The following is a 72,089-nucleotide window of genomic DNA, read 5'->3' on the forward strand; positions in this document are numbered from 1 at the left end:
TCAAAGTGGCATCTCATATTACAGGTACATATGAAACACCAAAAGCACAATGCACAATCTGTCTTTGGGCTGGTTTCACAGTCCCTCAATAGCAGAAATCAACCAATGTAATATCGGGTAGTTCAGGATTAGTGCTAATCAGGGACTGGGAAAACAGCCTTTATAATACAAAGCTACAATTATTGACTCAAAAACAATTCATTGTTTAAAATATAATATATTCATAATAATATAATGGTGTTTTATTTTCAATGCCAAGAAAAAAAAACAATAATAAAGCTTTGCTGTTTTAATAATATGGGATTATGAGTCTGGTATTCAGATGTGTGATGAACAGAAGTGGATGCAAGTATGCTACCCTATGCTACCGTGCTTGAATGTGACTCCGATTTTCCAAGCAAATGTGACTCAGCAAGCCCTTCCAGCCCAGAGTGTAATCCTTTTTGTCTCAAAGTACTATGAGTCACTTGTACAGTAAAATGCCCAAGTCCCATTAGAATAGGCTGAGTATAAATAGGGAAAGTTTGTCTGAACAAAGCTGGGGTCTACTTAGTTGGTAACAACCCTGTGAGCTAACAATGTCCAGTACTGATTTTAAATTAATCAGGACTGTCTGTGTGGGGTTTGCAGGTGGTCAGATTTTTAGTATATGCTGTCTCCAAAGCTTTAACATCCCACAAGTCAATTTTAAATCACATGGATCACCTCAGCCCATCAGGTTTTGAGTAGAACACTCATTACCCTACAAAAAATAGCCTCTAAAAGCTAAGAAGGCTTTACAATCTTGAAACTTGCTTAAATCATTCATTTCTAGCAGCCATAACAAATGCGGTTTATAATAACGTTAATATAATCTGCAGTGATCATTATCTGAAGATAGCTGACCTTGTCTTTCATTACACGCCCTCGTCTTTAGTTCACAACTAGGTTACGGGCCGCTGCGTCTCTCTGTATTCTAACTCAACAAGAGTTATTTGCAATTGAGGCCCATCTAATAAAAGAAAAGCTATTTCGGGCAAATTAATTCACTTACTGTAGCAATATGATACCATAGCCCCAAACTGTGGAAATGTTTTTCTTTTTGTTTTTTTTTAAACCTACAGTCAGAGATTTTTAATCCCTTGTGACAATCAGTTGACTAGAATGATCTGTATTCGTTCCAGCTTGATTTAATAAGCTGGAGCTGGCAAGTCAAGAGAATCATGTCATAATTTCTTAAAGGAATGAGCTGGAGGCAAAAGAATCATCATCGGAATGCAGATGTTTGATTTCTAGCAGGCTGGAGGCGCTGAGGCCCAGTTGTGGAGACAGGAGTCTGGTTTGGCTGCAGATAGCGTGGTGGCGTGTTTTATTCACTGATGAATGCCGTTTTGCCCTTGACAGACCTGACGGAAGACAACGTGTGTAGAGAATTCGTGGTGAGCGTTATGCTGACTGTGGCGTTGTTCAAGCCAACCGGTGGGGCGGTGGAAGTGTGATGATGTGTGGAGGAATCTCCTTTAACACAAGAATGCCTTTGGTGCAGATTGAGGGCAACTTTACTGCTCAGCGATACGTTGACAAAGTCCTTAAGGCAACAGTTTTTCCGTTCCTGCAAGCCAATCCAGAAGTGTCGATTTTTCAGCAGGACAATGCAAGGCCACACAGTGCTAGGATTACAATTGCACGACTTCAAGAAAACAATGTCAAGGTCTTGCCGTGGCCAGCTTTTTCTCCTCACCCGAGTCCAACAGAACATCTGAGGGATCAAATCGCCAGTGCCTTCCACAGGACACAATCGCGACCAGCCAACCATTGCCAGCTGGCTGCAGCTGCACAGGTAGAGTGGCAGAACATCCCATCGCAGTGTATCCAGAGGCTGATGAGGTCAATGCGTCAACGCTGCCAGGATTGTGTTAATGCTCAGGGAGGTCATACCTAGGGGGTCTACTTAAATCACAGTAAATTTACGTATTTTTCGCAAGTAGGTTATGGAATAAAATTAGGATTTTCGCGAACATTTCGCGGACCTGTTTAAATGTTAGCTTGCGTGGTTCAGGGGACGTGGAGCTGGGGGCTTCTAATCTTCTAATCTCCCAATTTTCTAATTTCCTGTTAATTAGCATCTATTTTCTATTTAAGCCCTGATCACCTGCACCTTTTCTGTCTAGTGTTTCGTTTTTGAATCCTGACTGATAGTGTTACGCATTACTCCGAGAAAATTTTTTTTTACAAAGACCATCGTTTCAAACAAGATTAAATACGCGCAGTCTTACCTGCTTCCAAATGGAAAAGCTTTCAGCCTATGCCTTTCCTTCCGACTCAGACGAGTTCCTGCCTCTGACCCCTCCACCGGTCCGTCTCTGTCAGGCATCCCGTTCCTCGTCCCGGTTCATGACCGCACCAGCCCCGCAAGTCAAACTTGCTTCCACCCAGCTTTCAGCTAGGCAAGAGCGGGGCTCAAAGCACGGTTCCGCTAGCCAGCCCCCACCGCAGCTCCACTATAAAGATTGGACGACACCTAAGCTGCTGAAAGAACTCTTTGAAAAGTCAATTCCCATCCCCGTTGGCTGTGATCACATGTCCCTATTTCTTACCTATTGTGAAGCTTTGTCAGCCGAGCCGATTTTCCCCCCCGCTTGCAAGCTTCGGCCGTCAGGCCCTCCTCTTCTGCTACTCTCTCTGGTACGTCCTCTTCAGTACCCCCCGTTGCTCTTCCAGAGTTCCTCTTCTCCCCGTCCTATTACCAACCATTCTATTTCTCTAAAAATTAGGAAGCTAATAATTGAAGTCAAGGATGTTAATCTCGTTTCTATTCTCATTGCTTCTTCTGAGTTTTTAGATCACAGAGTGGTTGACTGTGGAGACGTTTCAGTCACTCTAAAGTCCCGCGACCCACGTTTTCAAAAAAGCCTTTCCGTGGGAGAATTCATCCTCGCTTTCTCCATCTATCGTGACATTCTCTGTTCTGTTTATCCACACAGATTACAGGAGCTAAATCAGTATCTCTTCCTGGTTGTCGAATTGTCTGTGCGCTATGGAGGCACCTTGTTCTATCAATACCACCGTGCCTTCTCAGCCAAAGCTGCTGCCACCCTCTCAGCTGACAACCGTATTGTGGCCCAGATCTTTTCACCCGTATCTTCAGTGGAATTTGTGCCAACGCCTGTAGCGCATGTGCCTCCACAGCGCACTCCTCTTACCTATGCCCTAAGGCAGCAGCTAGTTCTCTTCAACCCATTTCTCATCCCTTTCCTTCTCTTCTCAGTTCAAGACATCTTGCCCCTGCTTCCATCCATGCTTCAGCTCCACCCACCAGATCTCAAGCCCAAGATATCTATGGCCGTCCCATCAAGTTTTCAGGTGGCAGGCAAATATGCAATAACTTTAATTCTTCTGTCTGCTTCAACCGCTCCTGCAAGAACCTCCATGTCTGCAGCTTCTGCAATGACGCCCACTCCCGGTCCATATGTCCTCTTACAGCTAAGTGACAATCAAAGTTACTTCAGGTTTTTACTCCTATCAACATTCCGGCTCTCGCTAATGCGCTTCAAAATCATCCAGACAAGCCGTTCGTCTCCTATCTAATTAGTGGACTTACAAATAGCTTCTTCACTGGCATTTCTCACGTTCCTTCCGAGTCTCACATCTGTCAAAACCTCAGTTCTGCCATTGCAGAGCCACAAGTCGTCAGTTCCCTTCTCCAAGCTGAAGTCGACAAAGGCTTCATGGTCGGTCCCTTTGCAGCACCCCCCTTCACTACCTTTCGCATTAATCCCATAGGCATCGCTACCTGCAAGTATTCTGGCAAGAAACGCCTTATCATTGACCTATCCGCTCCTCGGGGCAGTTACACATGCAGCATTAACTCCCTCATTTCAAGCGAGGAGTTCGCTCTTCACTACATTAAGCTCTCAGACACCATTCATTTCATCAAAATTGCAGGTCACGGAGCCTGGCTTGCCAAAGCCGATATCTCTGATGCATTCAAGGTCATGCCTATTCATCCTTCCCTCCGTTACCTTTTCGGAGTCTGTTGGGCAGACAAGTTCTATTTCTCCACCCAGCTCACCTTCGGTTGCCGCAGTAGCCCAAAAATATTCGATTCCTTGTCTGAAGCCCTCTGCTGGATTTTGCTCAACTCCTATCATGTTCCCTTTCTCCTCCATCTAATGGATGACTTTCTGCTTATTTCCCCCCCTTCAGATCCTCCAGCCCAAGCAATTAATCACCTTAAGACCCTCTTCTCCTTAGTTGGTGTCCCTCTTTCTCAAGAGAAAACCATCTGCCCTGTTAACTCCCTGGAATTCCTCGGCATTACACTCAATACCGTGAAATTCGAAGCCAGCCTGCCTCCTGTCAAACTCCAACGCTTACTCTCACTCATTAACAGTTTTCAGATCTCCTCTTTCAATAAGAAGAGGGACCTCCTGTCTCTCCTCGGTCATTTTAATTTCGCCATCCGCATCATTCCTCAGGGCAGAACATTTATTTCACGTCTCCTAGCCCTCTCATCAGCTGTCAAGAATATGAATTCTCACGTGAAAATCTCAGCCGAAGCCAGAAAAGACATAAAGATGTGGATCAATCTCCTTACTAACTGGAATGGTCTCTCTCTATTTTATGACGAATTCATTTCAGCCCCTCATGATCTTGCCCTCTTCACTGACGCCTCATCCATCGGATTCGGCGGGTTCCTCGCTCCTGAATGGTTCTCCAGCACTTGGCCCCCTGAAATTCAGCTCCTCCCCCCTCAAGAGGAATCTACGGCTCTCCTAGAAATTTATCCAATCGTAGTGGCCGCTGTCCTCTGGGGTCACCAATGGTCAAGAAAATCAATCCTTTTCTTCAGCGATAACAAACCCACAGTGCACATCATCAACAAAGGACGTTCTTCATCCCCCCTCATTATGCGCCTGCTCCGTCGTCTCATATGGTCTTCCGTATCTCTCAACTTCCTAATACAAGCCCGCCATCTTCCTGGTACCCATAATAATGCTGCTGATGCTCTCTCTCGCCTACAGGTATCCAAGTTCCATCAGCTGGTTCCATCTGCCTCTCCAAACCCCCTCCAGACCCCACAGTTTCATCAGCTGCTAGACTGAACTCTACCCTCCGCAACCTCCTTCAATCTGCTCAAAACTACATGTCTACAGCCCTCGCCCCTTCTTCAAGAGCTTCTTATTCTACGGCCTGGTCAGCATTCTTAACCTTCTGTGCTCATAATCATATCCACCCTATTCCCTTCAATCAAGACTGGATCCTGGCCTTCATCGTCCATACTAAGGAATCTCTCCATCTTTCCCCAGCATCCATTAAATCTTACATTTCAGGAATCCAATATCACTACCGCATCATGTCCGTGCCTTCATCCACCATCCTCTCCATACCAGTTGTTCCTATCTACAGAAGGAAGATACATAGTTTACGTCGCTTGCATTGTGCTGTAGTTCATTCAAAGAGGTTTCTTTTTATTCTCTCTATACTTGTCTGGTATGCTTTGACCCCTAAAAGAGGTGACTTTCGCAGTGACCCCTCAATTTCCCGATTTCCGCGAAATCCGTGAAATCACGATTTAGGTAGACCCCTAGACCCGATACTAACTTTGTAATGTTTTCATTTTGACAGCGTGTTTCACGTTTCATACTGAAAACTTATCATGATTCTTTATTTTTGTTCACATTTCCTGTGAGTTTGTTTGATATCTGTTTTTAAAATATTTGATTGAATCCGTTAGACCTGAGTGCTGCATTTCTTTTGTGCATGAGTATATATATATATATATATATATATATATATATATATATATATATATATATATATATATATATATTCACACATCAGAAACAGGTTAATTGGAATCACACCAATCCACCAATCAGACCTGGCTTGTTTTTGATTAAAGCAGAGACAGACAGACAAGCATGTGGGTGTCTGCTTCAGATCACAGTCTAATAAACTACAACTGGGCAACATCATTTTTTTTGCAACATTTAAATCCTTTTACTAAAAAAGGAGACATAATTTAGTAGCGGCAGCTTCTTCCAACTCCCATATCTGAACATGCTCAGCATGTGCTGTTACTTTCCTTGGAAGAGAATGTTTATAGGTGAATCCGGACAGGGGTGAGATTTGTAAATCATCACTCATGCTTATTATACATAACGTGCTGGACATGATTTTAGAAGTGGGGATTCAAAATAAATCCTATATATAAAATATGAGTGGCAGTATGAAAAAAGGCGTTTGTGTCTTTTTAAAATAAATCTGTATTAGGTATTATTTAAAAACTGCCCTTAGTCTACAGTCAGATAACTGTGCTAACCGTTCCAGTCCTGGCTAGACCTCAAGGTCCCACCTTATCTTAGCGCTGTACCTCTATGTTAATATATGCTGTCCAAAATCCTGTTAGACCCTCACAGGACTCCTAGGTCCCAGTCTGAGGTAGTGTATAAATATATGTTAAAAAAAAAAAATTGTCCTGGTCTTATGTGTACTTAATATAGGAGTTCCTTCTTCAGCTCAACAAAAACAATTCAGGACTGAAAGGGTTAATGCGTGGGGAGTGGGAGGCTCTGGGTGATAAACCCATCACTGGGGTTATAAAATGATACACTTAGATAGTGCATAACAAAACTTGCAGTAGAACCTACTGTAGTTTACATTTTAAAGCTTTTCTTTGTGATTCTTATCCAGCCCAAGATACAGTAGGTTGCATCCCCTCTGTTTGCAGTGGCTTCAATACAAGGGTGTATTGCTTGTATAAACGTTACATTTAAAATTGTGCCAAATTCTTAAAGAAAAAGTACAGTGGCCAAATTAGTAACGGATACCTATGTGGATGGCTTCATGTTTAGTAGTAATAAATGAATGTGAAACGTATACACTTTAAACATGGCACTCCAGAAATCAACCACTAGGGAAGCACAGAAGGATTGGGTTGGACTGGTTGCTTTCTGGAGGGAGCTGGCCTAATGATACCAATCAAGGCTAGCATTTCAGGCTAGCATTTATACAGAGCAGTGGCGGGAGTGCAGTAGATTGATGGATGGATGAGTCTGCTGAGAAGTGCAGAGCATACAGCACCACGCTGCCCGGAGAGAAAGTGTTGGGATGTTAGTCTCTCGTATCGGCTCTAATGGTTTGTTGTGTTGCAGCTTATTTCCATTCACCTGCTTGAGTGAACACGACATAACCCGAAAGAGGGCCTCCAATATAACACTTAGAAAGAAGTGCTGTTGTTACAGTTTTTTCAACAGAAGTAAAATCTTTTTAGCGGTACCATTGTCCCTAATGGTTAAAGTAATATAATAAATACAAACATACAAGCTGACTGTTTGACACTTAACATGTTACAAACCAGTGAATGATACATATCTTCAGCTATTGTCATATGATCTAAATTATTGGTGAATACTGTGTAGATCTAGATAACCCAAAAAGCTCTGACAGGCATTCACTATCCAGAGATCTATTTTCCAACTTGCTGTATTTCAAAGAACAATGGAAGACCTAGCTATGAATTTCTAGAGGCTTCAAGTCAATCAGGCAGCCGTGGTACAAATATTCATCATGTTTTTCTTTTCTTTTTTTTTGCTTTATACCATATATCCCCACATACAGAATCTCTTAAATGTCACTTTATTTCCCCCTTTCTCTACGAAGGGTGCCAAAGCAGTAGTTCTGCCTCGGAGGAGGCTTCTGTTTGAAGACATGATAGATGGTGTTTGTAAATGTGTTTCTCACTTGGGCTGTATTTTAACAATCATCTGGCAGGGTCGTGGGGCTTGAAAGAATGTGGCTTCTTAGCTGGACACACGCCAAGTCAATCAATCACCCTGCATGTCTTACAGAAGTCCTGATTGCCACCCTCTGCTTGCTCTAAATTCTACATATGTTAAACACATTGATCAAGACAGATTTGTCCTTGACAAGTGTGTCTGTGTTTGTGTGGACCTTCGTCTTGAAGATGGGAGCTGTTGACATAGTTTTAAGGCTGGATACCAGTCCGTTTATCTGGAAACTCAATTAAGTGCTATTCCCAGCAGAGCTGTTCTTCGCCAGCACCTAAAAGCAGAACATCTTGATGAGCCTTCGGTCTGAATATAGCCACGCTCGTTAGCTTGTGGTGATACGCAACAAATCTTCTCAAGTTCCAGCAGTGTTCTAGAAAACAGAATAAAATAGTAACTGCTGCACACAGCCTTCGCAGCTGGTTGACATTATGTCAGATTTCCTAGTCAGCTAAATTACCAGGCTTAACTTGCTGCTGTTAAATCAGTGACATGTCAGTCATGACCTTTTATTCTGTGTGAGTGCCAGGAAAACATAAGGGTTTATAGAACAAAACATGGTCAATAGATTTATTTATATTTATATAAATGAAAAAAAAATGTATGTACACAAAAGGTGTAAATGTTTGAAAAGTAATTTATTTCAGGATGTTTTGGACAAAATACCTTCTTCAGCTGGGTAGAAAGAAGTAAAGACTTCTTGCAGTAAACATGTTATTTTTCCACCTTTTGTGTACCTTTTGTTTCATTTCTGTACACTGCAGTTATACCTCCTTTCAAACTATAACATTGTATTACACTGACCCATTCACAGCTCAAAAGAAACTAAAGTGTGGTAAATGTGTACAAAACAGCAGAATGTACAAATAAACTGCTCTTTAACTGCAACTGGAGTTCACAGCACTAACTGTAACTGTAAATATAACTGTAAGAAGAGATCGCTGAGCACTTGAAACTGCACATTGTTAAAATGCAGTTTGTTTCTTTTTTTAATTTCTTTTTGTGTGTCTCTGTAATTATTGATTTTCAGCACTGCACATATGTTGTACTTATGATTCAACTAGACGCCCATAATTGACAAGGAAAAAAAGTCAGACATGACTCCTTGCATTTCATTTTAAAGTGGTACACTGACTGGTATCACTGGTACTGTATCTGATAACATAGCCAGCAAATAAATAATTGAATATACTACACAGAGAGACACTAGTGGTAATACCTTCGGTCTCATAATTTATGACATCACAGAAACCCTAGATGGAATTATTTTATATATATATATATATATATATATATATATATATATATATATATATATATATATATATATTCTGTTTTATAGGCATGTCAAAAATTACTTTTTTGTTCTTTTTTGTCCACAAGGGGACACTAGAACACTACTTGTGAAAATGGCACAGCTCTCAGAGTGTCATATTATATAGGTAGCAGGTTTCACTGGCTCTGTTTATTTTTGTAGCGCTATTATTCCTGGCAGTGAGTGTCATTTTATGGTATAAGTACAAGGTTGTCCTGGAAGGTTGTCCTGGAAGAAAACTTGCTTCCTTCTGCTCTTACAATGTTCCCCAACTCTGAGGATTGGTTTTTCCAGCAGGACAATGCTCCATGTTACACAGCCAGGTCAATCAAGGTGTGGATGGAGGACCACCAGATCAAGACCCTGTCATGGCCAGCCCAATCTCCAGACCGGAACCCCATTGAAAACCTCTGGAATGTGATCAAGAGGAAGATGGATGGTCACAAGCCATCAAACAAAGCTGAGCTGCTTGAATTTTTGCGCCAGGAGTGGCATAAAGTCACCCAACATCAATGTGAAAGACTGGTGGAGAGCATGCCAAGACGCATGAAAGCTGTGCTTGAAAATCAGGGTTATTCCACCAAATATTGATTTCTGAACTCTTCCTAAGTTAAAACATTAGTATTGTGTTGTTTAAAAATGAATATGAACTTATTTTCTTTGCATTATTCGAGGTCTGACAACACTGCATCTTTTTTGTTATTTTGACCAGTTGTCATTTTCTGCAAATAAATGCTCTAAATGACACTATTTTTATTTGGAATTTGGGAGAAATGTTGTCAGTACTTTATAGAATAAAACAAAAATGTTCATTTTACCCAAACACATACCTATAAATAGTAAAACCAGAGAAATTGATAATTTTGCAGTGGTCTCTTAATTTTTTCCAGAGCTGTATATACACTGAGTGTTCAAAACATTAGGAACACCTGCTCTTTCCATGAATCCAGGTGAAAGCTGTGATCCCTTATTGATGTAACCTGTTATATCCACTTCAATCAGTGTAGATGAAGGCGAGACAGGTTAAAGAAGGATTTTTAAGCCTTGACACAATGGAGACATGGATTGTGTATGTGTGCCATGCAGAGGGTAAATGGGCAAAACAAAAGATTTAAGTGCTTTTGAAAGGGGTATGGTAGTAGGTGCCAGGCGCGCCGGTTTGAGTGTGTCAAGAACTGCAACGCTGCTGGGTTTTTCACAAACAACAGTTTCCCGTGTGTATCAACGGTTTATTGATGAAAGAGGCCAAAGGAGGCTGACACGAATTGTGCAGAGCAACAGACGGGCTACAGTTAGTCAATTGATAGTCCAGTACAACATTGGTGCCGAAAGACCCGTAAAAGAATGCACAACTCGTCATACCTTGACACGAATGGGGTATGGCAGCCAACGACCTAACAGAGTTCCACTTCTTTCAGCAAAACACAAGAAACTGCGGTTGCAATGGGCTAAGGAACGAAAACACTGGACACTGGAGGATTGGAAAAACATTGCCTGGTCTGATGAATCCCGGTTCCTGCTGTTTCACGCTGATGGGAGGACTAGGGTATGGAGAAAACCACATGAGTACATGCATCCATCATGCCGCGTGTCAACATTGCAAGCTGGTGGTGGTGGTGTGATGGTGTGGGGTGTTTTTCATGGCACACATTGGGCCCCTTGATAAAAGTGGAGCAACGTTTGAATGACACAGGATATCTGAACATCATTGCCAATCAGGTGCATCCCTTCATGGCAGCAGTGTATCCATCTGCTAATGGATTTTTTCAGCAGGATAATGCCCCATGCCACAAGGCTAGGATTATCCAGGAATGGTTCCACGAACATGACAGTGAATTCAGCTTACTGCAGTGGCCTGCCCAGTCACCAGATCTCAATCCAATTGAGCATCTGTGGGATGAGATTGAACAAGCTATTCGGAGTAGAGATCCACTACCAGCCAACTTGACACAACTGTGGGAAGCATTGGAGTCAACATGGGCCAGCATCCCTGTGGAATGCTTTCAACACCTTGTAGAGTCCATGCCCCGATGAATTGAGGCTGTTCTGAGGGCAAAAAGGGGTGCAACTCAATATTAGGAAGGTGTTCCTAATGTTTTGTACACAGTGTGTGTATATATATATATATATATATATATATATATATATATATATATATATATATATATATATATATCATGTAGTGTATATGTTTGTTAGATATATATTTTAAAAATACATAAACATATTAAAAAGTTTTTAGCTTTATGGATGTCCCATAATAATGGTTAAAACATTTTAAATACCGCCATTTTTAATTGTTAAAAACATTTTAAGGAAATTACAACTATAACAAATTAATTCTAGGCTTTTAGAATGATATGCTATATGATGACCAAATAATTTAAAAAGATGAATAATGAAACATATGTACACTGCATGCAAAATGTTGGTCAATGAAAATAATCATCATGATTGTCAAATATGTATATATATATATATATATATATATATATATATATATATATATATATATATATATATATATATATATATATATATATAGCTCAGGACATAAATAGCAAATAGTAAATAAAATATTTGAAGATCTACAAAAATAGCACAATCCTTGTTAAAACAGACTCTCAGTCAAACAGATCTACAGAGGCATGGGGGAAGGCTTTCTTGTGATGAGAGGTCTGTTGGGTGTCCTATATATTTAGAGAACTCTGCAGCTCCCCTTGTTTGTGAAACTTGGTTCTGCAGGCAAGCATCAATACTGTCTATTCCATTTAGCGTCTGATATGGTTCCAATCAGGTGCACAACTTATCTATAAGCAATGTTATAGATCCAGAATGCAACCAGTTGTATATTTGTTCCTGCACAAAAGATTGGTCCTTATGAGGAAGGGGCAGTGAGGACTTCAATTGAACCATGTCAGGGAAAAACCCCTACCTTTTAAAATGTGTTGCATCGTTTTAAGCACTAGCATATTGCCAAAACTGTGCAAAATGCAACACACCTATCAGTTATAATACACATGTTATTACCTCTGCTGTGCATTATAGAGTGTAGCAGTGATAATGCTGACTGTAGGAAATATCAGCTACATAAGCACTATTGATAGCTGTGAGTTCTCTGGTTCGAAACCCCATCAGTATGTTTTTATAAATAAATAGATGTGACAGGGCAAAGGCTGGAAACAAATTGGTGACCATGAACTCCCACAGCAATCATAGCAGCCACCACCAGGGGTCAAAATCCACTGTCCATCACAGATTGTGATCAAATATCTGAACTCTCACAGCTTACTAACTGCTTGTTCTCTAGATCAACATTACAGTTTGTATATGGGAACAAACTTTTAAAGGTAATTAAACGCAATCAATGAGGAGAGTACACCACAAATGTTCTATTAGACAATTTACTTGAAGGTCCTTCATTAAATTGTATACTGTGTGTTAGCAACGAAACAGAAATGACTGATTTACACGACAGGAACTTGTTAACCCCAGAGCTAGGATATCATTAAAGTGATTACATTTAAGTACCAATTAAGTACTTCATATTTAAAGAAGGGTTTAAACTAAGAGTTTAATAGAAGGACAGGAAAAGCAATTAAGAGGAAGCAGGAAGTCAAAATAACCACTCATTACTGAACAGTGACATAGCTTGGCTAAAAATGCTTACAATAAGTAAAATAATATGGTCATTAATAGGGCTGTGCAAATACTCAAAATGTCCAAGTATTTCCCTTTAACATATTCTTTGTTAGCAGGTATTAATTAATTATAGCACCAATCAATACCAATCTGACAGTGTGATTGAATATAGACCCTGTGATGAGCAAACCAAATGAAAATACGCAGATACAGTGTTTATCAGTGATTATTTTCATAGAAACACATCTCACAGTGTGAGCAGCAGATTGTGGGATTGTAGTTCTGGGCAAGATTTAACCTCTGATTAAACCTCATAAGAACAACCTCATCTCCCAATAAATAACATCACTAGATCATTTCAGTCAAAGTGATTATTTCTTAAGGTAGGGCTAAGGAACGGTCATGCGGACACTATGAACCAGTGGCAATGATAGGATATCTTTGTCAGTGGCATTTGCTAGTTTCACAGCATGTTTTTTTTGTCAGTTTACAGCTCCACCCATGGTGCAGCAGTAAAAATGTTAGCACCCAGGGCAAAAGGAACATTTTCTTACCAAGAGGCATGTTTCAGTTTTATTTGATACCTGTTGAGAGAAAAAAAAACAGGTTAAAGGGAATTACTATGAAATTCTAAGTATTTGCACCATCAAAGCCATTAATTTAAAAACTGGATTTATGGAACGGAAAGAATGTGTTACAGTGTACTCCTTTGATATGCATGATAGAATTGTATTAAACACATAAATAAATAAATACCTTTAAGATGTATTGTACTGCATATCAGTGCTTTTCCTGTGTGACCTTTTCAAGCCATTCCAGTTCAGGACTCTGTTCCAACAGGCCATTTGTAATTGAATAGAGCTGTCCAGAGCCTTGTTCTAAACTGGACGGTTTCATTCAAGTAATTAAACCTGGTTGGAACAAGGTCCTGGCTTGCAATGGAATGAAACAGCCACAAAAGAGTATAGGCTTGTTTCAGAAAAATGCCCAGAACAGATTTTGCATTTGTCAGTAAGAAACTCTATTTAAAATTAATTAATTAATTATTTAATTAATCAGCCCTTCGACATTTCAAAATGTCACATTCTTCATTTTTGTCAGTTTTTCGTTATGTATATGGAAAACTGCAAAGCGGTATGTAATTCATTATGTTAACGTAACATTATTCAACAGGTTTGATACGACTTTACGAAGCAAAATTAGTTAATTCTATAGGGTGCTGCAAAACATTTGGCCATAGCTGTAGTTATCCTAGTTTAATGTCAGAAGGTTGGGAGTTCTGTTGTGCAAGTTAACAGTACGTGATCTCTCCATAGAATCAGTGATTTTTATTTTTTTTTCATCAGAAAGATAAATCGATATCTGTACAGTAATCCGTAGCATATCCGACTGCGGTGGGACCAGAGTAAGGGCGGATATTTAAAAAGTCGGATGAATGAATCTTGTTTTAAATACCATTATACACAGCGGTAACAATTACTGTATTCAGACAATTGTTTTAAGATTTAGCTTTTATTAGGGAGCTCCCTTAAATCCCTTGTTTAGAAAGATACTTGTGACAAAGTAGCCGTTTGCCATGTGGGTGCGTGCATTCGCTGCTGAGTGACAGGCAGGAGATCGAGACAGAGGTTGAAGTCGATACACCCTGCAGGAGAACAGGATTTATTTACATATCTACACCCTGAAAAGCTCCCGTGACACTACCAGCAATGGCAGCACACGGAGCAGATACAACAGTGTACAAAAACTTTGGTAAGATCTACAATATCTGAACTAATCTTCTCTGTTCACTTATAAACTAACGTTGCTGAAGAGGTTGATCATGGCGGATAAACGGTAAGGGCGGATATGTGACGGGCGGATACGTGACTGATTACTGTATCTTAGGTTACATTTGGAGAAATGTCCTTTAATTGAACTGGTGATAGATGTCAACTACATGGGAAGCAAACCTCCATCATGAAGAATACTTTGCCAATAAACACATTTTGAATTTCACTGCTTTTCTGTCTTTGGTCTTTTGGGCGACTCAATGAAATTTGTCTACAGACTTGGCTTAAAAAAAAAGAAGTACTGTATTGTTCTGAATACAGATCACTCCCATTACTGCTCATTGCTCAATATGTTCTTTTGCCTCGAATCCTCTTTATATCCCTTAGCCATTTGTTTAGATTCAAATTTAGTGCAACTTGGAAAATGTGGATGAAAATATATAGCATTGAGTAGATTTCACATGTTTTCTGAATGCTTGACGTTCTACCTCTTTTGCACTCTTTCAATGTGACTGAATGGGTGTAATATGTGGATTGTTGGTCTGCTCTTCTGCAGTGATGTCTGAAGCCAGTGCTGGCATGACTCTAGTTTCATGATGTTAGTAGCCTGTGACATTCTGACTATGTAGTAATTATTTTGGTGACATGACCACCATCATAGTGGCAGAAAATCCCAAATTGTTGTTGAAAACTGTCAATGAAGGACCACCCCCCTCCAAAAAATAAAATCACATACACTTGTAATAATGTGTTTAATTAATGTTGTGTTTTTTTCATGTTTTTGGTTATAAAATGAACCGTGGCGCTTATCATATTTAAAAATGATCTGCTCTAATCAACACTAATCACAATAGAAACTTGCCTTAGGGTACTCTCAAAGAAATTACACATATTTTAAGGAATAACCAAACTCCATTCATTTCCAGATTTTGTAAAACACAGACTGAGAAAGAAAGAAAAAAGATGCAAAGTGGAGAACAGAACCATCAGAAGCAATTACAGCCAGAAAAAAAGAGGAAAAAAAGAAGAAAAACGACTGCTGAAAGAACCTCATCAACACTGGATGTGAGTAGATCTGCTTACAAAAAGACCCCAGAAAAATGTTTTTCAAATTCTATGTCTGCAGTTAAGAAAATACTTGTTTTCTATTTATTTCACTGTAGGTTGTAACTGTTGTATTTCTCAGCCATGTGCATGTGCTTTGATAACTCAGCATATAACTCGTGTCAGTAGATGCTGCAGACAAGAGCTGCTTATCGGCTATAAATAGGTTTTCAATATACCTTTGTTTCTCTTTTGGTATTTTTTTTCTAGCATTGTGTTTTAAAAACAGACAAATCACATATACAGGCAAGATTACTGTGCTCTGTAGTAACATTCCATTGCGTTGCATGAGCTCTGACAGTTCGATAGTGTCTGGAGACAGCTAGTTGTGTCAGTAGTTTGTACAGCTCTGTAGGATTGAATTTAATAAACTTGCTTCCATTTACCAGCGTCTCAGGTCCAGTTACCATACTGGATTGTTGGTTTCTGTCAGGAATGGGGCACATCTCTCTTCTGGAGGTTTCAGAGGCACATTCATTTCTCTTGCTCGTTTTTTGTTTGTTTGTTTTCCGTGTGATAACAGGAGCTTTCAATACATTGATGAAAATAGAGATATCATGCTATTCATAGAACTAGACAAAATTGATTCATATGACTAAATACAATATACTAACCATATGTTTTACATTTTATTGGGATACACATAGTCAGCTTTACCCCCTTTTCCTTTGTGCCTTTTTGTGATTTACTTTCAAAAGTAGCAATAGGCTACAATGAGTGCTATCAGCTACACTTGTACAACACTACAATATAAATTATTGCTATCATTTATTACAATTAACAAAGCCACATCCATGCAAACCCATAGTACTTTGTGTTCTGCATTAGCATTAAATAGCTTATTTTTAAAATGTTTCTTCAAATAATTCAAGGCAGCAGTGTGGAGTAGTAGGGCAGCAGTGTGGAGTAGTGGTTAGGGCTCTGGACTCCTGACTGGAGGGTTGTGGGTTCAATCTCAATCTCTTATGCCTCTAAGCAACCTGGATATCCATCCTCATTTAAGAGGTGCCAGCAAGGAGAGAACAAGATACTAGTATCATCTCAAAAGAAAAGAACATACCAGCTTGTGCCTTTCAGCATTGTTATTGTACCAATTAATACCCAGTTTGGGCAAAGATCAAGGACCATCACTATAAAACATAGACATTTGAGGTATCTGACACTTGGGCTGTCCACTCTCATCTCTGAAGTTCAGTCACAGGGTGAATGGTCAACCAGAACAATCCATAGAGAAGAGGCATTGGCAAATTCTTGGATCCTGATGTTAAAATAATCATAACACAATATAACGTGGAAGAAAAAAACCTCTAACCTCTAAGCTAACAGATACTGTTGGTTAGCATTAAGTATATTTGTGTAACTGTGAGTACAGTATGTATTACAAGCACGTAACACAACATTACAATATAGAACATGCAATTCAATAAGCAAGGCAACGGCATCATTAAGCAATATAATATTTGAATGATATGATAGGATAGGTGTGACCCAGAATCTCCTTTTTTGGCCTGAAAGAACCCAACCTCGTATGAATGGGTTCATGTTTTTGCAAAGGAAGTGTAGTGGTGGACGGTAGGATGGAGGTAAGTCCCAAAAGGTCGGGATAAACCAATGAGTGAGGAAGAGAGGCTGTCATATTGCCTCAAGAAGACCAGCCTGCCTTTTAAAACACAAACACATTTTAAGCAGGAAACATTCAAAGCTCAAATGTAGGGCCAGGGTATTCTTTAGAAGAATCTAATCAGTTAAGCAGTTCAGCTATTAGGGCTATCCATCTACATAAAAGATAAATTTAATTTACAAGGACAACCTAATGCATAGCTGGCGTCTGTAGTTTACAGGTGATGGAATTGCTACAGCCCAAGGGACAAAAGGTTATTACTTTTGCCTGAAAATGATTACAGATATTTCTTTCATACCCCCAAGTACAAATTGCACACGTAGTGTCTTGTTGAGTGTTGGTTCTGAATAATTTCCTGCATTTTTGTTTTACTTGCCATTCAGTTTAGAAAACCCTTGATGACTACCTTTGAACTTTTATAGTTTGTTTGGTGCATTCTGAATCATTTTGCTACAGCTAATTTATCTCCTCTCATTCAGGAGGGGAAACTTGCTATATTTCAGTTGGAACTGCAGACGTCAGCAAGTGCAAACTGCTTGCCTGTTTATGTGAAAGTAGTTTTGGACAGCTTATTATAAAGAACTAAAGTACTTGGCAAGCAAAGTGTAGGTTCTGATTCCATATTCAGCATTGCAGTTCCAAGCTAAGGGCCTGCACCAGTGACACTCAAAACATACCAGATTCCTCTCATTTTATGAGCGGCATTATTCATTACGCAAGTTTATTTTGTGAACTGAATTACAGATTTGGTAATATTCCCAGCAACATTGCTAGTAAAAGGTTCCAAGTATAAAACAAATACTCTTAAATGTGTTTATTTTACTAATAATGATTTTTAGAAAATCCATCTACTAAAATGTAATCATTTAACTTCGACAGATGAGTCTACCCCACTTAAGTGTATATTGTTTAAGTGTATATCCTACCTAAGAGTATTAAATTCTAAAATCCCAAACCATTACCAATGCAGCATCATTAAATTTACCCAGTTTAAGTGTAACATTGTAAGTGCGCATTCCCGATTTCCTGTATAGTGGTGCTACTTTACCTGAGCATGTGCATTGTGAACTGACGAGGTCAGGAAAGGGAATGATTACAATACATTCCCTCACTGAAATGGCTGCAAAAAAAAAAGTGAAAGACGAGACTGTCAAGGACTAGGATGTGCTAAAATGAACACAGCATTTGTTAAAGGTACGCTGATAATGATTTTTGTTCAGTTTTCTGGCAGGCTAAAATGAAATGTAGAGGTGGAATGAGACTATGAATGAATACAGTTTTCCAAGTTCTTGTCATTGTTTGGTTGAGTGTCCATGTCTTTATTTTGAATTTGTTATTTCTTCTTTGTTGTACTGTGCTTGTTGTAGTAAGGGTCATAATGGCGACAGTTTGTTTTTAAATGAAACTGACCATGGAGCTTCACGTTGTGGGAATACATATATTATAATAATATATTTTATGCACATACCTACATATGTAGATGAAGTTACAAGAATATATTTTTTCAATATAGTATTCTGTTTCAATGGCAACACAGAATATATGAAAATTCTTCTTCATCCAACAGTCAACCAATTAAATTAAACAACATGTTTTACCCAACATGTCAAGTGTATCATTTCGATTTTTAAGTAGTGTACAACATTTAATGCATAAAGAACCACCAGCATACATGCAATCAACTGCCCATTGGTCACCATGCTTCGAGGGGTGTATTGCACTGCTTACAGTACGCATGGTGAGTTGGCAGCAAGAGGTATTGAAGGCCAGATCATTTCAATTAACAGTGATGGTATTTGTCCTTCATTATGTTGCTCAATGAGCATGTGTTCATTTTCATATATTTTTATTTGTAACCCATTCACTCAAATTCATTTCAGATTGAATTTATTTTGCAAGGTGCATTCATGCACACTCGGAGTAAACCAATGTGTATGTGTGCGAGATCTACGTTTCTCTTTTCAGAAACTATTCTGTCACTGTTTTAGGAACCCTTTTATTTATTCTGCTCTATCCATTTTTTTAACAACACACAGCACTGAGGTTAATGTAGTCAGAGTGTTGCACAACATTTCCAGTAGTTGATTCCAGTTTTCCACTAAAAGGTAGTCATTTGTGAGGTCACAGTGTGAGAAGAAATTACATTACACCAATTAGTTTTCCTAATGTCGCTTATAATTATTTTTAGTGGCCACTCTTTGGTAGCTAGATTAGGGTCACAACATGGATTTTGGATAGAGGATTAAAGATATACAATTAAAATGGAAATGTGGACTTCAGTTGGAAATCTTGTACAGTTATACTTGTCTTTACTGTTCTGTACAAATCTGTTTATTTCCCCAAGGGCCAATTACTGTCCCATACACATACAACTCAAGATGATGCTTTAATCAATTCTGTACCTTTTTGTGTTTTGAAAAGGAAACAGGAACCTTCATCCTGAATTTTATCTACTATTAAAAGAATGGGTTCCACATCTGACTGTTATACTTGAATGTGGAACTCATTCGTTTAATAGTGCATAGTTGAATGGCTGTTATCTTTCACATATTTATTTGTTACTTTTATTATTATAACTTTACACATTGATATGATTAGTGCATGTTATATATATATATGTATATATATATATATATATATATATATATATATATATATATATATATATATATATATATATATATATATATATATATATATATATAATTGATTTGTATCACTTTCTACTGTAGTAGCTTCTCCACACAGTCCCCTTTTGTAATGCCCTCCTGTGTACCGTCTAATTAAATTATTGATAGCTGTGTTTGAACAGAGAGCAACTGGTTCTGAGGTGTACCTGCAGTGTAGGTTATATTTTTAGTAGCAAAGCTAAGAATGATTGGCTACTGAAACTCAACCTCTGAATAAACTGAACCTTGATGATAAGATACTGTAGAGTGTATGCACAAAATAAAGTCAAAAGTTGTTTATATTTTTTTTAGCTGAACAACAGGACGGTGAAGATTTTAGAATCTTTTCACAGATTTCAAGATAGTTATTTATTCTATACAGTTTGTATTGCAATATGTGCTTCAATAATCAAGAAAATGAACTTACAGATGGTTGTCTGAGGTCTCTCTTTAGGTACAGGTGCAGTGTTTTCAATAATAAATTGTTTCAATGTACCCTCCTGCTGCTCTTTGTTCAATGCCTTGGTTTGAACAATTAAGCGTCAGGTTTCTTGAAGTCAGTGAATGTTTTAGAGGTCTTTGTTGCCCCCTTTTTTATTTTTTCTGCACAAGGCGTCACCCTGCTAACCAGTCCTAGCTCAGTAGCTCTATTTTAACAGGTGTGTGACTTACTCAGCGAACCATGAGTTAAAATAAATTGTCATCACTTCCATTTCAGTGGCAGCATCGCCAACTAATCTAAACATGTCACTTACACTTTTATACCTGGAAACCAAATGAAACACACTCGAAAAGAGATGCTAATTAAACAGAGTTCAAACAATCACCTGACAGGTGATTCCACAATGAAGCTGTGGATGCTGGTTTAGCTTTCATTGGAAATACCTTTGCTAAAGCTTACAATAGAGCCTAAAGTCAATCAAATGGGAAAGATAACTGTTTTCTAGTTATGCACTAACAGACAAATACCTTGCCACAAGTACATCATCCTCTGGTTATTACAAAGCCAGAAGTAAAGTGCTGAAAGAACACATAATGGATAGGTGAGGAATATTTAAACACGAGAAAGAAATGCGCTGAGCTTTGTGGAGTAACAGGACTTTAACTGAACGACAGAAATAACAAGATAAAGAAAAAACACATTTGCCGTACCTTGTCACTATTCACCACATGAGAACAATTTCACAAGGGTAACCAGCAGCTACCAGCTGTGTTGTTCTTTTGTATCTTTGTAATGGGATCATTACTCAAAATGTCTTGAAGTGCATTTACCCCAAGGATATACAAGGATTGGCATTTTCTAAACCTTCTAAAACTGCCAATTTGCAACACTTAAGAAAATAATCAAAACACTAACCAACCGTCTTTAAGTGTCCATTAAAGGTTTTCTGACAAGCTCACGTGTACCGTAGCTAAGAGTTGAAGTGATGCTGCAAGCATGATGCAGAACACATGGTTCTGGCAGGGGGCGGGGGGAGAAGGGGGTACTTCTATGCCAACTTTTTGAGAGACAAAACTTCAATTCCACATTATTCATATTATTAATGTCCCAAAAGTAGAAGATTCTAACCAACTGGATGATATTGTATGGAAACAAAAATTTTGAAAGTTGTCTTTTTTATTACAACATTTTTTAATATCACAACTGCTAAGACCATTGTATAAGCCTACAGTCTGCAGGCCGTATTCCACATCATTACATTCAGGTCAAAGAAAAGGCGTGTCCTTTTGTAATAATTAATACGGCTAAAAAGCAACTTTAACAACTCTAATTTAACAGCTAAACTATCATTAAAATGCTAAATAGGCTTAAATTTAGACTTGAGCAAAGAGAGACATGGCTTCCCTAACGCATTGGGCAAGGCATTCTAAAGGATAGGGGGACTTTGCAGCTACTTTAGTGTGGAGCATCAAGGGGCACATAGTACACATTTAGAAGCTTGGTGAGTTAGGGCCAAATATTATACTTAATAAAAGGAAAACTTTGTCAAAAATCTGGTCTTTGGAATCCCAACAAACACTGAGCTGCAGTAATGAAACCTGTAGGATTAAATAAATCATTATAAATCAGGTGTAAGAAATCAATCACAGTTACAGGTATGGATTTGTCAACATTCCAGTTAATCTCATCCTGTGTGCAGGTGTCATGCTGTGCTTAAAATGAGCAAAAAACCCTCACATTAAGAGGGTATGGGTAAAAATGGTCTCATTCATGAAAGTGCACACAGTAAATTGCTACGCTATTTGCTGATACAGCTGCTGCTGAGATTATCAAGATCCACTCTCTTTGGATTTTAAATATCATGTAGCTGAACAGTTACAAAAAAAAAATACAAAATGCAAAGTAAACAACCATTTCTTTCAAAATAATTTTACTCATTCAGTTTATCACATGCTTTTATTTTAAAGAAGTTGAACTAAACTGGGTTAAATACTATAAATGCAAAATTGTACTTTTTTTTTGCCTTAAAGCAAGTGTGAATACCCCTGGCATACTATTCATCATCATTCTGCTCCACTATATCCCAGTTATAATTTGGACGTCTGGTCACTTTAATTAGAGGCCTAACTGAATCTCCCACTAGACATCATTTTAATCACCTGCAGATGGGCTGCTGCACAGATAACTTTTGTCCACTATGTGCATACATAACCGTTGAGTCATTTTACAGGGGCTGATATAATGTTCAAGTCTGCAAAATTAGGACAAGCACATGTCTGCATATTTAATGCAGGCCTTAACACATTTTATTCAGGCCAACATCAGATAAAAATGAATGAAAGATTTGTGGTGTTCAGCTCCGTTGACCTTTGTAGAAATTTTACATAAAAATCTCTTTGCCACACAGGTACAGTAGTTTAAGTATGTTGATTCCAATTGAATTTGATTGGTTGTCTTCATTTTCATACGGGTTTATGCCTGTCTGATAAAAGTTACCCAGGTGCTTTGCAAGCAACTTGCATATAGTGAGGCACAGGAAAGGAGATATACAGAGTACAGTCACACACACAGAAGCAGTGTAAAACAAGTCATCTTTTAAAATGTGACCTGAATCTTTCAATTCACATATTACTAATATACCGTGGCCTGGTATCGAGTAAAATAAACTTTGAACGATGGATTAGCTATTGGTATTTCCCTATAATGTGTGTGTAAAACCTTACCTAAATGTAAAAGTAGTCAGTACCTACACTAACTCAGCTGTTCACGCTGGTCTCAGTTTTGACAACCTCAAACCCATCACTTCAGAACCTTCTAGATATCCGAGGGAACATAGAAACCTGATTTCAGTCCTAGCACCTTAGGAAGCATCTTGTTTATACTGGCTCACTCATGAATAAATAAATGCATAAATACAAAGTGGAAGAAAGGTGCTGGGATTGGCCAATACAATCATGGCCATTATATAATAGACAGATTAGCTGTTGCAAAGGAAGGAAAGCAAATGCACCCATATAGAAAATACTACTACCATCTAAAACAATATAGTTTACTATAGTACAGTATACTACTGTTATAGGACATTACAGTACTCTATGTGTGTCTGGATAATACTAATGTATTTGTATACACACATTCTTATTTACTTGTTTTTACAAAGTACTTGCTGTATGTAAAATGAGTATTATAAGAAAAAGCAATTCATTGAAATTCATAACAAATATTTAATGAATGTGTATTTAATATCCCAGTGTGACTCTAGGTATTGTTTCTATTTTTTTTTTTTTTTTGTGCTTTGTTTCATATTCAGCTAATAGTAAGGTTTCCTGTTATTTTTTCTCTTTTAAGTCATCAAAGAATGCCTTTTATTAAGTCAGACTATATGGGTTTGCAAAGTTGAGGTCAGGATACTAGCTTAATGACAAATGTCAGTGGGACATAACTTTGACCTGTTTTGTGTGCCACTGCATTTCTTTTTTTTATATTTTAGAGTGCCCAATTATTGAACCTATTTTTTTCTCCCCAATTTAGAATATCCAATTACATTCCCTCACCACAGCAATTCCCCACAACAGCTCAGGAGAACTGAAGGTCAGTGGGCGTCCTCTTTACAATTTGTGAAATCCAACACACAAACGTGTACAACAAATAATGATGTCTTATCTAAAGTCAAGAATGAAGTACAGTAGAGACATCCCCACACACCGCACCTGCCTCTTTTCCAATTAAGCAGTGCAATGAAACAAGCAAGTCAGTGATAGTCATCCACCGCCACAACTTTAAATTCAAAATTAGAACCATCAGCAACAGGAACAAGTTGATCCCCATTCATAACAGCTGGACAAGCAGTTCTCTAGATACAGTATATGCAAAACTGGAAAATAACATGGAGAAAGACAGTTGGGCAGATAGACAAACAGCATGCATATACCCAGAGATATATATTGTGCCAATTTAAACTTTTACTGATTATGCCTGTATTCTGCAGTTTATATTTGCAGCCTTACAGTATATAGTATGCTTGATTCAAATTGTGTCCTGTAGCCTTAGATTTGATTCTTAAACTGTTGGAATGGTTGAAGGCTATATCATATTATTTGTGGATATTATTTAAAGATCTTCATGATCTCACTGCCGGAAAATCATGTTTACTGAAACCAGAACCACCCTGTATTGTTTAGAGAACCTCATTACTTGACATATCCCATGTTGCAGCATCTCTGCAATATATTTATCAGCATACTGAAATCCTGATCATGTTGTTATTATTCATTAATCCTCAATCAGCTGGGGAATACAACAGAGACCCTTTCTCTGTTACAAGCCTCAGAGTGTTTCTAATGCTCTGAATTGAAATGAATGGCTATTGTGGGAACAGGAACCATAAGCAGTGCTGCAGGAGGGAACATGCAGAAGCGTGTTTATGTTGACTAATATATTTCCATGTATAAAAGGGTGACTGAAGGTTAGGCAGACAAAAGTAGTCATGCAAACAAATAGATTATGAATTGTAAGCATTAGACACTATTATTAACGTGTCATAAAAGCAAACAAAAATACAAAACAAAAGTCACCCCTAGTATAGAAAAAGAGACTCTTGTGGCAGAGCCATGAGCGCACGTGCTCAGTCAGGGGATTGATTGGTTGGTAAACTGGCACACCAATCAGGGCCCCAGTTCTCTATCCCAGTCACATTCTCATGGGTGGAGCTGAGAAGAACTGGGGAGCCAATTTACTGTACCTTCAGGGATTCCACTAACAAATAAAGTATGGTGCATACAGCTGTTCTGTCAATTGAGAATTAAAGTCTTATTTTGTAAAGTTGGGTATATATTATAACCCTAACCCTAACCACGTTATCTGGTGGAGGAAAAGTTCTGAAGGCTCATATGTTACAGTGAAGATACATCTTGGTTGGTCTCCACCACTGCTATCTCATTGTATCTTGGTGAAAGCCAAATCCAGTATTAACATGAAGTAAATAACAGCTACTCTCATGTAATAAACATTGTTGTTGTTGTTGTTGTTGTTGTTGTTGGTAGTAGTAGTATTAGTATTGAGCATTCCTTTAAGGGGAGATTAAATGTTTTTTTTGTTGTTTATTTTTTAAACTCCACCACTGATTTCTTTAACAGCACATACTGTAATCTGTTTCAGATGCAAACTTCAAAATGTCAGTGTCCTCTGCAAAATCTAACAGTACCCGTCACATTAACTTGTGAACCAATATTTTATCCATATTGGGCCAGATTCTGATAACACGGGGGCAAGCACAAGGGCAAAGCTCAAAGTCATTGCGGTAGCGCTACAGGGAGTGGTCTGTACCAAGAGAGTGATTTTGATCAGATTTAGCGCCTGGTGCAAGAGTAATCCAACAGAATGTGTTTGCGCTACTCCAATCACTGCCCAGTGGGAGGTGAAATCAGATGCCCAATCGTGAGTCAGTAACATTCCCTTTAGAAGCTGTTTGCGCTGATGCCAGGACGCTCAGCAATGTTGAATTTAGAAAAAATTATAAGCAGCGCTAGCTCTATGTTATCTGTATCCAAGAGACGAGACATCATCGCAGCATCAGGTGGAAGAAAAGAAAGAAAGCGTTTTAGCAATCAGCCTTTTGGTGCGTTCCCCTTTAAGAGAGGCGGGCTGTGTGCATGTGTCAGTCAGCTGGGTGAAGAAATCGAGAAAGCGTTTTTTTTGTGCAATGTGTTTATATGACAGAGCGCACGCTTGCAGATATTGGCAGCGTGTTGTTGTAGCTTTTAAATGTATTTGAATTAAACAAAGCAAGCTTCATAAACGCAATTCTTACCGGCCGTTTGTTTAAAATAGCCGAAGCAATATTCAAACCGAGCTGCTTATCGGCTGTTGGCAATATCAACAAAGAGCACACCGTGACAGAGATTTTAAGAAAGCAGAACCAGGGAAGCAGGGACTAGAGTTAAGAAAGAAGCCATCAGTTGCAGGTTACTGTACAGCTGTTATGTATTTTTTTTATTTTTTTTTTGTTTGCGTGCAGATGGCTTATAACAAACCGCATAGCAGCACTGTGTATTTGTAGCCTAATTAATCTCGTTTACGTTTGCTTACTTTTAAAGCAAAAAAAAATCTCCCCATGTTTAAAGCAGTTTGCGTGATTTTTTTTTGTTCACTAACCTATTTATGGATGGTTAAATGCTCTTTCTATAGATGTTCCGCAAATCCGACTTTTTTACATATCCGTCTATACCCCAGTCCACAGGAGGTCGGATATGCGACGTTGTACTGTACATTGATCTGCCTGTGATTAAATACATAACCTTTACAATATATATATATATATATATATATATATATATATATATATATATATATATATATATATATGGTTATAATGGCATATAATTATATTTAAACCATAAGCGCACTTGTCTATGTATAATATGCTTTACATATTTACCTGTAGAGCTCAGTTATTATTTGTAACATTGAAAAACCCGAAACAAATTTGAGTACATATTTAGTCTTTTTGTCTCGGCGGGGAGAGCAGGAAGACCAACACCTGTGTCACATCAACTGCCCTAGAAGAGAGAACAATGGGAGAATGATATAACATACTTAACACTTTGAAGGTGCAAAATATTTTTTATTGTGACACAAAAGTTAATTAAACAAAAAAAAAAAAGACATTTGTTGGTTGCATAAGTATTCACCCCCCTGAGTCAATGCTTGGTAGAAGCACCTTTGGCAGCAATTACAGCAGTGAGTCTTTTTGGGTAAGTCTCTACCAGCTTTGCACATCTGGATCCTGCAATTTTTGCCCATTCTTCTTGGCAAAATTGCTCAAGCTCTGTCAAGTTGGATGGGGACCGTTGGTGAACAGCAATTTTCAAGTCCTGCCACAGATTCTCAATCGGATTGAGGTCTGGCTTTGACTGGGCCATTCTAAGACATTCAGGTTCTTGTTTTTAAACCACTCCAGTGTAGCTTTGGCTGTGTGTTTAGGGTCATTGTCCTGCTGGAAGGTGAACCTCCGCCCCAGTGCTTCACCGTGGGGATGGTGTTCTCAGGGTGATGAGCAGTGTTGGCTTTGCGCCACACATAGCATTTTGCGCTAAGGCCAAAAAGTTCAGTTTGGTCTCATCAGACCAGAGAACCTTTTTCCACATGTTTGCTGTGTCTCCCACATGCCTTTTGGCAAAATCCAAATGGGATTTGATATGGGTTTTTTTCAGCAATGGCTTTCTTCTCGCCACTCTTCCATAAAGCCCAGCTTTGTGGAGCATCCAGGTTATAGTTGTCCCATGGACGGTTTCTCCCATCTCAGCTGTGGATCTCTCCAGCTCCTTTAGAGTTACCATTGGCCTCTTGGTTGCTTCTCTGACTAATGCCCTCCTTATCTGGTCACTGAGTTTTGGTGGACGGCCTTCTCTAGGCAGAGTCGCGGTTGTGCCATATTCTTTCCATTTTTTAATAATGGATTTAACGGTGCTCCGGGGGATGTTCAAAGTTTGGGATATTTTTTATAAACCAACCCTGATTGGTGCTTCTCCAGAACTTTATCCCGGACTTGTTTTGATAGCTCCTTGGTCTTCATGATGCTGTTTGTTTAGATATGCTCTCTAACAAACTCTGGGGCCTTCCAGAAACAGGTGTATTTGATCTGAGATCATGTGACACTTTAATTGCACACAGGTGGACTCCATTCAACTAATTATGTGACTTCTGAAGGCAATTGGTTGCACCAGAGCTTATTTAGGGGTGTCACAGCAAAGGGGGTGAATACTTATGCAATCAAGACTTTTCCGTTTTTTATTTGTAAATAATTTTGAGAAATATGTAGATTTTTTTCCCCACTTCGACATTATTATTATTATTATTATTATTTATTTCTTAGCAGACACCCTTATCCAGGGCGACTTACAATCGTAAGCAAATACATTTCAAGTGTTACAATACAAGTAATACAATAAGAGCAAGAAATACAATAACTTTTGTTCAAGCAAAGTACAAGTGTGACAAACCACAATTCAATAATACAGCAGATAATAGTGATAGTTACATCAGGATATGATTAAATAGTGATAGTTACATCAGGATGTGATTAAATACAAAGTACTACAGGTTAAACACTTGGCAGATTACAGTATTCTGAAGTACAGGATTAAATGCAGTAAAATAGGGGGCAGATAAGAGCAAAATAAAGCACATTTACATGAAGGGTGATAGTGTCCCAGGATACAAACAGAGGAGTTCTACAGGTGCTCTTTGAAGAGGTGAGTCTTGAGGAGGCGCCGGAATGTGGTCAGGGACTGGGCAGTCCTGACATCTGTAGGAAGGTCATTCCACCACTGCGGAGCAAGGGTGGAGAAGGAGCGGGCTCTGGAGGCAGGGGAGCGTATTTTGTGTGGATCAGTGACAAAAAATCCTAATTAAATCCATTTTAATTCCAGGTTGTAACACTACAAATGTGGAAAAGTCCAAGGGGGGGTGAATACTTATGCAAGGCACTGTATATGTATTATTGTTAGTAACCTTATCATTGCCATATTAATCAGTTATTACAGAGGGAAAGTACTCGGTTTAAGTTTTATCCTGGTTAATACAAAGTGTGACTGATTCCACACAAGTTATTCCTCGGTATACCAGTATTCTCGGTATACCAATACTGTGTTTAAACAATGTCTCTTCCAGATACAAGTCTTTAGAAATGGCCTTCTGTATAGACAGAAATATGCAAACTAGAACTCTTACCAAAGCAAAGTGAAACATAATTAGGCCTAAAACCCTTCTGTATATATTTTGGCTATTGATTGCTGACATGATTCAGTGGCCTCACACAAACACAGACTAAATGCTGAAACTGTCCAGTGGAAAGCTCTGGTGTCCTGCTTTAATGTAGGGTATATGATCTATCTGTAAACTGTTTGACTTACAGCATGATGGATAGGAATTTCAAAGAGCTTTGCAGTCTTCAACAAAATACAAAGGAATATATATTTAAAAGGAAATCTACTGTGTTTATTTGAACATTTGAGTTTATTTCATGTTCAGTTTAAGACATACCCATTTTATATTGTTTGTATGCACACTGAGATAAGACTGTGTCTAATCATTCTCTATGAAATTATTGTTTTTCTTAACTGTTATTTGACATTTCTTAAACTAAAGTCAAGACAGCCTTTTTGCCCCGAGCTGCAACGACATCAAGAACTATTGGGACAAACCGGCTAATAAACAACACTGGCTGAATGTAGCTTTTGCAAACTTCTTGTGGATGATCAAATTTGACTCACTGAATGTATCCTTGATCCTCCAACACCTGTAAAATGTTTAATCTCCAACCGCTGCAGTATATTCTACCCATGTCGCTGACAGCTATATCTTTTGTCACTTGCAGTTCTAGTAGGTCCTAAATGATACACATTGCATAACTATCAAGTTTTAAGAGAAACATAGAACACAATGTAAAATATATGAAGGTCTCAATGATTCTGTTTCTCATCTGTTCAAACATTAAAGCAAAAGTACCACAATAAATAATGATTTACTGTTGATATTAAGCAGCACTGGAAAGCATACAGATGGGTTAGAAATGTTAATGTCAAGTCGAGGTGAAAGTATGACAGCACATAAAAAAATTGAAAACAGCTACTAATAAACTAAAGAACAATACATATGTCTGCTGAAACAATTTTCAGTTTGTCTAACTAATAGCTATACTATGAAAAACTGGCTTGTGTTTTCCACAGTTTAAAAATAGGAACTCTTGAGAGAGTAATCATCCCTTTAGTTGTTTGGAGGATTACTTGAAAATAACAAGGCTTGATAATTATAAAACATCTTTGTATCTCACTAACTGACCTGGGACCTGGTTTTCAAAACTTAAGTAGATTTTGAGTAAAATGTTTCACTTTAATCACGTTCAAAAGTATAAATCTGCTTTGCTTTTGTATTTCAATTGAAATGTATAAAATAAAGCAGTATTAACTCCTCAAATAAATCAACTTAAATGTAATGTTCTTTTTTGCTCAGTTAAGTTATGTAGTTGAAGTAAATATACAAAAATATATTATTATCTCTACAAAAGTTATCAAGCTTTAAAAACAAGGCCCCTGGTTTACAGTGTACAGGAGTTTGCTTCTACTATGGGTATGATGCTGTATAAGCAGAATTCAGAAATAAGCAATCAAAGGCAACTCTTGAAACTGTACCTGGGGCCTAGCCATGCAGTACAGAAGAGCCAGGGGCATAAAGTGGAAGTTTTGTTAAATATCCTTTTTCCAACACAGTAGCATTCAGTAAACAGGTCTGACCTGAATTAACTGTCATTTAGCCAATCAAAACAAGATGAGCATGCCAGGCCGCAATTTATTCTCCCTAATCTGGTTTCAATTCACAGGGAGGTGCATTGCTGATGGGCTGCAGCATAAGGGCATAGCATGCAACAAGAGGAAATGCTTTTCTGTGTGCCCTAATTGCAAAGATTCCAACCACAGACGCAATTACATGCTCCTCTGGTCCTGGTTATTAAAGGCTTCCTTTGTTTGATTATATCCTAAATTAGTTACATGTGTGAATGTTTTCTCTACAATATCACCCACAGCTGTCAGGATAAAGGGGCTCCATCATTGCATTAACCTCACAATTAACCCTTATTACCAGGCTACACGACACAGGTGCACTGATATAGACCAGGGTTTTTCACCCGAATGGGGGCTGTGCACAAGCTACACATTGAACCTCCCCCACAGGTGGCCTCTTGTTCCCTGAAAAAGAAGTTTTTTTTTTATTTTTTATTTCAGCAGTTGTTATAAGCTATACAGTAGCGGTAATAGTATTTTAAAAAAGAAAAATAGAAAATGTTGTCTTTCCTGAAAACTGTTTAAGTTCTTTATTTTTATGTTATAGATATATCCAAATTCACAAGAGCTGATACAGTATCGATCTTCATGGGAAAGTCATAAGAGCAGAGCCAGTACTTATCAGTGGTGATCTTCATGGTATGCAGAGCTGTGCATAGCTGCCACAACAGAGGTGTGATCTAGTCTGCTACCCAATGCCTGTCTCCTAGTGATTGCAATGATCTCAAACCACAGAACTGCTTTGATTAACACACGATGATGACACTCCACTGAAAACCCAAGATGGAAGCTTCTCTTGTACCTCTGTGGGTGTTGACCTGATCGGCTTCCAATGCCTTGAAGAGCTGGGGCTCTATACCCAAATATTGTACCATTATACATTTTAAATGAACCTGCTTTTAGAGGCTAGGGTAAAAGAAGAGGTTGAAGGGGCAGAATTGTGTACTCTGCGGACACCCTTAAAAATGGCTTACCTTGAACAGTACACAAGGCATCTGTGCTCAGCAGGAGGAGATCTGCATGCTGGACCACACTATCCTCTTCAAAATAGGGAGAAGTAAGAATGTATACTTCTGTGGCATACTGAATACATTGAGCTTTCATTAAAATCATTGAAATAAAATAAAGCAAACAAGACTAAACACACAGATTTTAACATTTGATAATTTGGATGACTTTCTCTTTTCCCTGTAGTTTACTCTAAATGATATTAGAACAACTTGTGTATGCTATCATAGGTGAAAAATCATTCACTGAGCATTTAGACTAATCTATTTTAATATAAATGCATATATAGTACTGTACTTAATATATGTTAAATGATAAGAAAAAAAAACACATTTAAGGGTGTCCACCAACACACAAAGAATGTCACTTTTTTATATTGCAAAATGAGATGCTGCATTTTGATAAGCATTATAGATACACTTTCAACTCTTGCAAAGAGTAAACAATAAATCATAGTTTTCAGGAGGTTTAATAAACTCTTCTGTTTTAGTTTTCATATATATATATATATATACAATTAACAATTTCATCTGTAGCAATCATACTTTGTTGTTGAGAGTGTATTTAATGTATGACTTGTTCCCTTGCTCTGAGAGATAGAAGCTAAAAAGCCTAGTGTTCTTAAGTGTACATAATACTGCGATACTTTGATAATCCATAAAAGAAAACACACATGAGGTTGATAAGATGAATTACCTTTAATATATAATAAACCATTGCCAGTGATCTGTGCAATAGAAAGCACACAGTAAGCAGGAGACAGAACAATGTATGTGTGTCACGGGTGGGGTGACCCGGGGTAACCGTAGTAAACCTGCTTGTAGAATTTGTACCGACTACTTCACCTTGGGTTTGGCAAGGACAAGGACCTTGATGACCGAGTAGGTAGTAATTTCCCCTATGCAGGTTATTTTTATCCCCGGGTTCCAATCCACACACTGGAGCTTGGATAGGAAAAAACAATTTTTATTGTTTCTCAGCAGGGTAAAATAGAATACTAAAAACCACACAGCTACAAGTTTAAAAAAAAAGAAAGATTGGGAAAGCCGTGTGTGACAGGGTAGCGTCGTGGGCCCAGATGGTATTCGGCAGGCAAAGAGACTCAGAGACAAAGAAACTGCAGTTAAAGCGCTGCTGCGCAGTTTAATAACAAAAGGAAATCAAAACACTGCTCACAGAGCAAAAATAAAACAGTTAAACAAACACAAAACTGTTCAGGCTGGGCAGAGCCTTCACTGAACTTGCACCTTTAACAAAAATACAGCAACCCAACACCAAACTATTCACTCAGCAACTCCCACACCAAACAAAGGATTTTCTTTTTTTATAGCATGTGGCTGGAGCCTAATTATCAATTATTCAATTAGCTCCAGCCACATTCTCACATGTATTTTGGCAGGGATAGGAAATTAACCCCATCCCTGCCAACCACCACCAAATCACCACACAACAATATTTACAGGCAGGGCTCTGCCCTGCTACATATCCCCCCCCCTTGTGCGCAGCACACATGGCCCCACGGCCACCTCCCCCCCCCCTTTGAAAGCCATCCACCCTCCCTCAAGTCCCCTATTGTCCTTCCTCTCCCATCCTTGAGGGAGGGTCAGTCCATAGTCCGGCGCCTTCCTGGCGGGACCGAGACCCGGCGACAGGGGACCCAGGTGTAGTGGATGGGACGTCAGGAGCGCAGGCAGGCGAGCAGTCGGCTGCAGCCCCAGGCAGAGGTGCGAGCCCAGGCGACTGTGGAGCGACGTCTGGGCAACCAGGGGGAGCGGAGCAGGAGACCAGGCGACCTCCTGTGCCTGGTGGTGCTGCGACCTGGGAGTCAGGCCCAGCGACCAGAGGTCCAGACATGCAGCCTGGGTGTCTGGGAGCCCAGGTTGAGGGAACCAACCCCCAGGTGCCGGGCTATGGCACAGGGGTGGTGGTCGGGGCTGTGGTGGAGGTGGTCTCCTCACCTCCCCCCCCTTCTTCGTAGCCGGTAGCTCCTCTTTGTGCGGCTCCGGCCACAGTATTCCCTGCTGCCATGAAGGGCTGGCAGCGACCCCAAGCAAAGCTAAGCCTGTAGTGACCACAGGCAACAGCGGCAGCGGACCCTTGGGAGGCGACGGCGGCAGCAGCGGACCCTCGGGAGGCGACGGCGGCAGCAGCAGCGGACCCTCGGGAGGCGACGGCGGCAGCAGCAGCGGACCCTCGGGAGGCGACGGCGGCAGCAGCAGCGGACCCTCGGGAGGCGGCGGCAGCGGACCCTCGGGAGGCGGCGGCGGGAGGGGAGCCCCTGGCCATGAAGGCGGCCGCAGGAGCTCCACTTCTCCCTCGTCCCCTGTATCCTGTGGGAAACAAAAGGCAGCCCCAGGCGATGCAGAACAGCCCTCCCCAGGCAAGGGCGACGGTGGGAGGGGAGCCCCTGGCCATGAAGGCGACAGCAGGAGCTCCACTTCTCCCAATGGTGGTGGTGGTGGAGGTAGAGGTAGCTCCTGCTCCTCTCCTCCTGACGGCCAAGGCGGCAGGGGCTCCTCCTCTTCTAGCGGCCAAGGCGGCAGGGGCTCCTCCCCTTCTGGCGGCAAAAGCGGCTCCTCCCCTTCTGGCTGCACAGGCGGCTCCTCCCCTTCTGGCTGCGAAGGCGGCAGGGGCTCCTCCCCTTCTGGCTGCGAAGGCGGCAGGGGCTCCTCCCCTTCTGGCTGCGAAGGCGGCAGGGGCTCCTCCCCTTCTGGCTGCGAAGGCGGCAGGGCTTCCTCCCCTTCAGGCTGCGAAGGCGGCAGGGCTTCCTCCCCTTCAGGCTGCGAAGGCGGCAGGGCTTCCTCCCCTTCAGGCTGCGAAGGCGGCAGGGCTTCCTCCCCTTCAGGCTGCGAAGGCGGCAGGGCTTCCTCCCCTTCTGGCTGCGAAGGCGGCAGGGCTTCCTCCCCTTCTGGCTGCAGCAGTGGGACCAGCAGGCTCTCTCCCTCTGCTGGTGGATGCAGAGGCAGCAGGCATTCTTCTGGTGGGAGGGGGCAGTTAGCTGGGAAATGGCCCCACTCCCCACAGATGCAGCAACAATACTTTACACCCATGCTGCGGAGGAGGGCTTCCCAGCCATCCTCCTCCTGTGGCTGTGGCTCTGGTTCCACCTCTTCTTCCTGAGGTGGGGAGTGGTAGTAATCGGGCGACACGTGCCCAACCTCTCCAACTTCAAAACACCACTCCTCCCCCCTCAAGCAGGTCATGCAGACGTCCACCTTGCCCGATGCGCGGTGGGGCTTGCGACCAGCCCCACGCTGCTGCTTCTGCCGCTGCTTCTTTCCCATTTTTTTTTTTTAAACTGCAGTCCCGCTCCGAGTCTCTAGGGGGCGCTATCCCACTCTGACACCATATGTGACAGGGTAGCGTCGTGGGCCCAGATGGTATTCGGCAGGCAAAGAGACTCAGAGACAAAGAAACTGCAGTTAAAGCGCTGCTGCGCAGTTTAATAACAAAAGGAAATCAAAACACTGCTCACAGAGCAAAAATAAAACAGTTAAACAAACACAAAACTGTTCAGGCTGGGCAGAGCCTTCACTGAACTTGCACCTTTAACAAAAATACAGCAACCCAACACCAAACTATTCACTCAGCAACTCCCACACCAAACAAAGGATTTTCTTTTTTTATAGCATGTGGCTGGAGCCTAATTATCAATTATTCAATTAGCTCCAGCCACATTCTCACATGTATTTTGGCAGGGATAGGAAATTAACCCCATCCCTGCCAACCACCACCAAATCACCACACAACAATATTTACAGGCAGGGCTCTGCCCTGCTACACCGTGAAAAATAAAAACTACCACGCAGTCCCCTCCTGTTGGAGGAATCAGTCTCCGATAGCTCCAGGGGGTCCCCAAGAGACCCCTCTCCCCGACGTCCGCTTCCCTTGCAGCACGAACCCGCCACAGACCTCACCACACCCACTGCCCGGACCTCCAACACCTTCAATGAACCTGGAAAGGAGCAGGACAAAGAAAATGGCCGTCATGAAACGTACACTCAGGTAAGTAGAATTACCACCTCTACCCAGGGGTTCTGGTTCCTTCCCCTTAGCCAATCTTTAAACCACGCGTGTCTCCTTTGTCCCACGCCGCCGTTCCTGGAACCCCGACATGGCACACGGGAGACCTCGACCCTCCGCGCTGGACCTCGACCCTCCGCGCTGACTGGTATCTCCGGACCCGGATGCTGGACCTCAAACCTTGGGACAACGGTAAGTAGAACACTAGTGGACCTTGAGCATGTCCTTGCAGGGCTACAAAGAGATCGCTCAGCATAGGCAAGTGCAAAGTACAAAAATATAAAAAAAAAATTAGAGCAGTTCTGGAAATGATTAAAGGCCCTCAGACCCTTGGCCGTCTTCCGGGACCACGACTCTACTGGGGAATAGATTGTCCAAGGAGTGCCAACCAGACACAGCAAGGCAGTCCCCCCCCCCAAAAAAAACTATTGGTTAGTAAACCAAAAAAATGTCTTCAGTGTCAATACTCTACACCAACCCATTAACACAAAAAAGTAACACAAATACCCCCCAAAAAAACACAAAATCCAAGAAACATAAAACTATACAAAAATCCTAACCAAGTCCCGCTGCAACAAAGTCCCAAATAGAAAAAAACAAAAAACTCCAAACCCGTTCCTTTGTTCCTGCAGTCACCCTTAGACTGCTCCCAAGAGCGTTCTCTGTGCTGCTGTCTCCTCGCTATTCTTCCAAAACACTTCTCTTCCTCTCTGGTCCCTATTCCTCCCTTTTTATAGTCAGCCCATGACTATCATTGGCTGGACTGACAGGTAAGGCGGGACTTCCTAGTAACTGTGGGGAAAGTGCTTAACCCAAACGTCAGGTCACAGTGCCCAGGAGAACTAGCAGCAGTTAAAAAACAACAGATTCACTAATAAAAACACACAACAAAAATACAGACATTAAAAACCTTCACTTGTGACATATGCCCTAAGAGGAAATGGAGGAGCTGTACTGTAATGTACTGTACAAATTGGAAGGAAAGCTAATTTACAGTGTCGTCCTGCTTTTAGACTGTCTTGTCGCTGGTCTTAGGTACAAATACATTACTGTACCTGTTCATAATTCCACAGAGAGCAGTGGCTTTGTGGGGAGATGTCAGTTTGCTTACCTATTCCTTGTGTTTGTATTTATTTTTATATAGTTTTTGTGTGATTTTAGCTTTTGAAATGTGAGTGACAATGACACTGACTATAGTCAGGCAATGTGCAGACAGACAGGCACCATGAGAGTATGCCCTCTTCAAGTACACCTCAATCCTAGGACTACTGTAAACCCTCTGCCACTGAGTCCTAGGCCTCTCATGGACAGAGATATGTTTTTAACAAACTGACTAATGTCCACTAGTGTCTTCGATGGACCAATCAAACACCTCAGCTAAAACCGTACCATGCGCCTCTAGAAGTGAAAGGCTAGTAAATGATCCTGCTTCAACACACTGCTCCCAAATCCTTTCCTCCACTCAAACTGCTTCCACAACCAGCAGCTTACTGTGCCTTCCAGCTTTTAAAAGTGGATCCTGACACGTAAACGCCCCCATTGGATCATCTGCTTCTTTCCAGCTACAGGCTGAAAGGGTAATTTTCACATTTTCCATTTTTAATAATTATGCATAATCCTTTTTGGCGTGCATATTGACAAGACACAGCTGGCTGTTTAACAGCGAGACTATTGTTGTGTGTATGTGTGTGTGTGTGTGTGTGTGTGTGAAGCACCATACAAAGTCGGATAATGTACTCCAAGTTCATTCTAGTTCTGTTGCATTGTATTTTAAAATGTCTTATTTCAGTTGTTCTCCATTGTTCTAAAAAAGCAGTCTGTGAGAAATCCCATTGCTTCTTTCAAGCTTTACAGTGCCTTCAGATTCAGATTTACAATGGAATGGAATTCAAGAGAAGGGTAGCTTTTTTTCCCCCCAATGTATAAACTTGTGGTGGGTCAAAAAACCTTAGTCCTTTCTTAAACCGATGAGTAGCTTGTATAAAGCTGCATTAGAATTAGCCCTGATCTTTGTTGCAGTTGCTCAGTAACTTGAAGTTTTTATACTTTGGTAATTTGTCATCAGTGTTGTGCAACTCTAGTGACAGTGCTTTGTATTATTTTATGTTTGATGAACTCCAAATCGTGTGGCTTTCCACTGTATATGATCAATCAGTCCCTTCCTGTGTGTTGCAGTGTAACATTGTTGCTTAGGGTTACCTAGTTTTTCGAGGGAGGTATTAAAAAAAAAAAACATATTCATCTATCATATAAACAAATCTAACTTCACAGTTTTCTGCACCCCACATCTTTAAATCACCTCAATTTCTATGGCTTTAATTGTCACTTATTTTAGTAACTGTTTTATAATTAGCCATTAGTTAATGTGTTCATTTATAACAGTGGTTCATATTGTTCCTTTAAGCTGGTGGTAAATGCCAGGGGGCATGTGAGGGCCCGTGTTTATGAACATGCTAAAGCACAGTACTGGCTTTTCACCATTGGACTCTCTTAGTTCTATTTAGATCTGCTAATGTGTCTGTGATGTAATTGACTGCATAGTTAATTTAACGATCTACTATTCCTTTCTATTTAAACCTTCAGGCATCATGGTATTCATTCTATTTATCCATTATTTTTTCTTTATTGTTCTGTATTCTACAATTATCTATTTGTATTTCTTCTAAAACTACAAATTGTAGATCATTCATGTTGTGTTAATTTTTTTGTAAAGTGTTGAACTATTTGGTATTTATTATGTTTGATAGTTATTCATATATATATATATAATCGTATTACTTCGAATTAAGGCCGTCCTCAAATTAACGCCTCTCTCAATAAAGAAACTGTTTTCTAACTTTCTGAAATTCAGACAAATTCAACTCGACGATGTAAACAAATATGATGCCCAGGATCTAAACGCACTACTAAGAGAGTACTATGCAGCAGTCTGGAAGCCAGACTGAGAGCTGGACGCCAAAAAGACTTTGATAACTCTGATGACATTTTCTGTTACTTATTTATGTTATTTATTTATGTATTTATTTATGCTGTATCAGCTATATTTTAACAAAATATATAAAGTCATATTTACTATCCAACCTTGTCTCACTTATTTCCTTGACTGATTCATATATTAAATATGTACTGCACACTCAGCTCATCATGGAAAATTAAATGCCCCTCGGGATAACTATTGTTACCTCTCGGGGCAATCATTTTCCACTATGACCCTCCTCTCCAGTCCATATTTACTATATATATTTACTATAAATATATATAATGCATGTATTTTTGTCCCATCAGCGTCAAGCGTCATTCCAATTCCACACCGACTCTGGTATAGAAAGCTGTCAATCAAAATGACAACCTGTCAACTTGGATTTCAGCTTTTCAGACATGTCATAGCCACTAACATGAAACACTCACCCCATTAATTATTAATTGAGTCTCTGATGAGTGAGTGATACTCACCCCCAAGTTAAATTCATTATACTTTAATAAATACCTCCCCTATGCTGACCTGTGAGAACCGTGTGAGTTTTGCAGCAAACATCTCCATGCTGTGTGAGAATATGGAGCACTGCTGGAGACACAGATCAGGAGTGGTTGCAGAACCTGATGTCTGCCCTTTGGTCAGGAGTCATACCATCCCTTCAATAGCGTGTTGTTTACTGTTCCGTTGGGAGGTGCTACACAAATTGTATTGCATTTCAATATATACCATGCAATACAGGCCAGTAAAATAATGATAAAGCATGAAGCCATAAAAGAAAACATAGATAATCATGCAATATCATTGTAAAAATAATATAACTATGTGGTTCCTTCAGGTACTTGAAAGCAGCTTAGAGACTGCATCCTCTGTGGACCTGTCACAGGTGGGGTGACCAGTGGTAACCACAAGTAAATAAATAATTTGAATAGTACCAACTACGCCACCTTGAGTTTGAAAAGTGCAAGGACCTTTATGACCGAATAATAATAACCTTCCCGGAACAGTTTTTTTTTTGATCCCCGGTGGTCCAACACACACACGCTAAGGGAAACCCAGGTAGGTTCAAACAAATGTTATTGTTTCTCAACAGGGTAAAAAATGCCCTTTAAAAACCACACACAAACTCGCAACAAATAGAAACAGTTAAAAATTAGGGAGAACCTAAAAAAATACAAACTGAGGTAATTCCCTCCTGTTGGTAAAAGTCTCTAAAATATATGTACAGTATATAAATATCATTTGTGCTTAGCTGCCACACAGAGTCCAGTAAAAGTACTGGAAGTCTGATTAAAGTTGGTTCCCAAACCGCTCAGCTTCCCACTCATCTCGTCGTCCACTATCCCACTTATCAAACCGCCAATGGACCTCACTGCAACGATACGCTGACCCACTGAAGAAGTTGAAAATGGAGATCCCGGAAACCTGAGCAGGGCTAAAGAAAGAGACTGTCAGAAACGTATACAATGGTAAGTAAAGCTTTCTCATGCACTCCTGTGTTCCAGCTGGTTACTTCCCCTTAGTTTGTCTCTGACTCTCGCGTATCTCACTCTATGGTTCTGGAACCCGACTGCTGCACTCTGGACTGGACCACTGGGCTTCGACCCCCAACAGTGGACAGGTAAATATCACCCTGGAATGGACCCCTGGACCTCGATCTCCGACGTGGAACCGGTAAGTATCACCCAGGTGGGCTTCAAGCTTACCCTGACAGAACACAGAGCCGACTCAGGGTGGATAAATATAAGTTATGGATATACAGTTTATAATATATCAAAGTTTCCAAAAAATAAGCAAATAATAATGAACGTCACTTCCCTTTTCTCTCTTCACTGGTCACAGGACTCCTGGCACCGTCTGCTCAAACCTGGACAGCCCCCTATAGCCAGAATCCTTCTTTCAGGGTAGCCAAGACTCTCTTCCTTCTTCCTTTTTCCTTCTTCCTTCTCTTCCATCTGTCCGTCCGTCCATTTAACAATTCCAGCAACCAGTTTTCCTTCAGCAGCCACAACCAGACTGCTTCCCTACACCGCTTGCTTCCTCCTTCCTGTCCTTCCTCTTTTATATCCCCCTGGATACTCATTACTCTCAGATACTGCTTCAAACTACCTTTCCGAGTTCACCTGCAACTTTTCATTAAAAATAACAGCCAGTAGGCTGTGTTTCTATAAAAAAAAAGACACAGCTGTGAAAACAAGGGGAACTCTGACTGTAGAAGTGTCTCAACTGCAAAACGGCAGCCAAGACAAACAGATCGGTCTGTCTTTAAAGCAGAAAGGTGAACGCTTTAGCTGCTGCAGTAATCAGTAAATCAGATACAGCAACAGTCAGGATAAAGTTTGACTAAGTTTGAAATACACAATATAGCTTTAATGCAGTCAGCAGTGCATAACGTGTAGAAGAGCACCGTCATCTAGGCTCACCGGGTAAAGGCACTGCCACAGGGTTTGCAGGGTGTCGTGCAATCGGGGAACACAGGTTGTGCCTTTGTCGATCATGACTGGAGATCTCAAAGGGACCTTTGCATTCGCCCTGTTAGCATGAGGGGACTGCTTCACCTCAGCACACTACAGCAGCTCCTAGTGCACCTCAGCCAGCATTTGCAGAGCTTGCCTCCAGAGGAAAATAGCTTGCAGACATCCACTGTCGAGATCGTGGGTGTAAAGAGAGGGTTGACTTGGCAGTAGGATGCCCACTGACCTTCAGAGCTTCTGAGCTGTTGCGGGGAGTTGCTGCGGTGAGGGAATATATTTTAACAGTCTAAATTAGGGAGAAAAACTGAGGTAAAAAAGATCATTTAAAACATTAAAAGCACTTGCATTTACAGCAACTGCAGTGAAATTGTGGTAAAATGCAACAACCAGCAGTAGGTCATAACATCTGTCTTTCTAGACTCTTTTATTTGGTAAAAATAAAGTTTGGAACATGTTTGACAATCATAATGGATAGTCCTTCATTTCAAGAACAGGTTTACCAATTGATTTATGGGCTTTACATCCATTAAAGTGCAGTAAATCAATTTACACAGCAATAACTGTATGGCATGCCATGGTATCAGAGGCCATGTCTACATACATCACATACGTCATGATATTTTGGAGTGCCAAAGCCCAGCGTTATAGTACAGTATACAGTATAGTACAGCTTTACATACTATAGTTCTGGTTTCAGCCCCTTCAGTGTGTTCTTTCTCATGATTCTATAACTATGGTGGAGCAATTAAGACACCATAAATATTTTTGCTTTTCTCAGAGTAAAGAATAAAGATAAATGCAGTAATTTGAATTAAGCAACATAAGTACTATTGCATACTTGTAATTGGATTAGTATCATCCTTTAAATGATCTGTACTGAGGTCAGGTGACAATTGGAACGCTGCTCATAGTGCACATGTTCTTCACGTCTAGGATGTTTTGTACAATATTAATCATGAAATACTGTATGGCTTTGGCCCAGACTTTTATATCAGGCCTACATTTTGTGTGATAATGCTGCTTTTTAAGACGCCATGTTGACAAATCCAGATACACCTACAGTATTACTGTACTACTATTATTTCAAAAAGATAACTTGATAGCAAATAAGATGCAGATGGACAATTTTAGTTTAATAACTTTGCAGAATTGCACTTACTGGCTATAGTGAAATGCAACAGTTGCAGTTCAACTGCAATCTATCTGCGCTCTGATATTTTTATCTTCTGAACTTTCACTACATCTGCTGTTCATACGGGAATGGGCAAAACATACTGTAGTTCTAACCTGTCTATCAATTAATGCAACAGTCACTCCTTTGTTACCATCTTTTTGATCAACATTATACAAGCTAAGTGAACATACTCAGAGCTTGCTTAAGAAACACTATCCCAAAACACGTTGACACATAAGTTATATCAAGTACAAGATTACACACCAATGTGTGGCTGGTGTCTTTGAGTACTAATGTACCAGAACCTCCCCTGAGACAGGTCACTGTACCGATACTGGAGATGCACACCCATTATATTGTCTATGTGTTACCTTAACTGAATAGGAACTGTGAAGAATAAGGGATTGTTGCTTTCTCCCATCATTCTGACTCAAACAATGTCAGTAAGTCATTAGGAAATAATTACCGGTAGCTGAAATCAATTCTGTCTTGAATGAATTGTTTTGTTTGTTTAATGCAAAATGATCTGTTTTTAAACTTGAATGCCTGATAAATAAAGCTGATAGTTTAGTACTGCAGTAGCATCAGGGTAGCAGTCATAAAGGGTGTCCTTCCATTTCTCTTCCTTAGCAAACCTCCTCATGGAAGGTTAGAAATGAATGGAAAAGACCCATTTGAAGTGCTGCACCACAACTCTGCTGGTAGGGTCTCATTTATACAGTAATATCAATTGCTTTACTGATCAATCAATAACTTGATTTCCAGCAGCTCTCTTTGCCTGGGGCCACATGACTTTCTCACACTTACCCCATCCTTATACCCTCTTTGGTCCTTTTCTTCAGTATACTGAACATTTTTTCATTTGAAATTGCCTGCGCTACCATCCGCCAGAGAGCTCTCGGGTATAGACGTTCAGAATACTGAACATTCAGTATTTTGGGGTTCCAAGTATTGGTCTCATATTTTGTATGTTTTTGTGGTCATGTAAAGCAAGTAGCTCGTTTAACAGCCAAATTTAATTTTCTCTTAACAAACCTCTGGTCTCAGGTCTGAGGGAGGATACTGTACTGTAAACACATGCACTTTTCAACTCGGAATTAAGAAAAGATAAAAAAAAAAATACAATACATTACACCTTTCTTGGAACAAATCGTTTAAAGTTTATTTTTAGAAATAACATACGGTATGTACAGTATTATGATTGAATGTTACAGATGTACCCAAGTGACCCTGAAACAATGGGCACCATCAGCTAGCTCTGGTTACCTGTACTGCTGCTACACATCTATTCCGTTGTATCTGATTGTTACCTTTACAAATGCAATGAACGAGAACAGTATTAATGGGTCTTGCTGAAAGGTAAACAGCTAAATAGGCTGTGATGGACTCTGGGAGGCCGTGATGAATGTGGGAACGTTAACAGGTTCGTTTTTGTAAACCCAATGCACTTGTGTCTTTTATACACCCAATATATGTTTCTATGGTAGATATTTATATACAGTATATAAGGTGGGGATCCTCTGCTGATTTTCATTTGTTTCCAGTGCAGTGTTGTATTAAGGGAACTGTTTCAGTACGGTGAAGAAACAAATCCACATTATGTCAGGTTGTTCACATTGATTTTGTTGCTCGTGGACAACAATATTTGCCTATGTTTGAAACTAATACCACTTGGTTCCATACCATTATGGTAATGATACATTAATTACTATAACCAGAAGATGAACAGGCTATTTTTTTATTATTACACTATGTAACACAATTTTTGTTCCTGGGTAGTAAGTGTTATTTCCTAATTGATTATGCCTCAAAAGTATAGAAAATGGCTATTATTCCCCACAAACTTTGCTTTTGTGACCAGGACAATGATGGGAGACTACATTTGGGGGCTGATTCGTGAAAGTGATTACAGTATAATCGTAAATCTCGAAAAACTACTTACTTCTAAATCTTTTGTAGTCATTTTTGTATTACTTTAGTATAAATACATGTTCATTTAGATTCATATGTTGTTTTTTTCTGACTTTATGTGAACGAAAAGACACAAATTCGCCCGTTTTCTCATTGGAAATAGGTACATTTCAAAATATCACTGTCCTGGTCACAAAAGCAAAGTTTGTGGGGAATAATAGCCATTTTCTATACTTTTGAGGCATAAGCAATTAGGAAATAACACTTACTACCCAGGAACAAAAATAAAAATAAAAAATTGTTACACGGTGTTATTATTATTATTATTATTATTATTATTATTATTATTATTATTATTATTATTATTTATTATTATTATTATTATTATTATTATTATTATTATTATTATTATTATTATTCAACATAACATAATTCCACAACCATTTTAGGTAGTTAAGGTTAGTATGTGTACAAACGACATCATTTGAAATATTATCTTTAATTTTCAATTATCCATGCCAAAACAGTTGTAACTAAATTCACTTGCTTATTTGTTGTTATCAACTGGGATGGTTACTTCACTGTACAAAGACTAAGGTGATGTCATTATTTTGATGGTTGCTAAGGGCATTTCTATAAATATGTATGCTCTTTCTAAAGACTGGGATTGCATGTCAGAAGCCTGATTCAATGTGAGAAGTCTAACTTAATTCAGCAATGAAGTGCTCCCTTCATTACAAATGATACTGTATAGACTGGTGAACTGGTCCTCTATGAACACTTGATGACTTAAACATACTGTAGGTTTAATATCTTCTGAAGCACGTATTGGTGAAATTCCTCACAACCTCTTTTTTGTCTGATGATTTGCTATGATTGTGGTTGGCTCCTGCGATTATAATGTTATTAGTGATCTGCAGTATGCTAGTTTACGGTTGATGCATGAGAGGTCTGAGGATTGATTGTGAAAACCAAGTTAAAACAACTAGGAGACTTTTACACTTTATGGATACGACCCTATAAGCTATATCATGCCAGTTAAAAACATACAGCAACTGTAAAGATCTAGTGTCACGCATTCAGTAAATGATGGATATTCTTCTGTTATTTATTTATAAACACAACATAATTACAGCCTCTTTACCACATGACTGATGTAAGTTTATTAAAATGTTGGTTTCGACAATAGAATTTAAATTATTTTTATTAAAAAAAAATATCAAGAAGTGTCTCCCTAACTTCATTATGAGGACATGCTCAATTCTCCAGCCACAATCCTTTCCTCATCAGTAGAAATGAAAAGGCTCATTCTACTGTAAAACCCGGTAGTCACTATTTCTATTATGGCAGGTCATTCCAATGAAAATAGAAAAATATTTTTTGCAGTGACACACTAGACATCAGTATTGTTACAGTAGCTTGTATTTGTAAGCTAGGTTCACAGAGTTTAAAGCCTGACAACATTCTTCTTCAAGTTAGTCAAGCAGTTAATAAATTAAATGTTAACCTATAGGTGGGGTTCAGGGGGCGGAGCTAGGCACCAACAACCTATCATCTGCTGTCATCAATTAAATCTACCTTATTTAAACATTAGTCACCTCTACCTCGCTGTCTTGTGTTTTTTCATTTTTGGCTTAAACCTAAGCGATTTCAAGACCCATCTACTTTTGCGTACCTCAATAATGGAGTACTTACAGCAGTTGTCATCGGATTCAGAGGATTCCCAGGATTTTCTGTCATTAACAGATCATTCTCCTTCAGCTTCAATCCAGGGTCCATCCAGTCTCCGTTTTTTCTCCCCTTCTGGTATTTCAGTTACATCTGATCAGGCTCCTGATCAGGCTCTCGACCAGGTTCCAGTTCAAATGCTGCCTACCGTTCCTACCACGCAAACATCGAATCCGCGGCGATCCAAGCGTCTTCGGCCTCAGGACGCCCTTCCGGATCGATTGTTTTGGAAGGACTGGCCCATGAATAAATTGATAAAAACCCTCCTTAAAAATGGTAATGCGATTCCGGCAGGGAGTGATAGAGAGTCTCTTTTCATTCTCTATTGCAATTCAGTCTCAGCAGAACCAGTCTTTCCTCCGAAAAAACATAATCAGCCGCGCCCAGCCATTCAGCGTCCTAAAACAGACAGCAGGCAGTCTATTCCGGATCTAACCACCCCCACAACTAGCACCGCTAACCAGCAGCCAGCCATTGAAATCCAACATTCGCAAATATTCAATGAGATAAAATCATTTATGCAGCCTTTTTCCGATACTCTATCTTTGGTCAGTTCTCAACTGTCGGATCTAGAAAAAAGGGTGTCTATTATGGAACAGGGAAAACAATCTACAGCGCAGCCATTAATTTCAGCATCAAATACTGCAGCGCCGCCTACAGCTTCTTTCGGTCCAGCCCTAATTTCAGCCAGCGAGGCAGATTCTCCAATATACAACCTTGCTACCGCATCTACATACAGATCCTCCTCTCCAGCGGCAGCTAGACGTCACACTATATCTCCACAAATCAGACGTATCATTCTCGAAGGTAAGGACATTAATCTTGTTTCACTATTAATGACGACTTCGGAATTCTTGGACCATAGAGTAGTCAATTGTGGAGAATTGGCTGTAACTCTAAAATCCAGAGATCCCAGACTGCTTAAAAATCTTACATTAGGGGAGTTTGTCCTTGCTTTCTCCATATTCAGGGATGTGTTATGCTCGGTATATCCTAATCACAGAGCTGAATTGGAATCTTACGAATATTACATCGTGGAGCTATCTGTCAGATACGGAGGGACTATGTTTTATGAGTATCATAAAGCATTCTCTGCAAAAGCAGCAGCGATATTGGCAGCAGATAATCACATCATCAATTGGGCAAAACCTGATCCAGATCTATTTAATAGAATTTTTGGTGGTCTAAGGGATAATGCATGTGGGGTCTGCGCTTCAACAGCTCATTCAACAGCCCTCTGCCCTAAAGCTGCAATTGCATCAACTTCTAAAGCACCCGGTTTCGCCGCTAATTCATACAGATCTTCAGTACCTAATCCTATACATTCTTCAGCTCCCCTTGATCAATCTACAAGGAAAGACAAATACGGGCGCAGTATTAGATTTTCAGGAGGAAGATGAATCTGCAACAATTTCAATACTGGCTTCTGTTCGAATAGGCATTGCAATTTTATCCACATGTGCAGCAATTGCGGTGACGCTCACTCTAATACAATCTGCCCTTTAAAACGCAAGTGACTTTCCCCGATGCTCACCGTCTTTACTCCTATAAACATCCTGGCGTTATCAAGTAAATTACAGAATCATCCCGACAGTAACTTAATTAATTACCTGATCGGCGGATTAAAAAATGGTTTTTCAACCGGTCTTACTCAAATTCCTTCTTCCTCGTTCCAAAGCAAAAATCTTTATTCAGCGACTCAAGATCCACAATCAGTGCAGTCTCTCATCGAAAAAGAAATTTAAAAAGGATTTATAGTCAGTCCATTTTTAGCTCCTCCTTTTCCAGTATATGGAATTAATCCTATCGGCATTGCCACGAGGAAAATGTCAGGAAAAAAGCGTCTCATTATTGATTTATCAGCACCACGGGGGTCAAGCACCAGCAGCATTAACTCATTAATTCCCCAAGATCAATTTTCCCTGCATTACATCACTATTGCAGACGCAATACATTCAATTAAATTAGCAGGTCGTGGTTCCTGGTTAGCAAAAGCAGATATATCAGACGCATTTAAAGTAATGCCAATCCATCCTTCTCTCCGTCACCTGTTTGGTATATGCTGGGAAGGGAAGTTTTATTTTGCCACTCAATTGACTTTCGGCTGCCACAGCAGCCCGAAGATATTTGATACCCTGTGTGGCAATGTGCCCTGCCCCTGTGTGCATATTATGTGTTGTATATTGCGTGCGTGTGTTAATGTTGGTGTATAGATTGGTACACGGGATATAAACGGGTCTGTGTGATTTAAAAAGGTAGATTTGTATTCAGGCACGAGGAGGGCACAAATCACTTCACGTGCTGGTTAAATGTAATATGTGAGCACGGGGTTGCACAGAATTAATTCACGTGCTGGGATTCAAGTGAATAATTAATTAGTAATTGAATCCCAGCACAACAGTATATATAGAGACACGTAGCATTCACTCGAGGTTGGGTGTTCGGTGAGTGGAGAACGGGATTGGAGACGGAGGTAATTGTGAATTGTAAAAGTGAATAGTTAGAGTATCTGCTCACTGTGTTTGTTGGTCTGTCTAGTCTGTTTTGTTCGTCTATTTATTTTGGCCTCAAGTGCCGTGTCCTGTGTTTTTGTTGTTTCAAACCTTTTTATTTCTGTTTTGTTTATTAAATGCTGAGCGAAAGCATTCGCTCAGCTTCACCAAACCACACCTCTCTGTCTGTTTATTTCCTGCTTCTGGTCTGACGCCACCCACTCCGGCCGTCTTTGTGACACCCTGTCGGAAGCATTATGCTGGATTCTCCTTAATGTCTATCATGTCCCGTTCTTGCTCCACTTGCTGGACGATTTTTTAGTAATTTCTCCTCCTTCAGATGCACCAGCAGAAGCGATTTCCAATCTTAAAAGCTTATTTTCTGAAATCAATCGGTCCCCTTCATTCTTTGGAATTCCTTGGAATCATTCTAGATACAGAAAAGTTTGAAGCCCGCCTGCCTGAGCCTAAACTTAACCATATTCGTTTGCTCATTCAGGATTTTCAGATCAGTAAAACAATTAAAAAACGGGCACTGCTTTCATTGCTGGGTTACTTTAATTTTGCAATACGTATCATTCCACAGGGGAGGACGTTTATATCTCGGCTGCTAGCGCTGGCATCAACAGCAAAAAATCTGGACTCCTATTTAAATATCTCTTCAGAAGCTAGGAAAGACATTAAAATGTGGTCTGCGCTTATTCAGCACTGGAACGGTCTCTCTATGTTTTATGATGATTTAATTTCAGCTCCTCACGATATGGCTTTATTTACTGATGCCTCATCTCTGGGATTCGGAGGTCTATTTAATAATCAATGGTTTTGCAGTACATGGCCTGAGGAAATCGAGAACATATCTCCTCATCTAAAATCCACAGCTCTACTAGAGATATACCCAATAGTAGCAGCTGCCCAGCTATGGGGTCATCTCTGGTCTAAGAAATCAATACTATTTTACTGTGATAATTCAACTACAGTGCATATTATAAATAAAGGACGTTCCTCCTCTGCTCTTATAATGCAATTGCTGCGGCGACTAGTATGGATTTCAGTCTCTAATAACTTCCTAATACAAGCTCGCCACATACCGGGCATTTTTAATAATGCAGCTGATGCTCTTTCCCGTTTACAGATTTCCAAATTCCACAGTTTGCTGCCCTCAGCGCTGCAATATCCAGCAGCAACGCCACAGTTCAATCAGCTGATTTTCAACTAAATCCAACTATTAATAAACTTCTTAATTCAGCTCAAGATTACATGGCATCAGCACTTGCCCCATCTCCAGATCCTCGTACTCTACAGGTTGGGCATGTTATGTAACTTTCTGTTTACAAAGCAGGTTTAATCCTACTCCATTCAACCAGGACTGGATCATGGCGTTCATAGTGCATGCAAAGGACTCTCTACATCTGGCACCAGCTACAATCAGACTATATTTGTCAGGAATTCAGCATCAATTTCGCTTGATGTCCATCAATTCCCCAACTCTATTATCAATTCCAGCGGTTCGTCTCCTTTTACGAGGAATTTCCAAGTGCTCTCCGGCTCCTTCTTCTGCTCGCCTGCCTATTTCTATAGACATTCTCAGTAAATTGATTTCAATTCTCCGCCACGGCTGTTTTTCTCCATTTGATGATTTAACTATGGAAGTCATATGTCTATCTGCATTTTTTTGATTTTTAAGATGTTCTGAATATACAGTTCCTTCTATTGCCAGCTTTCCTACCCTAGGTATCCGCTGCAGTGACCTCAAGCTCATCCCAGATTCTCATTTCATCTTATTTCTTCGCATTTCAAAAACAGATCAACTGCGGCAAGGACAATGTATTCAGCTTTCTAAGATCAGCTCTCCTCTGTGTCCCTTCACTTCCATGTTGAAGTACATTGCAGAACGCAAAGCCATTTCATCCTCCAACCCTTTGTTTATCAATTCAAGCCGGTCCATTGTATCAAGGCATTGGTTTTCCACTGTGGTATCCAGAGCAGGTCTTCCTTCGCAATTCTACACTCCTCATTCATTTAGAATAGGGGTAGCTACTTCAGCCGCAAAAGCCAACATTAACCAGCATTTAATTAAAAATATGGGGCGCTGGACTTCATCAGCAGTTGAAAGTTATATTCGTTCTTCATCATCTGAAATATCCTCTGCACATCAGTCCATTGCTAGTATGTCCGGAGTGGGGACGACCTTTCTGCCTGAGCCACCAAAGATTTCCCCCTAAGAAATAAAATTAAAGAAAGGGGTTTTTTCTTTCCACTGTGCAGAGGGTCTTCACATAGTCATTAGGGTACAGTCTACTAACCCCTTTGCCACGTTAAGTGTTTGTTTTCTTTCATCTAAATGTTTTCTCTTTTCTTCTTTCTTATGCATTGGCGGTTCTCTCTTTTTTCTTCTTCATGTTGCGTCAGCGGGGAGCCGGGGGTCCATCTTTTGGGGGGTTAGTGATTCCACTTTCTCCAACCCTTTGTTAAGCTCCGCTTCATTTACCTCATAGAGGAGGGTTCTCCATGAGTCAGAGGGGACCCCCGGCCAAACCCTTCCATCTGCATGTATGTTTCTTTTGGGATTCTTCTTTCAGGTCTGATGCCTCTATGTGAGGGTCCCCAAGCGGTGGCATCCCTCGTGTTTGTCGTGTCTCCTCAAAGACGGTGGCCCCTCTCCTGTTTGTCGGGTCTCCTCAGTGATGGAACCCCCCTTCTATTATGTTGGCCTTCAAAGAGGTGGAACACCACACATTATATGTTTTAACAAATACTAACTTTATGTTTTCTTTCCGGTTCGCGAGCCTCTTCGTATGTCGGGTAACCTCAGAGACGGTGCACCTCTTGGTATGTCGGGTCACCTCAAAGACGGTGGCCCCCCTCCTGTTTATCGTGTCTATCGATCAAGTAAATGTTGGGCCTGGAAGAGACGGAGCCCCTCTCTCCATGTGTATATGTTTACTAACTCTGTCAATAAACACTATCAGGTGGCATAGCTCTGCCCCGTGAACTACATACTGTACTGATCTGTGAGTGTATGGGGTAAGACAATACGACCTAAACCTAAAAAGAATTCAGAGCCATTAGAAAAAAAATATGAGGCCCTGTCAACTAGATGAATGAATCTATTGTGACCAGCAGTTTGTGATTGTGACAGTTGCCTGGACAAGGCCAGCCTTTAAAGCTTAACTGAACTGCTAGAACTGTACTTTAATGGAAGTCTACCCAGAGTTGCTCAGATCAGTCGGGAAGTAGTCCTTCAAAAGCCTCAGCCTTTAAATGTACATTTGTTTTAATAGACTCTTAAAGGTCTATTAAAACATAAAAAGAAACAGTTTATAATTTAAAAAAAGGGGGGGGGATGAAATGCAATGCTGATTGATAACAGAACCTCAGGGTTGCCATACTTGAGCTTTCAGTCTGGTACATTTCTGTGCAGTTGCAGGGTTTCAGTTAATTTGATGCTACAGGAAAGGCAATGCATTTTTTTCAGCAAACTTCTAGAGTTCTGTAAAATGCTATTTTAGGCTCTTGCTTTAGATGAAGCTTTAGTTTTTTTAGTTATTAAACAAAGGAACATAAAACAGGGAGGCTTCATATGCATGATGAAGAGAAATGTACTCTTTAAGCTGTATTACCCTTATCTTAATTCTACGCTTACATTTCTTAATTTTTTATTTATTTCTTTAAAATTCAGCTTTCAGAAGTGATTAAAAAGGACATGTTGCTGGCATAGTTAGCCAGCACAGTACTGATGCAAGAAGAAAAAAATAATAGAGAATTACTGATACAGTAACAAATATAGCAGTGTATTAAACAGGTAAAGAATATAATTCTATGTCATTTTAGATAATAGAGATTATTTAAAGTATTAGTATTAAATTAACTGTTTTTAAGTGTGCTACAATAATTCTAAATACATTGGCCAACATGAGTATAAGATAATCAGATAAAAATAATTTACCATCCAGTTACCCAGTTAAAACTATCCCAATTAGGTATCTCTTTGCTGTAGAATGAAATGAATGTAATACATGTGAAGGTAATTATTAGGATAGAATAGCTTTGTTTGATTGTTCTGAATGAGAACACCCCCTTTGCTGGCGCGAGGGCAGCAAGGCTCATCCTGTGGATCCCAGGCACTGCTACTTTACAGTTATTTTCTAAAATGAAATAGACGAGCAGATCCCTAGAACTGATCGGCAGCTCGTGAAATCTAACTCCCAAAGCCTCTACGCCCACGAGTACTAATTATGTCCTTTGTTATGTAAGATGGTTTTTGGAGTCAGTAAATATAAATACCTGAAACATGAGAGGTGTGCCTTTAAGAGAACCTGAGGCATGAATGCCTGGCGATTAGCATGCCGTGACCTTTCACTGTCACTGTTATATCTTTCATAATTCTGTTAGATAGAAATTATAATATATACTTTTATCGATTATATAAACCTTTTTAAAAGGTCATTTCATTTTTTTTAACAGCCAATATATTTAAACACCCTTAAAGGAATGTTAACTTCACATTCCTATAGTTTATCTGGCGCCTCCTTAAGACTCACCTCTTCAAAGAGCACCTGTAGAACTCCTCTGTTTGTATCCTGGGACACTATCACCCTTCATGTAAATGTGCTTTATTTTGCTCTTATCAGCCCCTATTTTACTGCATTTAATCCTGTACTTCAGAATACTGTAATCTGCCAAGTTTTTAACCTGTAGTACTTTGTATTTAATCACATCCTGATGTAACTATCACTATTTAATCATATCCTGATGTAACTATCACTATTACCTGCTGTATTATTGAATTGTGGTTTGTCAAACTTGTACTTTACTTGAACAAAAGTTATTGTATTTCTTGCTCTTATTGTATTACTTGTATTGTAACGCTTGAAATGTTTTTGCTTACGATTGTAAGTCGCCCTGGATAAGGGCGTCTGCTAAGAAATAAATAATAATAATTAACATGAATTATTACTGCTGCCCTTTTACTGCGCTGAGAGTATTTGAATATTTGAGTTCTTGATTTTCTTTTGCTTTTTATGTTAGTTCAAGATATGCAGAAATTTCAAATACAACACTGCAGATAAGCTGCTGCATCCTGGTACCTGATTGCAGCTAGACCATCATTATTGAGTTTCAACACATGAAGTGATACAGTACCAAGAAGCTGCAGTCTTCTATCTTCATAATCCAAATTGACATGTACAATACAAACAAAGGGAACAGGTTATGGAAATTAACAAGTATTTCTTCTTTTCATGATCAACATCACATTTCAGGGTGACATCACCGTGTAATTAAATAGCGGTGCTGCTTGTCCTTCTCATCTTCCACAGGCTGCTGACAACCTGGCCCGTCACATGGGATTCTCTGCATCTATTTCCGTGGATTTTCAGTAGATACACTGAAGTTTTCAGCAGACAAACTGAAGACCTGAGAAGGAATCAGTGTCCCTTGTTACCATGCAGCTGCTCTGACCAAGAATCACAGAATGATTACCAAGAGATAGGCATGCAAGTTGAAGAAATGTGATACAAAAAATTGCATGACTTACTTGTGTGAGTCATTCATACAGCAGAGTGTTGAAAGCACCTGCTGTCAATGTTTGTAAGGGTGTCAGTACCCTTGGCAACCACAACATGTCATCAGCAGATTGCAAATGATAATCAGTTAGACTTTATCGTAACATTAACTCACTGACTGTTCGCTCACTGCATAATGTGAGCACACTAGCACAAACCTTGCTTTCTTCTCGAGGGCGGAACTGTGCTACAGTCAAAACATTCCCTCCGGGAAACACTATATCACAAATTCTTACACTATGTAACACAATTTTTGTTCCTGGGTAGTAAGTGTTATTTCCTAATTGCTTATGCCTCAAAAGTATAGAAAATGTCTATTATTCCCCACAAACTTTGCTTTTGTGACCAGGACAGTGATATTTTGAAATGTACCTATTTCCAATGAGAAAACGGGCAAATTTGTGTCTTTTCGTTCACATAAAGTCAGAAAAAAAAAACATATGAATCCAAATTAACGTGTATTTATACTAAAGTAATACAAAAATGACTACAAAAGATTTAGAAGTGAGTAGTTTTTCGAGATTTACGATTATACTGTAAATCACTTTCACGAATCAGCCCTCAAATGTAGTCTCCCATCATGTTCTCGTTATACTGTCCTTGGTAGCGGCGTTCAAAATCCAGTATATCCTGGTGGAAGCGCTCGCCTTGCTCCTCCGAGTACGCTCCCATGTTCTCCTTGAATTTATCAAGATGAGCATCAAGGATATGGACTTTGAGGGACATCATACAGCCCATTGTGCCGTAGTTCTTCACCAGAGTCTCAATCAGCTCCACATAGTTTTCGGCCTTGTGATTGCTCAGGAAGCCCCGAACCACTGCGACAAAGCTGTTCCAAGCCGCTTTCTCCTTACTAGTGAGCTTCTTGGGGAATTCATTGCACTCCAGGATCTTCTTTATCTGTGGTCCGACGAAGACACCAGCTTTGACCTTTGCCTCAGACAGCTTAGGGAAGAAGTCTTGAAGGTACTTGAAGGCTGCCGACTCCTTATCTAGAGCTCTGACAAATTGTTTCATGAGGCCCAATTTGATGTGCAGTGGTGGCATCAGCACCTTCCGAAATGTACCTATTTCCAATGAGAAAACGGGCGAATTTGTGTCTTTTCGTTCACATAAAGTCAGAAAAAAACAACATATGAATCCAAATGAACATGTCTTTATACTAAAGTAATACAAAAATGACTACAAAAGATTTAGAAGTGAGTAGTTAGAGATTTACGATTATACTGTAATCACTTTCACGAATCAGCCCCCAAATGTAGTTTCCCATCATGTTCTCATTATACTGTCCTTCATTGACAGCTCATCCAGGAGCCTCAAAGCCGTGCTGCTCCATAATGGTAACAAGTACCTGTCTCTTCCCCTGGCTCACTCGGTGCACCTCAAAGAGGATTACAACAGCATCAAGACCTTGCTGGACGCCTTGAAATATGATGAGTATGGCTGGGACCCCCGGAAGGTGCTGATGCCACCACTGCACATCAAATTGGGCCTCATGAAACAATTTGTCAGAGCTCTAGATAAGGAGTCGGCAGCCTTCAAGTACCATCAAGACTTCTTCCCTAAGCTGTCTGAGGCAAAGGTCAAAGCTGGTGTCTTCGTCGGACCACAGATAAAGAAGATCCTGGAGTGCAATGAATTCCCCAAGAAGCTCACTAGTAAGGAGAAAGCGGCTTGGAACAGCTTTGTCGCAGTGGTTCGGGGCTTCCTGGGCAATCACAAGGCCGAAAACTATGTGGAGCTGATTGAGACTCTGGTGAAGAACTATGGCACAATGGGCTGTAGGATGTCCCTCAAAGTCCATATCCTTGATGCTCATCTTGATAAATTCAAGGAGAACATGGGAGCGTACTCGGAGGAGCCAGGCGAGCGCTTCCACCAGGATATACTGGACTTTGAACGCCGCTACCAAGGACAGTATAACGAGAACATGATGGGAGACTACATTTGAGGGCTGATTCGTGAAAGTGATTTACAGTATAATCGTAAATCTCGAAAAACTACTCACTTCTAAATCTTTTGTAGTCATTTTTGTATTACTTTAGTATAAATACACGTTAATTTGGATTCATATGTTGTTTTTTTCTGACTTTATGTGAACGAAAAGACACAAATTTGCCCGTTTTCTCATTGGAAATAGGTAAATTTCAAAATATCACTGTCCTGGTCACAAAAGCAAAGTTTGTGGGGAATAATAGCCATTTTCTATACTTTTGAGGCATAAGCAATTAGGAAATAACACTTACTACCCAGGAACCAAAAAAAAAATAAAAAATTGTTACACTGTGTTATAATTTATTGTTAAACATTGTAATTCATTTCACTTTCAGTTAACAATAAATGTTATTTAAACTTTTTAATTATTATAACTTCAACCCCTTGATTAACCATTTAAATATCCTTTATGGAAAAAACATATATTTAATATATGGTAGAAAGTATGAGCCTTATATTTTCCATATATAGAAATTGGCCCCTTTTTATATATATTTAAAATATATGGGATATATTTTAAATATATATTTAGTCTGTAATCCATATATTTATTTTATATGTTGAAAATATATGGTGAACCATGTGTTTTCATTAGTCTGTAATCCATATAAAATAAATATATGGATGTGGCAGGATAGCCGCAGAGGGAAGACTCAGGGACAGAAAATGCAGTGAAACAAAAATACTTTAATTGACAAAAAACAAATAAACAGGCACGAGGGCCAAACAAAAGGTATAAACACTAAACAAAAGGTTACAAACAAAACACTGGAACAAAATAAATCTAATTAAACAAGCATTTTTATATTTATTTATAGACAGACAGACAGACTCTTTTGCAGGCAACACTTTGTGTCTCTCCAAAACCAAACCACTCTAAACCACCCTCCCAGACAAAGGGTTTCACATGCCTTTTATAGTCTGTGGCTGGAGCCCAATTAACCAATAATTAACAATTAAACACTTAAGGCTCCAGCCACATTCTCACATGTATTTTACAGGGAGGAATTTAACCCCCTCCCTGCCAATCCAAAACAAACAAGAATTCCAATAAAACATAATGAAAACAACAAAATAGTAACAAAAATAACAACACAAATTATAGGGGCGAGCTGGCACCCCATCACAAAGGATTACAGACTAAAATATATTTTAAATATATAAAAAGGGGCCAATTTCTATACATGAAAATTATAAGGATCATACTTTTCTACCATATATTAAAAATATATGTTTGTTCCATAAGGGGTCACCTAAAACTGCTACACTTGTAAACTAATAGGCCCTATTCACAAAAGTTGAAAGAAGTGTTTGTAAAGAACTGATCTATTGTCTGAGAGTGTCATTATTAGGTAGCACTCCACAATTTGGAATTGTTTTCATTCGAAAGCCTCTTCATTTCTCATTAACTCCTATAGGGGTGATGTTTGCTGAACTAAAGGCTTCCACTAATTCAAACATGTTGATATTCTGTGCTTCCCAGCCCTGTGCTCTGAACAATTCTGGGACTCTGACCCGCTTTTCTGGTAAATATGCATCCTGTTCTTCATATTTCATTTGCTTTTTTTATGTATTTCACTTTCAAGATGCTTATCTATGTTACTTTTTCTTTGATGATCCAATGAAACATTGCAAATGGAGCAAAACAGCATTTTGCCGCCTGCTTGTATAACTGTTTTGATTTATCAGATGTCTGCATTGTTAAGAAGATCACATAGCAGTAGCTGTAGACCAGAATAAAACCCCTGCTAGTTCAAATCATGTACATTAATGATCAGTTCCTTGGAATACTGGCCAATCATGATCATGCTGTCATATTGTTTTGAAAGTGAGGTGAGAATATATGTGCCAAACTGTCTAGTGCACTGCAATAGCTGTGCTTACTTCTTAATCGTATAAAATGGTTTTGCAGTTTTATGTAGAATTCATATTGTGACTGTTCGGCCTAAGCCCAAGTTTGGAGTTCATGACATCCTAAATTTTCGGGGACTCAATACGTCATTTTGAAAAAAAACAAAAAACAAAAATGAATTTAGCAAAGTAATTTTTGGTTAAAAAAAAGATTCCTAGTTTGAATATAAAAGCTAATTTTGCATTTAAATTAGTCGTGCATTTTAGTGAATGTGTAAATACCTTTTCCTTTACTTTTTGTTCCATCTTACTTGCTTATTAAGTATTGTGTATTTACCGGAAGCTAGTTTAAATGATAGACTAAATATAATTGACAGTCCCTTACCTTTACATCAATCTGTGTTTCTCCCAGGGTGAGGTAAATCCACTGGTGACGGGATCATTAGGATAGGTCATATGTTGAGCTTAATATAATTGATTTAAAACAAAATATGTAAAAAAACAAATCCTGAAGAACTGAGAACAAATTAACAACACGTTACTGCTGCTGGTTTTGATCTCTGTCTTCAAGTGTTCTTGATCTCTCAAATTTAAAACAAAGGTTCTTGTTTAGTGTTCATGACCTCTGAGGACAAGATGTTTCTGCACAAGAAAGAGGCACACCCTTGTTGCAGTTAATAATGGTTAATAATGGGTACCGTATAGGCCATTAAAATTGTCCTAGTCCATCCAGAAAATGGGCCTTTGCCTTTGCTTCAAAATAGAGCTCCTTAAGTTGTATAGCTGCTTTGTTAGCAATACCAGCATATAATATTCAAGATCACATTTTAAAATGCTCTCTGGGAGCCCTTTGAAGTATACAGTAATTATGTAATCATAATACTAATAATAAAAAGACAGCACGTAGGCCCCACATGTGAGGTTAGGTGTTAATGTGCTTTGGCTTATTTAAGATGTGGTTTGAGATGAGGTGATTGATAGCAGCTAAACAGTTTAAAAAAGAATAGCCAGAGGATACTTATTTCTAGTGTTCCCCTTGTCTTTCCAGATGTAATACTGTAGATACATTTCAGGACAGGGTCATGTAGATGCTGCCAGAAAAGATACCTAGTTGGCTACTCACTCAGCCATATTTCGGCTGGAGTGAAAAGTTGTCTTTTTTCTTTGTTTTAATGCTGTATTCTGTAGTTCAGGATGACCCTCACAACTTGACTTTGCCCAAACTGCTTGGTCTGCTTGAGTCTGGAAATTATAAACAGAGGTAGTTTCAAAGATAGGAATACTGTAGGAGAGCCAATAGGTTTCTGATCCTACAGTGTTTATGTGTCTGTCTTTTTGAGTTTCGATACTGTTGGTTGTTTCAATTAACTATTTTAACAATTTTGAAAAGGAAACTTGTTTATAGGAGTAACTACAGAATTATGACACAGAGTTCTCTCACTCCCAGACACTACAGTTCAGTGGAGAGTCAGCTCTTTTTACAGTCTGGTCAGCAATCAATACTTGCTGGCACCTGTCTGTGCTCATCCACTGATTGTGAATGGGTATGTGCTTTTAAAGTCTTTACAGTAGGCTGACATACAAAATTTAAGTGGACACAGTATAGAATGGTATTTATCTTGAAACTGTCAGTAGATTCAAACCCAGTGAAGTACTTGGAAGTAAATAACTACAGTCCACCTAATATTTGAATAACAATTACAAAATCAATACCGTAGATGTTCTTTTAGATTCTCTAGAAAGCCTGCATAATTCACAAAGCCACAATGACATGCGAAAGAGAGCAGGTCTGGTTCAATAGGCATTAAAATGTATTTTCTCACAGATCTTTTTAAACCTTGGCCTTAAATCTAAACTTGTCAGCTCAGTGCTTGCCAAATGTGACATACAAAGGTAATAAGCAGTAGCACATAGTGAAGTCAGATTGATTAGGGCATTTTCACATTAAACATCGGTTAATGAGAACATTCCAGCAAGGTAAAATAGAATAAGGAACATTCTTGGCTGATCCCTATAAGTACACAGTGTACTATGGAAATGACTCATTTAATCTGGCTGTCATCTAAATTACTTTACAAGATTTATCTTGATTTGTAACTCATTTTCATACAGTAATTAATGTAGACACGCGAAGCAATAATCTAGACAAGGTTAAATTGGGACATATTGCGTGACTGGAATATAAACAGCAATTAAGCTGCACCTCCATTTTAAATAGGAATTTTTTCATACTTTATTTGTTTTACTGTCAATATTAGGTCTGAAATTAGATATTGTGGTTTGACCCCTCCTTTCCACCACCACAAGATGCCAATCATTCATTACCATAACAACATGTGCAACTCAAGTGTGAGCAGTGCTTTTGACAGCTATACATAGTATATCAATTACACATTCAAACTACAAAATGCAGTGCAAGGTGAAACCTGATCTGACATTTCCATTTAGGAAACATACTGTAAAGGCATGACATATTATGTTGGGCCTTTTCCGTTTTATTGTTTACAAAACAAGATGGACTTCGGGTTTAAGCAGCTTTTGGTATGAGGTTCCCTCTGTTTAGCAAGAAAGGTTTGTGCTTATAAGTCTGGTGCATTCAGAAAGAATACTGTATGCACACTCTAGGATCACATTTAAAATAACAAAGATTGTGACTGCTGTGTTTTTTGTTATTTTATTTTGATAATGAGTTATCTTTACTATAGTTGTTGTTTGTACTTTGTAAAACCCGCCATAAGAATTGGTCAAGTGTTCCTACTGCTATATTAATATATGTATTTACCTTTAACATCCAAGGTTATAGTTATTTATCAGGTTCATCTATCATATGACACCACACCTTGAACCAAAAAATAGTTTTAGACCTTCTGTAGGCCGCTATTTTTTGTGTCAGAGTTTTAATAGTGTTTAACTGTGGTTTCAATGAATGCAAAAGCTTAGCCGATGCCTAGATGTCTTGCAATGATTTGACTTGCAGGCACTTTTACTGTCAATAACGCCTTTATATAACTCTGGCTGTGTGAATGAAACACATGGAAATAGACCACAGGAAACATGCATCAGATAAACACAGGAAGCAATTATTCAGCAGGAAAAGTCAAGGGAAATGGATTTTCTATGGCTTCCATCGTGTTCCTCCGATTCTGGACATCAGCAAAAATTAGGGAACTAGGAGTTCAATTGCAGGGCAGCCTTTGTTTATGTTGTGCTGACACCAAATGCCACAGATGAAGTGTTTATGTTAAAAATGTTACAATTAAGAACACTACATTTGTAATGACAAATAAATAGCAATCAGGTAAGCCATTTCTGACCCTCTGACATTTTGCCTTGCTGTATTTAAAAAGGATTTACTAACGAAACAGTAAATTACTGAAACCGTATAACAGAAAATAATCATTATTGCTTTCAGAAATATATGAATATTGACTTGACTTTTGTATGCACTCACACACTGTATAAAGAACAAACAACATTGGGGCTGGACAATGCTCTTCTCTAAAAAACACCAACAGCTGTAGGCTGATCGGGAGTAGACATTCTCCACTGAGCCAATTCCACAACATTGTATTTGGGGGCATTGTGCTTACTGGGGTACATTTTATTTCTGACATTACGGTACATAGCATTGTCATTATAAAATATGTAGACAACACAATGTACATCTAAGAATTTTGTAAGGTTAACAACTCAGGCATTATTTGGGCAAGTCTGAAAAAGACATAATTTAGCACACTGGTAGCTGTTATGATGCCTGCTTCCCAAGTGTCCTGTTCCAACAATTATTATAGATTTGATGGCTTCCTGTTTTTCTTCCATATATATTAAAATTTAAATGGATTATAAAGGCTGCTGCTGCTTGTAGGGTCTTGTCCTTCAAGTTACACGAAAGTGAAGGCTTTACGGTAGGCCATGTTGACTAAACTAGCCAAGTGCCAGAATTTCCTAATGATTGGATTTGTCGCCAGTTGACTTTGCAGACACATCCTGAAGGTCTTGAGGGGAGCAGGCCCCAAGCCCTTCAATGTCATGTGTATATTTGAATTATCTGAGTGATTGGACCATGTCATTTAATGTTATCAATGGCTTCATTCTCCATGTTAGTTTTCTCTGCCTGTCTTTCTCTCTACCTCCCCTCAACCTATTTCCTCCCCCATTCCCCCCATTAAGTCAATATGGGATGTCTGCAGAAACTTTTCAGATTCAGTTTCTGTCATTTTGTAAACAGTAACAGGGAAAGCTGTCATCACTTCACAAAATAATACATCAAACACAGTCTTGTTTCCACTTTGGGGCTCTATGCCAACAAAAGAAGTCTGTAAAGAAAGTCTGAGACTTTCTTCAAAATACCGCAATCAGTATTTATTTTTTTATCCTAGATAGGTCCTTATCCTGAAATACATTGTCAGAGGTAATGAATATATGCTTTAAATCCAATAGTGCATGTGAACAATCCCAAAACTCTCTTGGTCACTATGGAAGACTCACACTTGTATCTATGCATGTATACAGACTTTCGGGGACCAACATCATTATAGTCAGTGTTGCTGATTCTTAATCCTCACTTTCTGGAACTTTCTTTTTTATATGGTGTAACAAGGGGGATCTGGACTGACTATCTGACACATGCGTGGGACTGCAGGTAGAGGGCATCAGTCTCGTAGGATCCGCCTGTCGGTCATGGCAATGACACAGAGAAGTGGGGAAGAGGGTGTGTGGGCTTTCCCTCTCTCTGAGTGGCTGAGAGGCGGGCCTTGGGAATTGCTCGGCCCATAAGAACTGCGCTTGGTTGTGCACTCGGGTGACCATGTTCAGGGATATACAGTGACGCTGGCAGAAGAGGCCAGAGTGAAACAAGGATCAGGCGAGCCCGGCTGAGGGAGACAGCCTTCCTTAAAAACTAATTTACAAAGTAAAAGAAATAATTACGTACCCGAGGGAACGTGTGTAGGTATACGGGGAAACCTGGCCACTCCCAGTGTATAGGAACAGCTGAGTGTAGGACGGAGACCCGTTCTGACCGGCTTAGCGGCAGTGAGGGCACTGCGTAAGCAGCACTTTTGTTCGTAGTTTTATTACTGTGTTTTATTTTCCCTTTTTTTTTGCCTTCTGTTTTCATTATTATTTTCGAGCACTTGTATGTGCACAGAACAGTATACCTGTATTGGTAACCCTGTGGTCCTGTTTTACTATCGACAGTATGCAGACTACGGACAACAGCGCCCTCTGTGGGCTAAAATAAATTTAAAAAATGAAAATAAATAAAACTGGGCACCTGTGCGGTGTTTGCAAATAAAATCTTCTGTCTCCTGTGTCAGTGAATACCCCCACCCTTCCACATATAGATTAAGAAAACAAGACCCCAATGGGTAGGTAAGCTACATATTTTAATAAATCAATCCGCTAATCACCCACTGCACATGGAAAAATTGCTTTTTTCTGTTCTACTTCTTTGAATTTAAATTGATTTAATTACATTCCAAAGAAAAATCTCTCTTCCATACTGTGAAATGCAAGGTTTAATTGAAATTTTCCACTGAGGAGGAAAACAATTATACAAATACACATTAAAAAAACAGCAAACAATCTAATGTAGGGCATGGATGAAGATTATTTAAGCTTCACTAGTTCATTGTAGGATTACAATGAACACATGAAAAAGACTTACTCCTTAAAAGTAAAGTACCAGATATGACTGCATACAACCATTTTTCTATTACTTTACATAAGCCAGAGCTAGTTTATCACCATAAATTATCCAAGGAATGGTCCAAGGAAATCTAGTTCATGAAAGTGGGAAACTAGATAGGAACTCTTTTTTGTATGCATTGGAAATGAGGGTGAAAGGTATAAGAAAATGCTGTCTTTGGTAAGGCCTTCACAGAAAAAGCAATGTTGCAATTTTTTTTTTGTTTTAAATTATGCCTACCACTTTTTAGAATCTCATGTCAATGGCATTCTAATTGTATCTGTTTATTTGGGTCAATAATATGTATCAGTTATTTATTAATCAAACACTAATATAAACTATAAATAAATGTATATGATTATTCTGTTGTGCTTTTGGTTGTTTTCTTTCTTTCATATTCTCCAATGTCTTGGCAAAGGCTGTCTGTGAAGCTCCCATACAAGGAAGTGAATGATGCTCAAACTGGAATGGCCTAGAAGCCATTCCGCAGCAGTCATTTTGGTGGTTTTTGGTTTTAAAATGTAATTTTCTCCAGTCGAGTAACACATATGGGACTGTACGTTCATGTACCTTTCTGTCCGTGTGTATTAAATATTCTCACAAAGCATGAAACACAGGAGTGCAGAAATAAAGGAGATATATTACATTATACCTAAAAGCCCCGGGAGCAGTCACATTGATAGCCACACAGAAAACAATTGTATTGTGATTATACAGAACGGCATTCTACTTTATTATTTTTATTTACTAGTCTGCAATGTGTTTAACTGTAAAGATTAGTCTTTACTCTCTGCCTGAGTGAATGACTGACTATTCACTCAGGCAGTCTATTGTTTTTCAATCAGCCTTTTGAAAGGCTGGCGCCTGCTTGCCAGCTGCGCTGCTTTGGTCAGTCAATTAGCATCAGGACTAGTGAAAATAAATACCAGAGACCATTGAGTTTTACGATGCAGCAAAATATGGAGTTGATGCTTTGGATCAGGTGGCACGGAAGTATTCCGTGAAAGCTGGCTCCCGACGGTGGCCTGTTCAGGTGTTTTACAAGGTATTGGACCTAGCAGCCATCAACTTCTGGGTACTTTACAAAGAATGCACAGAGAAGAATTTACCAAGGAGAGAATATATTTTACAGTTAGCACAGGAACTTTGCAAGAAGCATTTGGGACAGAAGGAGACTGCCAAGCGTGTACCCACAGCTGAAGTTGGCAACCCCGCTGAGAGCCGCAAGAGACGCCAATGCCAGGTTGGCAGGTGCAATAAAGATAAAACTTCGGACAGCCCTGTGCAGAAAGGCAGCGTGCAGAAGCGCATTATCTGTGTTGATTGTGAACAGCCTTAGACTCATGGTAAAGGAATACTCTTTTCTCAAAAAAAAGAAAAATAAATTAGACTTTTTTTATAACTTCTTGTGCTGTGTGCTTCTGTAAAATGTTCACTTCTAAGTTTATTTATCTACATTGTTCAGTTGCTTTTGCTCAGCTGATAATAAAATGTATTGCTCTCATTTCAGTTTTATAAATATGTATGTTGTAAACCAATGTGTGTTCAGATGTGTGGCAGGGCAAAAGCCCTGCACGTGTAAATAATGTATTGTATTGTGTGTATGTATAGTTTAAAAATATATATATAGAATAAATGTACACTAGATATGGCAGGTTTTTGCAGTTATAAATAAAGTTGTGAAGTTTTGAATTTAAGTTTGGCAGGGATGGGGTTAAATCCAACTCTGCCAAATCCATGTGCAGAATGTGGCTGGGGCTTAATTGACTAATTGATGATCAATTAAGCCCAGCCACATGGTATAAAAAAGGAGCTGGAAAGCCAGTTCGGTTGGTTTTTGTTTCAGCAAGCATGCAGCCTCACTATTGTGTGGAGAGCCAGTGTGAGTGAGTGAGTGAGTGAGTGAGTGAGTGAGTGAGTGAGTGAGTGAGTGAGTGAGTGAGTGAGTGAGTGAGTGAGTGAGTGAGTGAGTGAGTGAGTGAGTGAGTGAGTTGTATAGGGATTAATTTAGGGGATTTTGATCCCACCCCAGTTTATTTTAGTGTGTCAGAGTAGGTTCCGGAGCGGGACCTCCCTTTTAGTGGGAGCAGCGCTAAGCCAGTGTGTGGCAAACTTTTGTTTTTAGCTGTTTCTCACTGTGTTTTGTTTTGCATTTTTTTTAGCTCTTATTTTTATTACGCTATGTCTGTGTATGTCCTCCTGCACTAGGGCTATCATTGCTGGTACCCTAGTGGCAGCCACCTGTCATAACATTTTGTTTACTTTAATAAAATCGTGGCATTGTCAGCTGCATCCCTCTGTCTCTCTCTCATCATTCAGCGGACACCCACAATTAAAGTAGCAGGTACTAAGACCCCCTGTTACAAGATGTTTATTTGTTTACATTTTCTTGTTTTGATTTGTAAATTAAATGTTCATATATATGCGCTTCGGTTGTTCAGATGTTTATGTGAATAAACTTAATAAAAAAAACGAATTACATCCGACTGTTTCTCTTTTCGTTATACTATTTACAGTATTTTGAATACATCCTCTGCGGGGCTTCTAGGTATATCTCCAGTCCTTCTAGTGCTAAAATGAATTTCTTGCACTCAGGAAGTTATCAGTTTGTTGATGTTATTTGACAGTGGTTTTTTGCATGGTACTTGTTTATTGCTAGTTGTTTTGCATGTGTGGTATGGATACTTGTTTTAATACACATTACCCGGCACATGCCTAATTGAAATACTTACAATTGTTTATTTGTATAGATGAATATTTTATTTCTTGTGTTCCAATCAAGTGCAAATTTATTTCAAAGTGAAAGCAGGTGAAAGTAGCATTGTGCTCAACATACTATAGTAGTGAAAAAATAACAGTAATAACAATGAAATGAAACTTTAAGTAACACAGCCACATTGCAACGGCCAATACTAACTTTGCCCATGTGGGCATCCATAATGACAAACCCAACACAACCCCAATATGAAACCAAAACAGTATAGCAGTGGCCCTTCCCAGATATGCACTGCTAGCTGTTTGTGTATTGCTACACAATACAGCTGGAAATCTAGGATTGTGACATACATGCTTCAGAATGCTGACTCGTTTTTGCTAGTCAAGAAAACAGAAACATATAGCTTCATATTGTGTACCTGCAAAATCAAAAAACTCTGACAAATCACTCTTAATTGTCTCTTGAGTCCTTTTTCATGACCACTAAAATTAGGTGCCTTATCTTTTTCAACAAAAATGATAAACAAGATAATATAGACTTTGCCTAACCAGCAGACATATGTAAACTATGACCACTGGCCTTATCCCTGATGAATGTTCTTGTGTATCTCCAATTAGCAACACAAATAGGAAACAAAAGTGTCTTATTTGTTGGATTGTGTATACACAGCTGCTAAGAACCACACTGTTTTGACCTGGTCTTTACTGTGCCCAGTAAAGACCTGGGAAAAGGTAATTACAGAGTTGGTTCAAGAATGTAATTCCCAATGGCTGGCCCATTAGAAAAACAAAGGGAGTAATTTGGCCTCTACTAAGATCCACTGAATGGCATCCATTTAAAAGTTTAATACAAGGTTACAACATAGCTGAGTATTTTGGCTGCAAAACCACAGGAGTCACTAATTGTAATTTATTTTGTTAAAATTGACCACGGGTGGCCGGAAAGACAATGTAAGTAAATAATTCGGAGCTCATTTTATTTTAGAATTTGGATTTAATGGTCAACCCTGGATCTTTTATAAAGTGGGAAATGGATTTCTGATACTTTATACTGTATATACTGTCTACCATGTGTACTTGTGGCAAAGTGGTTTGCAGTGCGCAGTTGTAGTGGTGATGCAGGTGCTCCAGACAATGACAAACGCAAAGTTCATGGTTCAAACAATTATTTTTATTTTCTTTTTGGCCAGCTTGGCCGCTGCAATAATAATGCTGGCTCTACCCAACTATGGGTATTGCCAGCGTATAAACCAAGGGGTTTTAGTCCTGAAGTAATATTGCAAAACACAGACACACAACACAGATACACACACGTCTCTGGACAGTCCTTTTTGGCGTCTATCACAATCGGACTGCACAACTCGCCCCTGGAAGGCTCAATCATCCCAAGTTCGAGCATCGCCTGCACCTCTTTGCTAACGCCACTCCCGGGCACGGCAGAAAACTCCCCAATTGAACTCCCCAATTAACCTACACAGATCTCTCTTTTGATCTTGCCGGGCAGCAGTACTTTACCTAGATTGCTCCAGTAAAAATCCAACTGTATAAATGGGTAATTGTATGAAAAAATAATAATAATAATAATAATGTGATATTGTATAATGTGAAATAATGTATTATGTGATATCTTGTAACAATTGTCGCCCTGGATAAGGGTGTCTGCCAAGTAATAAATAATAATAATAATAATCTGGGAGTACCTGTTCCCCCATCGGAATTCTATGAATGCTAGGGGCCACTATACAGGATCCAAAATCATCCTCTACCTCGTCTGGGGCTATAAATAAGGCCTCCCTTGCCTGCCAGGGCTTCAATAAATTGATATGGTAAATTTCCCTTTCATTGCGGCAATCGGGCTGCTGAATTTCATAATTCGCTTTCCCTATAGCCCGAATCACCTCATATGGCCCATGCTATTTAGCACACAGTTTGGATTCTGAAGTGGGAAGAAGCAGGATTACCTTGTCTCCTGGTCAAAAGGTCAGAATATGTGCATTTTTGTTGTAATGCTGCTGTTGCTGGTGCTGAGACGATTTGAGATTGTCCTAGGTCAAACAACCGACCAAATCCAGGTGATCTCTCACTAGGAGCACATGGTACATTACATTTTTGGACAAGCCTTTGTGCTCTTCTCACCCCTCTCTCAACAGATCGAGGATGCTGTGAGGCGGTCGGCTGTACCAGAGCTCGAAGGGGGAGAACCCTGTCGAACTCTGTGGCACCTCTCTCACTGCAAAAAGGAGGCAGGGGAGAAGTATTGACCAATGTTTCTGCTGCTGGTTCACAAACCGTCTCAGCATCTGCTTTAATGTTCGATTAAAACGTTCCACCAAGCTGTCCAACTGTGGATGATAAACAGATGTCCGGATGGGATGTATTTTTTATATTTTATACACCGGGTGCTACTCGCTGTCAGTCTGGGTATGTGGCTACATATTTCGACACTTCATTATGAAGCCCTCCCCAATAAAATCGAGCCAATATGCATTTCCTTGTTTTATCAGCTCCGAGGTGCCCAGCAAAAGGGATATCATGTGACAGCCTCATGATCTCGGGCCGACAAGATGGGGGAACCATCAATTGTGTTACAGGCTGTCCTGTGCCCGGGCAGGGTTTACCCTATACAGTAATTGCCCCTTGAGAATGAAGTGCGGATATACTAGAGCCCCAGCGCCTTCAACATCCTTACCTTCAATAGACTAGACCTGTCCCCAAGCGTGCACCAGAGTGGGGTCGTTTTTCGGGTCCCACACTAGGTCCGCCCATGAGTCCCACAAGTCCATTATATTGAGAGAGGCCGGAGTAACATCTGCCCTGGATGGCCCAGTAACCTCACCCTCTCAGTCACACTGCATACCAACTCCTTTTGAGTGGCGTTTGATACCATCCGAGCTCTCTCCAACCAGCCCACAGCCTCGTTTCAGTGATGCACCTTCCCATTTTTCAATCTGTGTCTCTTTATTTGTTTTTCTCGGATGAAAAAGGGAAGAAAACAAGTCAGCTTGCAGGGGGGAAATCTCACCAATCATTTCCTCCGCTGTGTCTGCCACGTTTACGTGTGTGGTCGGGACTGCCTTTTGAATTAATTGTCTATACTGTGGCCAGTCCTTGCCCAGAATTACGGTGTGCGACAGCCTTTCCACCACCTCCACCTGAGGTGGTGCTGTATCGGTCCTACCGATATGTATGTTTTTAGTGTGGTGTATGTCGCCGTGTCTCCATGGATACAGGAGATCGCCACCTTGCCTTGTGGTTGCCATGATACACCGCCTAAGAGAGCTGTCCTGAGTCCACTAATGTATGGGTACACACTTTACCAACAACCACATCAATGATACAAGGCTCTTCCCAACCATTTCCCCATTTCTGACCCGCTTCCGATGCCAAATAACATGCCGCCACGTTGCACTTTATTGCGGGGGAGCACAGCCGGGCGGTATGTCCTGTGGGATGGCACCTGGAATAGATAGGAGGGGCAGAAGGCACTGGGGTTACATATCTGTCCCACTGCTGATAAGGCAACGGGTCAGGGGCATTGAATCTACCCCAGCTGGGGGCCAGCCGTTGCCTCCATCGGTGCCTCGAGGACTATACGTCTTAGTGCTTCGACGTTTCAAGGTTTTTTGTGCTTATGTTCCAATACACTCGAGACCCTCGGGTCACTGGTGTCCTATAGCCTCGGTGCCTCGGTGCTTCGACACCTTCGGTGCCTCGAGGACCCGTTGCTTCGGCGCTCGACACCTGCGGCTCTCCACAGCTCCGTGTAGTGGTGCCCTCATTGGTTTTTAGCACCCTCAACCCCAGAGCCTCGGTGCTTCATCACCCTCAGTGCCCCAGGGCCTTGATGCCCCAGTGCATCGACGCCCTCAGCCCAAGCATGTCAAACTTTCATCCGTGCACGTCCTGCAGGCTGAATCTGCACCTGCAGGACAAACACACCCTGTGTGTCAAGTGCCTGGGCATAGATCACGCCTCTGCCGCCTTGGCAGACAAGGCATTCTGTACTATTTGCACCAGATCTAAGGAGAAAACCTTACAAAACAGAATGGCGCAGTTCACAGGCACCCTTGCGGCTAGCCTGGGAGAGCCAGCTTTGGCCTTGGGATCCCAGGCCCCCCTCCGCCAGCCCTTGAGCCCTGCGCACAGTATACCTTGCGTGCAGGCTCCAAGCCATTCATCCCGCAACCACTCTAGATCCCCCTGAAGGGATAGGAAGAGAGTGAAGAACGCAGATCAGGCCCAAATACTCGAACACCTAAGCAGGCAGCAGGCTTCCCACCCTGCGCCTGCCTCAGCTCCACCACCAGCACCTGCCCCAGAGCAGATCCCGGCTTCGCCGTTGGTCGCTCCAGAGGTTTCAGAGCAGGATGTGGTGATGAGCGAAGGGGAATAGGATGCGCTCTCTATAGTGGCTTCCTGGGATGAGGAGTCCTTCCTACGGGAAGAGACCCAGGACCCAGACCTGACCCAGGAAACGGGGCCCAGCTCTGAGCTTGCCTCAGAGCCTGAGGTTCCAGTGCCCTCAGCTCAGTTCAGGCGCTTATGGAAGGAGCCGCAAACTTCCTTCAGGTTCCCTGGAAGCAAAAAGCACAGGTCTGTTTTCAGCGTAGCGCAGGTGGCCCAGGAGAATCTGGTTTTCGAACCTCTGCCAGCTGCTGCAAGGCCAGCCCTGGGAGCTCCCACTGCACATGGATCTCTTCAGCTAGGCGAAAGGCACCCTCTGGCACCCAGAACTGGGCAGACTCCAGCTGTCGGTCTGGCCCCTGAACAGGACCGTCTGTCTGCTCTCAGACGCACTAGTCGGTATGCTGCAGAATGCTAGGGCTTCTTCCACAAGAGCGCTGTATGCTTACAAGTGGAAATATTTTCAAACTTGGTGCATGGCCAGAGACCATGATCCCGTTTATTGCCCTATATTACGATTATTTTGCAGTTTCTGCAAGATCTGTTAGAAGCGGGTAAATCCCCCTCTATATTAAAAGTGTACCTAGGAGCCTTATCTGCATGCCATGTTCCCATTGACTCAGTATCCCCGGGCGCTCATATACTGGCAACCCGTTTTCTAAAGGGTGCTCGGCAGTTGTGTCCTCCTATAAAGGACATTCTCCCTGAATGAAGTCAAGACGTGGTACTGGAGGCTCTCACTAAGGCCCTGTTTGAGTCCATACATGCCATAGAGCTGAAGTATCTCTCTATGAAGACAGCCTTTCTATTAGCTATCACCTCCGCTAAGCGGGTCAGTGAACAACAGGCACTGTCTGTGCACAGTTCTTGTATGCGTGTTTTGGACAATGGAAACAGGGTGTCGTTGTGCACGAACCCTGCTTTCCTCCCCAAGGTGATTACAGCTTTTCACTTGAATAAGTCAGTCGAACTAGAGGCTTTTCATCCCCCTCCCTTTGTGGAGGAGTCGGATAGGAGATTAAATTCCCTCTGCCCGGTTCGGGCATTGACATACTATGTGGATAGAACGAGAGCGCTGCGTCAGTCTGACCAGCTCTTCGTTTGTCATGGTGAACGGACCCAAGGTCAAGCCCTCTCTAAGCAGCGACTGTCCATTGGATTGTAGACACGGTTTTGATTGCGTATACTAATGCTGGCCTACACCCACCTGGGAGGGTGGCCACGTACCAGAGGTGTAGCTACATCATGGCCCTCTTTAGAGGTGCCTCGTTGATCGATATTTGTACTGTGTCTAGCTGGGCTACTCCACATACATTTACCAGGTTCTACCGACTTAATGTCGTAGACCCCTTTATGCCTTCAATAGCCACCAGGGTCCTTGAGGTTGCACGCTCACACCACCAACACTAG

At 40.1% G+C, this 72,089-nt stretch overlaps 1 protein-coding gene and 1 pseudogene across 1 annotated transcript; both read left to right on the plus strand.

Moving 5' to 3' along the window:
• The first annotated feature begins 2,265 nt into the window (after positions 1 to 2,265).
• Positions 2,266 to 36,456, plus strand: LOC131731955 (uncharacterized). Its single transcript, XM_059021008.1, has 6 exons — positions 2,266 to 2,528; positions 2,964 to 3,349; positions 3,658 to 5,003; positions 35,580 to 35,690; positions 35,741 to 35,900; positions 36,446 to 36,456. The coding sequence occupies exons 1-6, from the start codon at positions 2,266 to 2,268 to the stop codon at positions 36,454 to 36,456; spliced, it is 2,277 nt and encodes a 758-aa protein (XP_058876991.1).
• Positions 36,457 to 47,778: 11,322 nt separating this feature from the next.
• On the plus strand, positions 47,779 to 70,479 carry LOC131731971 (uncharacterized; annotated as a pseudogene).
• The last annotated feature ends 1,610 nt before the right edge of the window (positions 70,480 to 72,089 follow it).

The sequence above is a fragment of the Acipenser ruthenus genome, chromosome 3 (genome assembly GCF_902713425.1).
Source record: "Acipenser ruthenus chromosome 3, fAciRut3.2 maternal haplotype, whole genome shotgun sequence".
Taxonomy (NCBI): domain Eukaryota; kingdom Metazoa; phylum Chordata; class Actinopteri; order Acipenseriformes; family Acipenseridae; genus Acipenser; species Acipenser ruthenus.

Bases quoted from the DNA above. Each gene is read 5' to 3' on its own strand.
- LOC131731955 (XM_059021008.1), top strand. From the start codon at position 2,266: ATGGAAAAGCTTTCAGCCTATGCCTTTCCTTCCGACTCAGACGAGTTC. The intron at 2,529-2,963 runs GTCAATTCCCAT...TTATCCACACAG, and splicing joins CTGAAAGAACTCTTTGAAAA to ATTACAGGAGCTAAATCAGT. The intron at 35,691-35,740 runs GTAAGTAGAATT...CCTTCCCCTTAG, and splicing joins GTCATGAAACGTACACTCAG to CCAATCTTTAAACCACGCGT.